Source organism: Ranitomeya imitator, chromosome 4 (genome assembly GCF_032444005.1).
Source record: "Ranitomeya imitator isolate aRanImi1 chromosome 4, aRanImi1.pri, whole genome shotgun sequence".
NCBI classification, from domain to species: Eukaryota; Metazoa; Chordata; class Amphibia; order Anura; family Dendrobatidae; genus Ranitomeya; species Ranitomeya imitator.
In genome coordinates this window covers 682,072,353-682,142,895 of record NC_091285.1, presented here as the reverse complement: position 1 = coordinate 682,142,895, position 70,543 = coordinate 682,072,353, and the positions used below count along the sequence as shown (strand labels likewise).

At 48.7% G+C, this 70,543-nt stretch overlaps 8 non-coding genes across 8 annotated transcripts; all 8 read left to right on the top strand.

Annotated features, from left to right (window-relative positions):
- Positions 1-17,219: 17,219 nt before the first annotated feature.
- On the top strand, positions 17,220-17,291 carry TRNAW-CCA (transfer RNA tryptophan (anticodon CCA)). Its single transcript has one exon. It is a non-coding gene; the product is annotated as a tRNA-Trp (tRNA).
- A 23,441-nt stretch (positions 17,292-40,732) lies between these two features.
- Positions 40,733-40,804, top strand: TRNAW-CCA (transfer RNA tryptophan (anticodon CCA)). Its single transcript has one exon. It is a non-coding gene; the product is annotated as a tRNA-Trp (tRNA).
- A 1,053-nt stretch (positions 40,805-41,857) lies between these two features.
- Positions 41,858-41,929, top strand: TRNAW-CCA (transfer RNA tryptophan (anticodon CCA)). Its single transcript has one exon. It is a non-coding gene; the product is annotated as a tRNA-Trp (tRNA).
- A 2,083-nt stretch (positions 41,930-44,012) lies between these two features.
- TRNAW-CCA (transfer RNA tryptophan (anticodon CCA)) lies at positions 44,013-44,084 on the top strand. Its single transcript has one exon. It is a non-coding gene; the product is annotated as a tRNA-Trp (tRNA).
- Positions 44,085-45,940: 1,856 nt separating this feature from the next.
- TRNAW-CCA (transfer RNA tryptophan (anticodon CCA)) lies at positions 45,941-46,012 on the top strand. The gene has a single exon. It is a non-coding gene; the product is annotated as a tRNA-Trp (tRNA).
- Positions 46,013-47,559: 1,547 nt separating this feature from the next.
- On the top strand, positions 47,560-47,631 carry TRNAW-CCA (transfer RNA tryptophan (anticodon CCA)). Its single transcript has one exon. It is a non-coding gene; the product is annotated as a tRNA-Trp (tRNA).
- Positions 47,632-48,291: 660 nt separating this feature from the next.
- On the top strand, positions 48,292-48,363 carry TRNAW-CCA (transfer RNA tryptophan (anticodon CCA)). Its single transcript has one exon. It is a non-coding gene; the product is annotated as a tRNA-Trp (tRNA).
- A 9,748-nt stretch (positions 48,364-58,111) lies between these two features.
- Positions 58,112-58,183, top strand: TRNAW-CCA (transfer RNA tryptophan (anticodon CCA)). Its single transcript has one exon. It is a non-coding gene; the product is annotated as a tRNA-Trp (tRNA).
- Positions 58,184-70,543: the final 12,360 nt, after the last annotated feature.

Genomic DNA, 70,543 nt, shown 5'->3' with positions numbered 1-70,543 from the left:
AACAGTTGGAAGAACAGGCTATAGACCCGCGTCCAGAGAGATTCCGGCAAGATGCAGACGCTGCCCAAGTAAATTAACAAAGGAAGCAAATAACCCTTGGCCAAGCTGACCCTTTCCCTTAGGGTTAAAGACCAACCCTTCCATTGGTCCACCTTCTGGGCGGCAATCTTGAGCCTGCCTTCCCAATTTCGATGGGGATAGTCCCCTGGGCCAAAATTGATGCCTAAGATCTTAGCGGAGGACTGGGGCCCTGGAAGGGTGTCCGGGAGATCAAAACTTGGATCTCCCCCTCCCAGCCAGAGACTCTCACACTTTTCCCGGTTGATCATGGACCCGGAAGCCTCCGAGTAGCGCACGACCTCAGACATGACCCAATCCGCCTCCTCTCTCGAGGACACAAAAAGGGAGACGTCATCGGCGTACGCCACCACCCTCAGAGCGGCCCCCGGCTCCGCCTGGTCCATCCCGACTCCCACCAACGGTCCACGATCTACCCTCCTTAAGAAGGGATCGATCGCGAACACGTATAAAAGTGGGCTCAGAGGACAGCCCTGACGGACCCCAGAGCTCACCTCAAAAGGGTGACCAACCCAACCGTTCACGAGCGGGAAAGTCTCAGCCCCCTCATACAAGGTCTTTAACCAATTGACAAACCTCCCCGGCAGACCATACCTCAGAAGGACAGACCAGAGGTACTCATGGTTAACCCGGTCAAAAGCCTTTGCCTGGTCTAAGGACAACAAGTACCCCTTCCAGCGACCCGCAATGCCCTGCTCCACTGCCTCTCGGACACCGAGCACAGCACTAAAAGTACTGCGGCCTGGAACAGAACAATGCTGAGCCCCCGAAAGGAGCCGGGGTGCAAACTTCACCAGCCGATTAAACAACACCTTTGCCAGAATCTTTCGGTCCGTATCAAGAAGCGCTATGGGACGCCAATTCTCGATACGGGACGGGTCCTTACCCTTTGACAGGATAATCAAGGCGGACTTCCTCATTGAACTGGGAAGAGCACCCGAGGAGAGGCACTCATTAAACACCTCAGTCAAGAGGGGGACCAAGGAGTCCCTAAAAGTCTTGTAAAACTCGGATGTTAAGCCATCCGGACCTGGCGATTTCTTGGGCCGGAGCCCATCAATGGCCAGTCTCACTTCCTCTTCCCTGATTACCTCTGCCAAAACATGAAGAGAGGGGTCATCCCCTGGCTCAGGAACGGTTTCGGCCAGGAAAGCCGACATCTCATCTCGATCCAGATCCCTCCTTCTCAAGAGGCGCGAGTAAAAGGACCTGACCACCTCCAGGATCCCTGATTTGGATCTGTTCAGGGAACCCGTACTATCGATCAGTCCTGTCACCACCTTACAACTCACTGACATCTTACAGTTTCTGTAAGGGTCGGGCGAGCGGTACTTCCCGAAATCCCTCTCAAAAACCAAAGATGCGTGCCTATCATACTGACACCCCTTGAGCAAAGATTTCACTCTGGAGATTTCCTCTCGGTCACCTCCAGTCGAGACGAGCTGCTCGAGTTTCCTCCTCAGGCCTTGATACAAGCGGTGCCTGTTCAGACTTCTGAGGCTCGAGAGCTGACGGAAGAACCCCGCCACCCTTTTCTTGAAGATCTCCCACCACTCAGACTTAGTGCTACAGAGATCCAAAAGCGGTACCTGGCTCTGAAGAAAGGCCTCAAACGATTGTCTCACCTCCGCTTCTTCCAGAAGGGATGAATTCAGCTTCCACAGCCCTCTTCCCATCCGGGGTGTCTCTGTAACATTCAGAGAAAAGAAAATTAAACAGTGATCGGAGAACTCCACCTCCACGGCGGACACTGCAGAAAAGATGGCGTCCTCCTTCAAAAAAAACCTGTCTATCCTAGACCTACTACTACCCCTATGAAAGGTGAAACCCCCGTGACCTGGGGTGTGCCGAATGTGGACATCCACCAGGCGAGCTTCACTAGCTAAACTATTTAAGGCTATGCTATCATAAGCCAGGCGGCCTCCGGGACCTCCCCTATCACGGGATCTCGTAATGGTGTTGAAATCCCCACCGAAGACCACCTGCCGGCTCGTAAAAAGAAAGGGCTTGATCTTCATAAAGAGACATTTACGGTCCCACTTAGACTGTGGGCCATAGATGTTTATGAGCCGAAGCTCCTGTCCCCTCATGAAGACGTCTAAGACCAGGCACCTCCCCATTTCTATCTCAATAACCCGTCGGCATTCCACCTCAGCGGTCTTAAAAAGGACCGCCACCCCGCTATACGGCTCGGCCGCAAGAGACCAGTATGAGGGCCCACACCTCCACTCCTTTTTTGCCTTGTGGATGACCCCCATGTCCGTTAGTCTGGTCTCCTGCAAAAACAAAATTTCAGCCTCAATTCGGGTGAAAAAATCAAAGGCCGCAAATCTAGCCGCATCAGACTTAATGCTGGCGACATTAATCGACGCCAGAGTCAACGGGGTGAGTTCAGCCATCATGGGTGATTGAGTTAGACAGCCTTCTTTTTCCCCACCCCATCCCCTTTACCTTTACCTTGCCCCCCCGAAGAAGGGACTGGGTCAGACGTGGCCTTCCTCTTTAAAGAGGATGAGGTATCCATTTCGTTTTTGGTGTCTTCGCCTCTAGGTTCCGGGTCAGTCCCCCCCCCAGAGGAAACAACGTCCTCCGGAGGACAGACCGCGCCGCCCCCCGAAAGCCCCTCAGGCGCCGCCCCCGGCCCCTCACCCCCGACCTCCGGCTCCGCAGAGTCGTCGAGGGCTTGGAACCGGTTGGAGAGGGCAATCAGAGGGGAGCCGGTGAGCCCTTCCGTTGGCACATCTACAGTCAGGGGAGGGGGCGAAGGACCAGAAGGCTTAGCAACCCTCTTTTTCTTCTTCCCCCTTTTTTTGGTACGATTTTTCACACCCTGCTTTGCTGTCGGCTGATCCGTGACCTCCTCATCCACACTTTCATACTGGGAGGAGTTGTCGGAGTCAGCCCTGTTATCCTCCCTCTCCATCCTCCTGATCTCCTCGCACACCTCCGCCTCCCCCGGGGCCTCAGCGACAACAGCCGATGCCTCAGAGGGGGGAGCAGACATTACCCCAGTTGCCTGAGGCTCTCCCTGCCCCCCACCCCCGCGGCGCCTTTCCTGCCTCCTTTGGTAGGCAGGATTCCGGGCTCTGTCTCTCCTCACCGACCCCTCAGCCCCTCCCCCGCCGCCACCACCTACCACGGCAGAGGTTGAACCGCCAGAGGTTACCCCCTCACGGCCTCCCCCCACCCGGCCAGCAGCAGAGTTGGAGAAAGAGCGAGGGCAGCGGCTGTACGGGTGACCCAGATCACCACACAGGTTACACCGAATATCCTTACAGGATGCAGCGAGATGGCCTACCCCGCCACACAAGGCACATTTCTGCACCTTGCAGCTTGCGCTGAAGTGGCGGGGATCACCGCACCTGTGACAGACCTTCGGCTGCCCCTGGTAGAAGATCAGGATCCGGTCCCTTCCAATGAACGCAGAGGAAGGGATGTGGGTGACAGTACCTCCTGAGACCTTCAATTTCATCATGAAGGTCCAGCCCCCTGACCAAATGCCATATTCGTCCAGATTTTTTTTTGGGACGTCCGTGACTTCCCCATACCGGGAAAGCCACGTCAGAATATCAACACCAGAAAGTGACTCGTTACATGTCACCACGGTCACTTTCTTCACACCATTTTGGCGAGACACCGCTTGTACAGCGAAATCTCGCCAGCCGGGCGCCTCCTTCGCCAGCTCGTAATTCGACCAGAAGAGCTCAAGCCCCTCCGGCCGTACGAAACTGACGTCAAAGAAGAGGGTGGCTGCAAGATGAATCAGGGCAAAGATGTCAGTCACCCCAAAGCCCATCTCCAGAAGGAGCTCCACCACCCTACTCCTGGGTGGGCAAGCTTCACTGCCCCTCCAGCGGAGACGGACTACATTCCTCCTCGCCACCCCCTGCCCGGCTGTCGGGAGGGACCATACGGTTTCCCCCTCCCTTCTATCTTGGAAGGCGGCCAGGCCATGTCTCTCCAGCCAGAAAGACAGATCCACCTCTCTTCCCTCTACCAAGATCGACCGCTCTCCGTTTTTTAGGGCTTCCAGAAAACGGCGCTGAAAACCGCCGTCCCCGGAACCCAGAGGCGAGGAGACCCCCTGAGCCCCCCGTGAACCCCCTGGAGCCCCAGCCACCACCCTCGCAAAAGAAAGGGGGAGGGGAGCGACTGAGGGGGCAGATGGGCCAGCCTCCCCACCACCCCCCGCACCGCCATCCACACCATTCACACCTACCACACTCGTGACACCACTCATACCCTCCCCCACATCCATACCGTCATTCATCTCCACACTCGCCACGGCCACATTCATCCCAGTATCATTTTTATTAATAATCAGATGTTTGCTTTTTTCCCTAACCTTCCTTCCTGCTGGGGGTTCCTGCCGCACACTTCCTGTCGTCCCCAGGGGTGCTGCTGCCCCATTAAGGCCCGCAGAGCAGTGCTCAGCAATCACACCACCCTGCCTGAGCCCAGGAGCAGCATCACCTCCTGAGTGCTCTGCGGCAGCCACTTTTTTTACTTTATTACTACTTGGAGCAGGGCCGGACTCTGCCACCGGACCCTGCTCCATACCGGGACCACAGTCAGGACTTTTATCTTCAGGCACCGGAGCCCCCGCACCACCAGATGATGGTAAGTGGGCAGGGGACTCCGGCACCCCTTTGCCGACTTTAGCTACCGCAGTATTATTGTATTTTCGAGTGGGCGGAGCCACTCGCGGCGGACCCGCCGAGGCCACGCCCCCCCCGCCGCCCGCGATCGCAGCGGGGGGTCCCGTGACCACCGAGGCTGTGCCCCCCCCGCCGGCCGCAACTACAGCGGCGGGTGGGACAGCAGCCGAGGAGGGCACACCCCCCCCGCATGCCACAACCACAGTGGGCCGGGCAACACTCGGGGAGGCCACGCCCCCCTCACGGGCCCCAGACACACGCATGGAGGGGACGATCGGGGCCGCAGCTGGGGAAGCCACGCCCCCCGACGCCACCCGCACCGGAGACCCCGGGGTACCCCCAAGGCCCCCCACGGCACTGACGCCCAGGGGCATAGCCCCCGCACCAGCCGCTACCACCGCCGACCCCTTTAGCACAGGCCACTCCCCCTCGGCGTCCAGCGGCGGCGGGGGGGTCCCCGGCACAGACCCATCACTGGCTCTGCGCACAGGGGTCCCCGACCCAGCCACGGACACCGCCAGGGGAGCGACCAGCACTTTGCACTGTGCCTTACACGCGCCCTTTCCCGGTCTCCGGGTCCCCGAAAAAGATCCAGCCTTACGAGCGGATCCGCATGTGGGGGACCCGGACACCCCAGCTCTCGCCGCCGGAGATGCGGCCCCGGCTGCCTGCACACCAGGTGCTGGGCCAGCCCCCCCTACCACAGGGGACTTGGCCCGAACATCTCCACCACCACGACTATTACCGCCGGCTCCGCCGGCACCGCACTCCATATCACTGCCCGAATCAGAACTACCACCACCAGGCATGGCACTCCGATCCGGGCAGACTTTTCTCTCCCCGCTCCCTCGCTGCGGACCCACAACAGGGCCCGAGCCGGGGTGGGTAGCGGGTTCCGTACAACGGGACAGGGGAGCCCCGGGAAGGGGGACGTAGACATACTTATCTACCACGGATACTTTCGCCTTCTTCCGTTTTTTCCCCCTCCCGGTTGCCCCATCCTCGCAGATCTCGTCCCCAAACAACAGCTCGCCAAACCGTGCTGGGGACTCGATCTGCCGCACTTGCTGCAGGATGAGGCAGCCCCCCTCACTGCTGGTACCGCCACCATCCTCCCCCTCGCTCCCGCTTTCCTCCGAATTACTGGAGTCCGACGGGAGGGCCACTTGCTCAGGGGCTATCCCGCTATACGATACCTGGGTGGTGTTACTCCCCAGGCCTTCAGGTGGATATGGCGCAGATGGGCCGCCATCTTCCTCCTCCTCCTCCTCTTCCTCCACCTGGCAGGGGTCTCCTGACCCCTCAGGAGACCCACCGGTCATGGCCCTAAACCGGTCGTCATTTCGTAGCTTCTCCCCAAAGGGGCCGCTCCCCGCCAGAATCTCCATTCTCCGACTTTCCAGCGAGGCTATGGACCCCCTCAGCCTCCTCAACGTGGCGTTGACCTCTGTTCTCTTTGAGGCAGGGAGCTTGCACTTAGCAGATGCCTTGGCTCCCTCCAACTCCCCCCGGAGTATCCTTAGCTGTTTGGCGGCCTCCCCGTACTCGTGGAGGTGCGCGTGTATTCGGGAGCCAAAGGTGGTTGATGGCTCCCCAGCCGCCCTAGAGCCCCATATCAGGGGGCTCGCCGCCGCACCTCCACCGGCCGCCTCTCCTCCTCCGGGAGGAGGAACCGCCACGTCCTCGGCCTTAGGGGTCCTTGTCTTCTGGGGCTTGCGGCCCCCCGAGTTTTTGCCACTTTTACCCATGGCTTTTGGTCCTGGGACTGGCTAGATGGTACACGGGGCTTCTTGGTGGTATGCAAGGCCTCCCACCCCCAGCCGGCTTGCACCGGGGGGTGGGAGCCAGGGGCTCAGCCCCAAAGCTCAGTCCCAGGAACAGTCCTGGCTTCCTGGGAAGGGGCAGGCAAAAAGTCCCAGATGGAAAAAAAAAACTCCCTTCCCAGGAGCTCACAGTCCTCAGCACACGGTTCACAGCAATCCCTCAGCCCAGCAAACCCCGCCTCTTCCTCCGCAGGCTGCTGGCACCTGACTTGCCCTCCAATAGATCCTCGTTAAAGGATTTAAAGTGTACTCATTCCAATTACAGAGCCTCGAAAGAGTCCTGTATTGTTATTTTTCGTCACTACCTCACCGGGTCGGGAGTGGGTAATTTGCGCGCCTGCTGCCTTCCTTGGATGTGGTAGCCGTTTCTCAGGCTCCCTCTCCGGAATCGAACCCTGATTCTCCGTTACCCGTGGTCACCATGGTAGGCACAGAAAGTACCATCGAAAGTTGATAGGGCAGACACCCGAATGTATCGTCGCCGTCACGGGGACATGCGATCGGCCCGAGGTTATCCAGAGTCGCAACGCTTACGGGGAGAGCGCGGCAGGGGGGAGGCCACGGAGGACCGTCCCGACGCCGCACCCAGGACCCCGGATTGGTTTTGGTCTGATAAATGCACGCATCCCTGGCGGTCAGCGCTCGTTTGCACGTATTAGCTCTAGAATTACCACAGTTGTCCGAGTCAACGGTTTGGAGCGATCAAAGGAACCATAACTGATTTAATGAGCCATTCGCAGTTTCACTGTACCGTCCGTGTGTACTTACACGTGCATGGCTTAATCTTTGAGACAAGCATATGCTACTGGCAGGATCAACCAGGTAGCTCCCCAACACGACTCTGGGAACGCGTTGAGGCGAGGGAGCGGACCCGGAGAGGAAAGAGTGAGAGAGGAAGAGAGAGGCCAGGATAGGAAGCCCCGCAGCGGGAAGGGCACCCAGAGGAAGGGAAATCCTCCTCGTCGTCCGTGCCGGCAGGCGGGCATCCCGGGACGTCACCTTCCGGAGGAAAACAGGAGCCTGAACGGCGAGTGCAGTGCCACTGGGGAGATCGTGCACGCTGTACGGTGCGAGGCGGCCGATGCGGAGGGTGTCTGGAAAAAAACCCACCTTGCACGGAGAGGGCGAGGTGACTGGCCTCCGGAGGACACCACAGCTCCCCTGCCTCGTGACCCACCGCTCCCGGGGCGACACACAGAGTCGCTGCTGGGGAGAGGGGCCAGGGCGGTGGGGGGCCTATGCGGCGCCACCATCTGGCTTAGACCCGGCCTCCCGATCGGAGGGCATCTGTTGTAAAAACCACCCCTTGCACGGGGAGGGCCGTAGGTGACTGGCCTTCGGAGGACGCCACGGCCACCCTGCCTCGTGACCCACCGCTCCCGGGGCGACACACAGAGTCGCTGCTGGGGAGAGGGGCCAGGGCGGTGGGGGGCCTATGCGGGGCCTCCGTCTGGCTTAGACCTGCCTCCGCCGCGGGGGGTCCTCGACCCACCGGCGGACGGGCGCGAGGAGTGGGAGAGGGGGGCTGGCCGTCGGGGTCCACCGCGGCTCAGGCGCAGAGCCCGCCAGCGACGCGGAGGTCGCACGGGGGGCGCAGTTGGCCTGGCCGTGTCGGCGTCGCCCTATGGCGTAGTCCCTCGTCCCGGGCTCTTGCCCGTAACCTCAAAGGAGCCCCAACCGAGCGGCGTCTCCCCCCCAAAGCCGTGCCTCCGCTGTTGAGAACAGAAGAAGCCCGGGGCGGCAGTTCGCCGGGTACTCCCCTTCGCCAAAACTCTTTTTGCCCCACTCGACTCTCCCTTTTCCATCCTCCCTTCTCGCTCTGGGGCGTCCGCTTGGTCTCTCTCTCTCTCTCTCGCTCTCTCCCTCTCGCGCTCCCTTCCGAGCCGCCTCGGAGGACGTCGGACGAGCGGGGAAGGCGACGGCGTTCGGCCGGGCACACCACGCGGTGAGAACCCACTCCGCCTGCCTCCCCACGCGTCTGTCATCCCCCCCACTATCGTAGGGGCTCGGGAAAAGACTGGAGAACGCGGAGCTCGGCGGTGGCGTGGAAGCGCCACCCACCGCCGCCGCTCTCGCCGATGCCCACCGCGGAGGCCGCCCATCGGACGCTGGGTGGGGGTCGGCACGGGCCTCCGCGGGCGAGCTGCGCATCTGGAAGTCAAAGGGCCGCCCTCGGAGAAGATCGTTGTGCTACCCCGCGCGGGGAGCGATTCGGACGACGGGCCCCCACGCCGAGGTGGGTGGGCGCCCCGCCATTCGCCCGCGCGGGTCGTCGGACCCCTGCCGTACCACAGTTCGGGTCAAACTCCCCCTCTGCACGGCAGCCACCGTCCTGCGAACGGGAGGCGACTGCCGGCGTGCACGCCCAAGGATGCGTGCCTGAATCCCGGGGGGGTAAAAGAGGAAGGAGACCGCCCGCCTTAGACCGACGCGGGCTCCAAAGCCCGGGCCGAGCGAGCGGCACCACCTCCCCACCCGGGAGCGCTGAGCCAAATCGATCGGAGGAAGAGCCGGTGGGGGGCATGGGTGAGAAACCCCACCCGCTGCCATCCTTCCCCTCGGGGAGACGGGGAAGAAACATGCCCGATAGTCCTGGAGGTCCCTCTCCGACACGCTACGGGCGCCCTCGAGACGGAATCCGGGTCACAGTGCGATTCTCTCATAGGTCTCCCCGGTGGCGTGGAAGCAGGAGACATCCGACACAGAGAAACGCCAAGCCTGCTCTGAGGGGACCGAGTCAGGGGGTGCAATCCGCCCTCCTGGAGCCCTCCTCGGGACGAAGACTCCAGATCTGCCTCCCTTCTGACATCCGTCACCCTCGGAGAACCAGAACACGCTTGGGGAGGGTCCGTTCAGGCTCAGGCGACCCGGGAAACGCGTCTCTGACTTGGGGCAGACGACCGGCAAGAGTCCCCCTGGAGCCGCGGAAGCCTGGTGTCGACGCGAGGGCGGACTTCCATGCAAACAGGGGGGTACTCGCCAAACCGCCTACCCGACTTGAGGAACCACGAAAACATCGGAAATCAGTCGGGCCCGAGAGGTACCCCTCTCTCCTATATCCTGCAGCTGGTGTGCAAAAGTGGGTATTTGCATGGCGAAACACCGACCCACACTTTAAGGGAGCGAAGCCGAAAAGTGTCCGACTTCCTGGAGCTGTGCGGCGGATCCGGCGGCCAGAAATTCCTCATTCCGGTTCTATTTTTTTTTTTTTCGATTTTGCGAAATTTGGCGGCCAGGCGGCGTAGCTGGGGCCTGGACTAGCCCGAAACACCTGGAGCCGGCGAGCGGAACGAATTTCCCAACGTTCTGCGGCTCCCGGAAGCCAAAAACGCATCGCCGAAAAATTTCAAAGTCCCAAGGACTCGTTCTTGAAAATCGATCCGGGGGCCATGGAAGTGTCCTCGGTACAGCTTCAGAGCTTTCCCCCCGCCTGGAAGTCTGAAAGTTCTATGTTTGTTCTAAGTGGAAAATCGCGTTTTTTTCAGTGTTCCACCCATCAGACCCAAACTTTGCCCACGCTTAGGTCTCTGTCTCGGGGTGCTTTACAACATATTGACGCCCCTTTAGGGTGGAAGTAGGGGAAAGGGGTCATTTTTCACAAAATCGGAAATTTCTCAAAATATTTCTAAGTGTCAAGGACACTTTTGGAAAATCTTCCCCAGGCTCCTGGAAGCCTCCTCGGTACGCCTACTGCGGTTTCTCCCTGCCTGGAAGTCTGACACTTGTCTGAAATTTTTAGAGTATGAAAACGCGGTTTTTCACCCAAAATTCGACTTTGCGCCCATGACTCGCAAACTTCACCCACATTTGGGCGACTGTCCTGGGGTACCTCACAACATATTGACGCCCCCCTGGCGTGGAAGTAGGGGAAACGTGTCAATTTTCACAAAATCGTGATTTTCTGAAAATATTTCTAAGTGTCAAGGACACTTTTGGAAAATCTTCCCCAGGCTCCTGGAAGCCTCCTCGGTACGCCTCCTGCGGTTTCTCCCTGCCTGGAAGTCTGACACTTGTCTGAAATTTTTAGAGTATGAAAACGCGGTTTTTCACCCAAAATTCGACTTTGCGCCCGTGACTCGCAAACTTCACCCACATTTGGGCGACTGTCCTGGGGTACCTCACAACATATTGACGCCCCCCTGGCGTGGAAGTAGGGGAAACGTGTCAATTTTCACAAAATCGTGATTTTTTTCAAAATATTTCTAAGTGTCAAGGACACTTTTGGAAAATCTTCCCCAGGCTCCTGGAAGCCTCCTCGGTACGCCTCCAGCGGTTTTCCCCCGCCTGGAAGTCTGACATTTTTTACAGTGCGAAAATACGGTTTTTCGCTCAAAATTAAACTTTCCGCCCATGGAACGCACACTGTGCCCCCACCTTGGAGAGTCGCTATGGCGTACTCAGGGTGACTATTAAGCCCACAGACAACCTCCACAGGCCGACTATTAAGCCCCCTCCGTCTTCCGCAGGGCCGACTATTAAGCCCTCCACCGACTTCCGCAGGGCCGACTATTAAGCCCCCCTCCGACTTCCACAGGGCCGACTATTAAGCCCCCCTACGGAGTCCACTCAGCCAGCGACTGAAACGTGGTGAGCGGGGTGTGCGCATCCCGGCCGCGCCCAAAGTGCTTCGCCGCGGTCATGGCTGTCGCCACCGAAAACGGCAAATGTTTGTTTCGGCCAAGCTGCAAGGATACATCTCGGAACACAAAAACCAAACCGGTGGGGACATCCTACAGAGAAACACCGAGCCTGCTCTGGGGGGACAAAGACAGAAGGGCGTCCGCCTTCCGAGAGCCCTCACCTGGGTGAGGACCCAAGATGTGCCCTTCTGACAGTGATTACCTCCAGAGAACCAGGACCCCCGTGGGAAGGGTCCTGCCAAGCTCGGGTCGCCCAGATTCGCCTCTCTCACTCGGGTCACGCGCCCAGCCAACGTCCGCAGAAGACTTCCGATAAACACCGAGCCTGCTCTGGGGGGACAAAGACAGAAGGGCGTCCGCCTTCCAAGAGCCCTCACCTGGGTGAGGACCCAAGATGTGCCCTTCTGACAGTGATTACCTCCAGAGAACCAGGACCCCCGTGGGAAGGGTCCTGCCAAGCTCGGGTCGCCCAGATTCGCCTCTCTCACTCGGGTCACGCGCCCAGCCAACGTCCGCAGAAGACTTCCGATAAACACCGAGCCTGCTCTGGGGGGACAAAGACAGAAGGGCGTCCGCCTTCCAAGAGCCCTCACCTGGGTGAGGACCCAAGATGTGCCCTTCTGACAGTGATTACCTCCAGAGAACCAGGACCCCCCGTGGGAAGGGTCCTGCCAAGCTCGGGTCACCCAGATTCGCCTCTCTCACTCGGGTCACGCGCCCAGCCAACGTCCGCAGAAGACTTCCGATAAACACCGAGCCTGCTCTGGGGGGACAAAGACAGAAGGGCGTCCGCCTTCCGAGAGCCCTCACCTGGGTGAGGACCCAAGATGTGCCCTTCTGACAGTGATTACCTCCAGAGAACCAGGACCCCCCGTGGGAAGGGTCCTGCCAAGCTCGGGTCGCCCAGATTCGCCTCTCTCACTCGGGTCACGCGCCCAGCCAACGTCCGCAGAAGACTTCCGATAAACACCGAGCCTGCTCTGGGGGGACAAAGACAGAAGGGCGTCCGCCTTCCGAGAGCCCTCACCTGGGTGAGGACTCAAGATGTGCCCTTCTGACAGTGATTACCTCCAGAGAACCAGGACCCCCCATGGGAAGGGTCCTGCCAAGCTCGGGTCGCCCAGATTCGCCTCTCTCACTCGGGTCACGCGCCCAGCCAACGTCCGCAGAAGACTTCCGATAAACACCGAGCCTGCTCTGGGGGGACAAAGACAGAAGGGCGTCCGCCTTCCGAGAGCCCTCACCTGGGTGAGGACCCAAGATGTGCCCTTCTGACAGTGATTACCTCCAGAGAACCAGGACCCCCCGTGGGAAGGGTCCTGCCAAGCTCGGGTCGCCCAGATTCGCCTCTCTCACTCGGGTCACGCGCCCAGCCAACGTCCGCAGAAGACTTCCGATAAACACCGAGCCTGCTCTGGGGGGACAAAGACAGAAGGGCGTCCGCCTTCCGAGAGCCCTCACCTGGGTGAGGACTCAAGATGTGCCCTTCTGACAGTGATTACCTCCAGAGAACCAGGACCCCCGTGGGAAGGGTCCTGCCAAGCTCGGGTCGCCCAGATTCGCCTCTCTCACTCGGGTCACGCGCCCAGCCAACGTCCGCAGAAGACTTCCGATAAACACCGAGCCTGCTCTGGGGGGACAAAGACAGAAGGGCGTCCGCCTTCCGAGAGCCCTCACCTGGGTGAGGACTCAAGATGTGCCCTTCTGACAGTGATTACCTCCAGAGAACCAGGACCCCCGTCGGAAGGGTCCTGCCAAGCTCGGGTCGCCCAGATTCGCCTCTCTCACTCGGGTCACGCGCCCAGCCAACGTCCGCAGAAGACTTCCGATAAACACCGAGCCTGCTCTGGGGGGACAAAGACAGAAGGGCGTCCGCCTTCCGAGAGCCCTCACCTGGGTGAGGACTCAAGATGTGCCCTTCTGACAGTGATTACCTCCAGAGAACCAGGACCCCCCGTGGGAAGGGTCCTGCCAAGCTCGGGTCGCCCAGATTCGCCTCTCTCACTCGGGTCACGCGCCCAGCCAACGTCCGCAGAAGACTTCCGATAAACACCGAGCCTGCTCTGGGGGGACAAAGACAGAAGGGCGTCCACCTTCCGAGAGCCCTCACCTGGGTGAGGACCCAAGATGTGCCCTTCTGACAGTGATTACCTCCAGAGAACCAGGACCCCCCGTGGGAAGGGTCCTGCCAAGCTCGGGTCACCCAGATTCGCCTCTCTCACTCGGGTCACGCGCCCAGCCAACGTCCGCAGAAGACTTCCGATAAACACCGAGCCTGCTCTGGGGGGACAAAGACAGAAGGGCGTCCGCCTTCCGAGAGCCCTCACCTGGGTGAGGACTCAAGATGTGCCCTTCTGACAGTGATTACCTCCAGAGAACCAGGACCCCCGTGGGAAGGGTCCTGCCAAGCTCGGGTCGCCCAGATTCGCCTCTCTCACTCGGGTCACGCGCCCAGCCAACGTCCGCAGAAGACTTCCGATAAACACCGAGCCTGCTCTGGGGGGACAAAGACAGAAGGGCGTCCGCCTTCCGAGAGCCCTCACCTGGGTGAGGATCCAAGATGTGCCCTTCTGACAGTGATTACCTCCAGAGAACCAGGACCCCCCGTGGGAAGGGTCCTGCCAAGCTCGGGTCGCCCAGATTCGCCTCTCTCACTCGGGTCACGCGCCCAGCCAACGTCCGCAGAAGACTTCCGATAAACACCGAGCCTGCTCTGGGGGGACAAAGACAGAAGGGCGTCCGCCTTCCAAGAGCCCTCACCTGGGTGAGGACTCAAGATGTGCCCTTCTGACAGTGATTACCTCCAGAGAACCAGGACCCCCGTGGGAAGGGTCCTGCCAAGCTCGGGTCGCCCAGATTCGCCTCTCTCACTCGGGTCACGCGCCCAGCCAACGTCCGCAGAAGACTTCCGATAAACACCGAGCCTGCTCTGGGGGGACAAAGACAGAAGGGCGTCCGCCTTCCGAGAGCCCTCACCTGGGTGAGGACCCAAGATGTGCCCTTCTGACAGTGATTACCTCCAGAGAACCAGGACCCCCCGTGGGAAGGGTCCTGCCAAGCTCGGGTCGCCCAGATTCGCCTCTCTCACTCGGGTCACGCGCCCAGCCAACGTCCGCAGAAGACTTCCGATAAACACCGAGCCTGCTCTGGGGGGACAAAGACAGAAGGGCGTCCGCCTTCCGAGAGCCCTCACCTGGGTGAGGACTCAAGATGTGCCCTTCTGACAGTGATTACCTCCAGAGAACCAGGACCCCCGTGGGAAGGGTCCTGCCAAGCTCGGGTCGCCCAGATTCGCCTCTCTCACTCGGGTCACGCGCCCAGCCAACGTCCGCAGAAGACTTCCGATAAACACCGAGCCTGCTCTGGGGGGACAAAGACAGAAGGGCGTCCGCCTTCCGAGAGCCCTCACCTGGGTGAGGACTCAAGATGTGCCCTTCTGACAGTGATTACCTCCAGAGAACCAGGACCCCCGTGGGAAGGGTCCTGCCAAGCTCGGGTCACCCAGATTCGCCTCTCTCATTCGGGTCACGCGCCCAGCCAATGTCCACAGCGGATTTCCGACAAATTTTCACTGAAAATTCAACTTTGTGCCCATGAACCAGACACTTTACCCACACTTGGGTCTCTATCTTGGGGTACTTTACAACATATTGACGACCCATGAGGTTGAAGTAGGGAAAATGTGAGATTTTTTTTTTTTTACAAAATCGGGATTGTCTCAAAATTTTTCTAAAAATGTCTAAGGAAGTGTCCTTGACATAACACCTGAGATTTTTCCCTTTCTGAATGTATGACACAACAGGATTCGAACCCGAGACGCCAGCTCGGCAAGGCCGCAGCGCTAACAAGTGAGCCACCGTGCTTTGACTGGGATCGATGGATCCAGTTAGTACCCAATCCGTTACAGATATGACTGATCGACAGCCGTGTAGGTGCCACCCCCTGGGGCTGAGTCATCCCCCGTGATGCCGTATAGGCGATTATGGCAGGTGGATCCGGTCAGGTGCCACCCCTGGGGCTGAGTCATCCCCCGTGATGCCGTATAGGTGATTACAGCAGGTGGATCAGGTGAGGACCAGAATACGTGTGCACATACCGAAACCCTAACCCTAACCCTACCCCTAACCCTACCCCTAACCCTACCCCTACCCCTACCCCTAACCCTACCCCTAACCCTACCCCTAACCCTACCCCTACCCCTACCCCTACCCCTACCCCTAGTTCTAACTCCAACCTTAGTGAAAAAAAAAAAAATTCTTTATTTTATTATTGTCCCTATCTATGGGGGACAAATGGGGGGGGTCATTTACTGTTTTTTTATTTTGACCACTGTGATAGATTATATCACAGTGATCAAAATTCACATTGGAACGAATCTGCCGGCCGGCAGATTCGGCGGGCGCACTGCGCATGCGCCCGCCATTTTGGAACATGGCGGCGCCCGGGGAAGAAGACGGACGGACCCCGCCAGGATCGGTAAGTATAAGGGGGGGAGATCAGGGCACAGGGGGGGGAGATCAGGGCACGGGGGGGCGTCGGAGCACGGGGGGGGAGGGATCGGAGCATGGGGGAGAGTGATCGGTGTGCGGGCGGGTGGATCGGTGTGCAGGGGGGGTGGATCGGTGTGCAGGGGGGGTGGATCGGAGCACGGGGGGGGATCGGAGTGCGGGGGGGTTTGATTGGAGCACGGGGGTGTGTGATTGGAGCACGGGGGGAGCGGACAGGAGGACGGGGGAGCGGAGCACAGGACGGAGGGGAGCGGGCCACAGATCGGGGGGCTGGGGGGGCGATCGGTGGGGTGGGGTGGGGGCACATTAGTATTTCCAGCCATGGCCGATGATATTGCAGCATCGGCCATGGCTGGATTGTAATATTTCACCATTTTTTTAGGTGAAATATTACAAATCGCTCTGATTGGCAGTTTCACTTTCAACAGCCAATCAGAGCGATCGTAGCCACGAGGGGGTGAAGCCACCCCCCCTGGGCTAAACTACCACTCCCCCTGTCCCTGCAGATCGGGTGAAATGGGAGTTAACCCTTTCACCCGATCTGCAGGGACGCGATCTTTCTGTGACACAGCATATGCGTCACAGGTCGGATTGGCACCGACTTTCATGACGCATACGCTGTGTCACAGGTCGGGAAGGGGTTAAATTATATAGATTAATATCTTATCAACAATACTTTGATGAGAAATATCATTTGGGAATTGAGAACAAAACATAAAAAAATCCATGCCGGGAACAGCCAATACTTTGTTCATGCCATTGTCTTCTTTGAATTTCTTAGAGAAGAGGGCTTATTACTAGATATTTAATTTTGAACTGGAAATCAATGAATCCGAATGTGATGATTTTAATTCAGCCCTGTTTATGTCTTTTCTAAACTGTGATTAAAAGTAGCAAATTTCCAGATGGGGTCCATATATTATCTCATGCACTTTTCATGTGAAGTATTGGAGCAAACATGCTTTTCAACTGACCTTGTGCACAATGGTAGCGCTTCTGACTCCATTAAAGAAGGCTGCGTGTTGACATCACATCAGGGTCGAGAAACTCTTTCATCTTTTCATAACTTCATCGATGCTTGTGTTAAGATTGAAAACGGAAACTGAGTAATTCCATTGACAATAGAAAAATTCAACTTTGTTGCCACCTGTAGGCAAAGTGTTTAAAAATGTGTTTTATTTAAGTTATGTAGATTAATATCTTATCAACAATACTGTGATGAAAAATATCATTTGGGAATTGAGTTCAAAACATAACAAAAATAATCCTTGCCGGGAACAGCTAACACTTTGTTCATGCCATTGTCATCTTTGAATTTGTAAGAAAAGAGAGTTTATTATTAGATTTTAAATTTTAAACTGGAAATCCCTGAATCAGAATGTCATGATCTTAACTCATCCTTGTTTATATCTTTTCCAAAATGGGAGTAAAAGTTGCAAGTTTCCTGATGGCTTCCAGATATTATCTTGTGCACTTTTCATGAGAAGTATTGGGCGTACATGCTTTTCAACTGACCTCGTGGCGCAACGGTAGCGCGTCTGACTCCAGATCAGACGGTTGCGTGTTCAAATCACGTCGGGGTCAAGTAACTCTATCATCTTTTCATAACTTAATCGATGCTTGGGTAAAGATTGAAACGGAAACTGCGTAATCCTCCTGACAATAGAATAGCTCAACGTTGTTGTCATGTGTCAGTGCAGTGTTTGAAAAGTGTTTTATTTAAATGATATAGATTAATATCTTATCAACAATACTTTGATGAGAAATATCATTTGGGAATTGAGTTCAAAACATAAAAAAATCCATGCCGGGAACAGCCAATACTTTGTTCATGCCATTGTCTTCATTGAGTTTCTTAGAGAAGAGGGCTTATTACTAGATTTTTAATTTTAAACTGGAAATCAATGAATCCGAATGTGATGATTTTAATTCAGCCCTGTTTATGTCTTTTCTAAACTGTGATTAAAAGTAGCAAATTTCCAGATGGGGTCCATATATTATCTCATGCACTTTTCATGTGAAGTATTGGAGCAAACATGCTTTTCAACTGACCTTGTGCACAATGGTAGCGCTTCTGACTCCATTAAAGAAGGCTGGGTGTTGACATCACATCAGGGTCGAGAAGCTCTTTCATCTTTTCATAACTTCATGGATGCTTGTGTTAAGATTGAAAACGGAAACTGAGTAATTCCACTGACAATAGAAAAATTCGACTTTGTTGCCACCTGTAGGCAAAGTGTTTAAAAATGTGTTTTATTTAAGTTATGTAGATTAACATCTTATCAACAATACTGTGATGAAAAATATCATTTGGGAATTGAGTTCAAAACATAACAAAAATAATCCTTGCCGGGAACAGCTAACACTTTGTTCATGCCATTGTCATCTTTGAATTTGTAAGAAAAGAGAGTTTATTATTAGACTAGATGGCAGCCCGATTCTAAAGAATCGGGAGTCTAGAATCCATATATACTTTATTTATTCAAATGTAAGAATAATACAATTAATAAATAATAGTAAGAAAGAACAAAAAATGGCTGCACTCACCAGCTCTTGACAATTCTTGCTATTTAAGGTACAGTTACACAGGATCCATGAACATGCTTATGAGGGGAGGGATGAAAGACATCAGACGACAACTTTGCGGGTTGTGGCAAATGCCACAACAACGGTTCTTTGCTTAAGAACAATAATGTAAATAATAAATAATATGTATCAATAACTATGTATATTGGTATGTTCTATGACATTTTAAAATATTTCATTATTATGTGGAAAGGCTCTTAGTACCCATACTGGCGCATACTTGTGTGCCCATCAGGTATTTTCACAGTAATTTTACATCTGATGGGTTGGTATGAAACGTTTTTAATCATCTCTTGGGCTTAGCTAAGCCTTCATTTTAAATAATTCTAATAGGTACAACAGAAATAAAAGCCTTTTTGTGTACCCAAATTTTTTGTGTTTATTTTTACAGAAGTGTAAAATTTAAGAAATCAACGTTCATAGTACACCGATGGGCTAATATAAGCATGCCCATCAACCACATCACGGTAGCCTTTGAACTGATGGGTCCTAACTAACTGATTCCTATTTCTTAATACTCAGACCTCTTTCACATCTGCATGTTTCTGATATTTGCAGAAGTAATGTTAAAAACAATACAACTTCCACACTTGGCACCAAAGAACTGACCTACAACACACTTTCAGCAAGTGCCATGCAATGTAGATGAAGCTTGGAGTTAACTTGCAGTAAATGCAGCAAACGCGGCTTCGGCAATTGCATTAAATGCAGCCACAACAAAAACACTGGTAAGTGGAGATTTTGTGGCGAAAACAGCAGAAACCACATGTGCCGCACCTGCCGCAAGTGAAGTACAAATTCCGTATACATTGCATGCAACTTACAGCAAGAGTGGCGTGGGTCAGGTGGTGGCAAACAACAGGTTAATAAGAGGCAGTGTCAGGTAGTAGGAAAATAGCCAGTTAATAATAGGCAATAGTTCTTTGCAGGCATGCAGATATTAATAAATAGGCAGTTTATATTGCAGAGAAATTGCTGGGCAATAATGGACAATGTCCTTATGTGGCAAATAATAGAGCAATATACCCAATGTGGCAAAGAAGAGGTTAATAAACGGCAGTCTCTCAGTATAACAGTCAGTGAATAATAGGCAGTATATGGAGAAAACACCAAACAAAAGTTCAAAATTGGTGTGAAAATGTCACTGAACCACTTCAAAACTAAATATATATAGTTTTGGTAAATGGTATTATCATTTTTTTGACGAATTCGCTCTGCATCATTACCATACTTTATATCAGACCTGATCTTACGTGCGCCATCAGCAGCTTTGGACTCTGTGTCATTAGTATACTTAACAGTATCCAGGCGCTTGCATCTATCCTCTGTACTCTTGTTAACACACTGTTTGCGCTTACGTGCGGCATCGACGGCTTTTCGCTCTGCATCATTACCATACTTTATATCAGACCTGATCTTACGTGCGCCATCAGCAGCTTTGGGCTCTGTGTCATTAGTATACTTAACAGTATCCAGGCACTTGCATCTATCCTCTGTACTCTTGTTAACACGCTGTTTGCGCTTACGTCTGGCATCGGCGGCTTTTCGCTCTGCATCATTACCATCCTTTATATCAGACCTGATCTTACGTGCGCCATCATAAGCTTTGGACTCTGTGTCATTATTATACTTAACAGTGTCCATGCGCTTGCATCTATCCTCTGTACTCTTGTTAGCACGCTGTTTGCGCTTACGTGCGGCATCAGCGTCTTTTTGCTCTGCATTATTAGTATACTTTCTATCAGACCTAATCTTACGTGCGCCATCAGCAGCTTTGGGCTCTGTGTCATTAGTATCCTTACTATTAGAGCTCATGTTGGCTAAGCTAAGCAGCTTTAAGCGTGGTGGTGGCAAACAACAGGTTAATAAGAGGCAGTGTCAGGTAGTAGGAAAATAGCCAGTTAATAATAGGCAATAGTTCTTTGCAGAAATGCAGATATTAATAAATAGGCAGTTTATATTGCAGAGAAATTGCTGGGCAATAATGGACAATGTCCTTATGTGGCAAATAATAGAGCAATATACCCAATGTGGCAAAGAAGAGGTTAATAAATGGCAGTCTCTCAGTATAACAGTCAGTGAATAATAGGCAGTATATGGAGAAAACACCAAACAAAAGTTCAAAATTGGTGTGAAAATGTCACTGAACCACTTCACAACTAAATATATATAGTTTTGGTAAATGGTATTATCATTTTTTTGACGAAATTCGGCAGGAGCTTGAAGAGCAACGTCACTGGGCCCGCCTCCACGCAGTAGAAACTTGCTGTGAGGTAAAAATTAAAAAATCACACCAAAATGGCGGGCGGAGTGTGTCACAGTACGGCACGTTTCTGATTGGTCGCTCGCAGCAGGCGAGCATTAGCTCCGGACATTATCTCCGCACATTAGCTCCGGACATTAGCTCCGGACATTAGCTCCGGACAAAGCCACGGAAGTTGGCACAAATTGCAGGAAGTAGTATTCTAGGCAATTAATCTCCGGACATTAGCTCCGGACATTAGCTCCGGACATTAGCTCCGGACATTAGCTCCGGACAAAGCCACGGAAGTTGGCACAAATTGCAGGAAGTAGTATTCTAGGCAATTATATATTAGATTTTAAATTTTAAACTGCAAATCCCTGAATAAGAATGTCATGATTGGTGTTGAGCATTCCGATACCGCAAGTATCGGGTATCGGCCGATACTTGCGGTATCGGAATTCCGCTACCGAATTCCGATACTTCCCGCGTATCGGATACCGGAATTGGAAGTTCCCAGAATTCAAACTGAACGCAGCAGCCAATGAAGAATGATTGGAAGTGTGGGCACATCCTGTTTAGCATGGTGGGCATGTAAGTACTGGCAAGGCTGTGATTGGCTGCTGAAATGATGTCACTCTGCACTATAAATAACGCTGCCGCCATTTTGCGCTCACTCTGCTGTGATTTCAGTTAGGGACAGGACGCTGTGTTCTAACTGAGGGCCAGTTGAGATAGCTAATTGCTTTATTTTCCTTTCCCAAGGCTAATTTAGCAAAACGCTGTGTGTTCTTCACTGTTCACCTTGCTCTTGCCTTGCAGCACTGTTTTAACAGCGTTCTGCAAGGTCTCTGTGTGTGTGTGTGCAGCTCACTCTATAGTCTATGTGCAGCCATATACCCGGTTGTATTCAGCTCAGGGGGGATTCACAGTGCCTCACACAGTTGTCCTTTTTTGCTCATAGTGCAGCCTGCTGCACATTTTTTCTCAAATTTCCTATTAGTGTTTTTATACCCGTCTCCAGCTGAATTGTGGAAAAACACTACATAGGATAACCTAGAGGGGGGTTTTTGGGCCTTGCAGCGCCATTTACGGCTGTCTGCACGGTCTCCGTGTTAGCGCAGCTCGCCCTGTAGTCTGCGTGCAGCCATAGCCGGTTGGATTCAGCTCAGGGTTCGTTACTGTCTCATACCTTGAAAAATTTTTTCCTTTTTTTCAAATAGTGCAGCCTGTTTAAAATTGAAAAAAAAATTTCCTATTAGTGTTTTTCCACCCGTCTCCAGCTAAATTGTGGAAAAACACTACATAGGATAACCTAGAGGGGTTCTTTTGGGCCTTGCAGCGCCGTTTACGGCTGTCTGCACGGTCTCCGTGTGAGCGCAGCTCGCCCTGTAGTCTGTGTGCAGCCATAGCCTGTTGGATTCAGTTCAGGGTTCGTTACTGCCCCATACCGTGAAAAAAAATTTCCTTTTTTTCAAATAGTGCAGCCTGTTTAAAATTTAAAAAAAATTTCCTATTAGTGTTTTTCCACCCGTCTCCAGCTAAATTGTGGAAAAACACTACATAGGATAACCTAGAGGGGTTTTTTTGGGCCTTGCAGCGCCGTTTACAGCTGTCTGCACGGTCTCTGTGTGAGCGCAGCTCGCCCTGTAGTCTGTGTGCAGCCATAGCCGGTTGGATTCAGCTCAGGGTGCGTTACTGCCTCATACCTTGAAAAAAAATTTCCTTTTTTTCAAATAGTGCAGCCTGTTTAAAATTTTTTAAAAAAATTCCTATTAGTGTCTTTCCACCCGTCTCCAGCTAAATAGTGGAAAAACACTACATAGGATAACCTAGAGGAGGGTTTTTGGGCCTTGCAGCGCCGTTTACGGCTGTCTGCACGGTCCCCGTGTGAGTTAAACTTGCTCTGTAGTCCGATCTGCAGAAAAAAAAAAAGTAAAGTTCACCAAACACCACTTTACACTTGTGTAGGCCACATTTGAAAAATAATAAAGTTTAGTCCACACTTTACAACATTAGTGTTTCTTACACCTGTCAGGAGGAGCATTTCAGGAATAAGCCCACTAAGGCCTTAGTACTTTTCTGCTTATCTTTATCTGTCAACCAAGATGAAGAGGAGCAGGGAGAGGACGTGGTGATTCTGTGCCTGCTGCGGGCACCGGTGACTCGTCGTCACTCAGTTTCAGCAGGGAACAGCCCTTCATGCGCAGCTTTGTCGGAGAGCGCCGTGCACCGCTGCTGCGTGAAGATCAAATTGAAGCCGTTGTTGGGTGGATGGCAGCTAACGCCTCGGCATCGACTTCAGTTAGTGCCACATCCTCTCAGGCACAGAGCACTGGACAGCAGCCATCTGTCTCTTCACCACCTGCCAAATTGGCCAGGCAGTCAGAGAGCCCAGGACAGGAGCCGTCTCTACTTCTGTTCTCTGAATCTCTTGGCTTGGAAACAGGGGGCCAGCCAAGCAGCATTGGAGAAATGGAAGAAGAGGCAGTGTGCAGCTTTGTCTCTCTGACTCTGAAGAGGCGGGTGGGCCAGTGCCTGCGGTGACCACAGCGCAGTACGCATCTGATGATGAAACTCAGGTGCCGCTTTCTGGTGCGTACTGTGCTGGCGAGACTACCCAGGAGGAGCAGTTGGTGGCAGAGGTTGTGGAGATGATGAGGTCGTTGACCCATCGTGGTGTGAGGAACAGGAAGGTTGTGGGAGCAGCTCTGAGGAAGAGATTCCCCTTACGGGCCAAAGAGGGAGAGGGAGGGGGAAGACTGCGGAGCCTGTAGCCTCCACTTTGGCACCCGTTAGGAGCCTGTCTCTTTCCAAAGCCAAAAAGGGCGCTCCCAAGACTTGCAGTGCCTGGTCCTTTTTTGACACAGTTGCAGATGACATTTGTTTTGTCAAATGCAAGCTGTGTCATCAGAAAGTCAAAAGAGGGAAAAATGTCAGCAACCTCAATACCACAAATATGTGGAAACATGTGCGGACCAGGCACGCGGTGGAGTTACAGAAACACACTGAAGATGTAGGCCAACCAACAGCGGCAGCTGCCACCTCTTCAGCTCGTGTTGTCTCTTCCTCCAGCTCACGCACAGCTGGTTTGGCTTCCTCCCAGGATCGCCATGGAAGAACCTCTGGCACTGTTGTCCAGAGACCTTGTGTAATTCCACCCACAGCACCACCTTCCCAGTCATCCTCACACTCCCAGTCTACTCTACAGCCATCGGTAGTACAGGCATGGGAGAAAAGGCGGGCATTCTCGGCCAACCACCCCCGAGCACAGGCTCTGAATGCAGGCATTGCCAAACTGTTGTCCCTGGAAATGCTCTCATTCAGGCTGGTGGAGACTGACAGCTTCCGTGACTTGATGGCATTGGCAGTCCCACAGTACAAGGTGCCCAGCCGCTTTTACTTCAGCAGGCAAGCTGTCCCTGCCCTGCACAGGCATGTTGAGGGAAACATAAAACATGCGCTACTGAACGCCGTCAGTAGCAAGGTCCACCTCACCACCGATGCGTGGACCAGTCAGCATGGACAGGGGCGATACGTTTCCCTCACTGCCCATTGGGTTAATGTTGTTGAGCCAGGTACAGATCGTGCGAGTGGTGCAGGACGTGTCCTGCCCACTCCAAGGATTGCAGGAATCCAGTCTGTACGCATTGACTCCTCCTCTTACATAAGTTCCTCAGAATCATCTCTGCAGGAGCCGTCACAGTCCACCTCCACATGGACCCGTGAACGTTTACCTATGACCGACATGAGCACAGCCGTGGCCAAACGTCAGCAGGCCATCTTGAAACTAGTTTCATTGGGGAATCGAAGCCACACAGTGCAGGAGCTCTGGAATGCCATCAAGCAGGAGAGCGATGTGTGGTTACTGCCAGCGAATCTCCAGCCATGCATGGTAGTGTGTGACAATGGCCGAAATCTGGTGGCAGCTTTGGCCCTTGGCAACCTCACTCACATCCCATGTCTGGCACATGTGCTCAGTTTGGTTGTGCAGAGTTTTCTGAGGGACTATCCGGATCTTGATGCACTGCTGCACAAGGTCCGCCTAGAGTGTGCTCACTTGCGGCGTTCCAGCTTGGCAAGATCCCGCATTGCTGCTCTGCAGCGCCGATTCCGCCTTCCGGAACACCGCATCATATGTGACCTACCTACCCGGTGGAATTCCACGTTACATATGTTGGAGTGGTTGTGTGAGCAGCAGCAAGCAGTTATGGAGTACCAGCTGCATCAGGCGCAAAGAAGTCGCAGTCAGCGCCGATCAGACTTCACAACCACAGAGTGGGCCACTATGAAGGACGTCTGCCAGGTTTTGCGTCCTTTTGATTATTCCATGCGGATGGCAAGTGCAGATGATGCACTAGTCAGCATGACTGTCCCCCTTATCTGCCTGCTTCAGCAAACTTTGCAAGGGTTAAGGGATGATGTTGTGGAAGAGGTGGAGGATGAGGAGTCACCTTTTCCATCAGCTTCTGGAGAGTCAGCGCCACGTGGTTCCACACAAAGGGGTACGCAGGGGCCACTTTGTGAGGAGGATGAGGAGGAGTCAATGGAGGAGGAAGAGCTCCGTCCAGAGGAGGGAGCGACACAATTGTCCAGTGGTCAGTGTGTACAGCGAGGGTGGGGTGATGACGAGCGGGCAGAGATCATGTCTCAAGCAGGGGACAGCGTTTCTGGGCTAGTTGGCAGTCTGCAGCACATGGTGGATTTCATGCTGCAGTGCCTGAGAAACGACCGCCGCATCGACCACATTCTCAACATGCCTGATTATTGGGTGTTCACCCTCCTCGATCCTCGCTACCGGGACAACGTCCAAAACCTCATCCCAGCGTTGACCCGGGAGCGTAAATTGCGGGAGTACCACGACACACTGGTGAATTCCATCATCTTCCCCAGTCCAACTGAGAGGAGTGCTGCTAGTGCTTTACAAAGCAGCTCAGTGCGTCGAGGCAGTGGGGGAGGCTCTGCCCAAAGAGGGAGCAGAAGCAGTGCCTCTGCCCAAGGCAAGCTCAGTATGGCACAACTCTGGCACACTTTTGTGTGCCCGCCCCAAATGTCTACACCATCACCGGCGGCTCCAGTCAGCAGGAGGCAACGGTTCCGTCAGATGGTGACAGACTACATGGCTTGCCCTCTTACTGTACTCCCAGACGGCTCTTCCCCGTTCAAGTTTTGGGTCTCTAAGCTGGATACATGGCCAGAGCTAAGCCAGTATGCATTGGAGGTGCTGGCTTGCCCTGCGGCTAGTGTCTTATCGGAACGTGTCTTTAGTGCCGCAGGTGGTGTACTAACAGACCGTCGCATGCGACTATCCTCCGATAACGTTGACCGGCTTACTTTCCTGAAAATGAACCAGGCCTGGATCTCGCAGGAATTTGCCACTCCTCTGCCTGATTAAGTAATTGGGTGTCATCCAGGTCTCCTGCTGTGTTCATCTTTCTACCACCTGAACTGCTATTCCTGGGCTCCAACACCGCCAGTTGCAGCTCAGAAGTGCAGGCTGCACAGTAAAAACATACGACCCAGTGTTATTGGGTTTCAGTAACGTCAGCTGATCCCCAGCTGTGTAGCCGGCAATGTGTCCTGCGACCGCCACGCTGGCACAACAACCTAAATGGAAGGGAACTTGCCCCCCCCCCGTCGTTTGTTACTGAAAGAGCCATCTTGTGCAGCAGTAATGCTGCACAAGGAAAAGGTAGCTCTTTTAGTTTAGCTCCTTGCACACGCAGAACTTAACACTTATAAAATGTGTTCACTGATACCGTTATACCGTCCCGGAGCTGGGACTTTCCTTCGTAATGTGACGCAGCACAGCCATCATTCCTACCCCCTTGGTGCCATGCGCTGCCTCCTCAGCGTTGTTTTAAGCTGTCACGGAGCCTGCGCTGTTCTGTTATCCCTTGGCCATGCCCAATTAGCGCTGCCTGTCTTCTGACATAATTTGGTGTCAGGCTGGCTGCGCCTGTGCGGCCGCGCTGCCCGAGATCCCGCCTCGCAGTGTCTTCTGATTGAATCACACTGTGGGCCTGGGATCCATGGGCATGCGCAGTGCATATCTTCCCCTCGGGCTCTCGCTCATCTCCCTCCGCCTTCTTTAGACTGTGCGCCGTCAGCTGATCCCTAATAGCATGCCACGGCCATGACACCGCACAGTCTGAAGAAGAGGGAAGGAGGGGAGTGAGAGTCGAGGATATGCACTGTGCATGCCCATGGATCCAAGGCCCGCAGTGGGATTACGTTAGACGACACTGCGAGGTGGGATCTGGAGCAGCGTGGACGCACAGGCACTGACAGCCTGACACCAAATTATGTCAGAAGACAGGCAGCGCTAATTGGGCATGGCCAAGGGATAACAGAACAGCGCAGGCTCCGTGACAGCTTAAAACAATGCTGAGGAGGCAGCGCACGGCACCAAGGGGATAGGAATGACAGCTGTGCTGTGTCCCATTACGAAGGAAATTTGCACCTCTGGGATGGTTTTACGGTATAAAGGGACACATTTTTAGTGTTTACTTCTGTGTTTGCAAGGAGCATAATTAAAAGAGCAACCTTTTCCTTTTGCATCCTTAGTGCTGCACAAGATGGCTCTTTCAGCTACAAACGTCTTGAGGGGGGGTTAAAGGTTCCCTTTCAAATTGCTCCAATCAGGCTTCGGCCTACACTCTGTTCCTCTGCTCCTCCTGCTGTCCCTGGGCTCTAACACCGCCAGTTGGTGCCTGGAAGTGCTGTCTGCACAGTCAACAGTCGCTCCTCTGTTATTGGGGTTCAGTAACGTCAGCTGATCCCCAGCTGTGTGTGCGGCAATACCTCCAATCTGCTCCTCCTGCTGTTCCTGGGCTCTAACACCCCCAGTTGGTGCCTGGAAGTGCTGTCTGCACAGTCAACAGTCGCTCCTCTGTTATTGGGGTTCAGTAACGTCAGCTGATCCCCAGCTGTGTGTGCGGCAATACCTCCAATCTGCTCCTCCTGCTGTCCCTGGGCTCTAACACCGCCAGTTGGTGCCTGGAAGTGCTGTCTGCACAGTCAACAGTCGCTCCTCTGTTATTGGGGTTCAGTAACGTCAGCTGATCCCCAGCTGTGTATCCGGCAACGTGTCATGCGACTGCCACGCTGGCACAACTAAAATGTAAGGGGACGTGCCCCCCCCCTAGGCGTTTGTTACTGAAAGAGCCACCTTGTGCAGCACTAATACTGCACAAGGAAAAGGTCGCTCTTGAAATTATGCTCCTTGCAAACGCTGAACTACACACTCATGTAATGTGTCCCCTCACACCGTCCAACCGTCCCGGAGGTGGGACTTTCCTTTGTACTGTGACGCAGCACAGCCGTCATTGCTACCCCCTTGGCACCGTGCGCTGCCTCCTTAGCGTTGTTTGATTCCGTCATGGACCCTGCGCTGTTATGTTATCCCTTGGCCATGCACAGTTTGCGCTGCCCGTCCTCTGACATCATTTGTTGTCGTCCTGGCTGCGCCTGTGCGTCCACGCTGCCCGAAATCCCACCTCGCAGTGTCGTCTAATGTGATCCCACAGTGGGCCTGGTATCCATGGCCATGCGCAGTGCATATACTAGCCTCTCACTCCCCTTCTTCACGCTTCTTCAGACTAGGTGGCGTCAGCTGATCCCTAATAGCATGCCACGGCCGTGACGCCGCACAGTCTGAAGAAGCAGGAAGGAGGTGAGTGAGAGGCGATGATATGCACTGCGCACGCCCATGGATCCCTGGCCCGCAGTGGGATTACATTAGATGACACTGCGAGGTTGGATCTCGGGCAGCTTGGACGCACAGGCACTGCCAGCCTGACACCTAAATGATGTCAGAAGACGGGCACCGCTAACTGTGCATGGCCAAGGGATAACATTACAGCGCGGGTTCCGTGACAGAACCAAACAACGTTGAGGAGGTGGCGCACGGCACCAAGGGGGTTGGAATGACGGCTGTGCTGTGTCACATTACAAAGGAAAGTCCCACTTCCGGGATGGTTTGACGGTGTGAGGGGACACATTATATGAGTGTGTACTTCAGCGTTTGCAAGGAGCATAATTTTCGGAGCCACCATTTTCCATGTGCAGTATTACTGCTGTACAAGATGGCTCTTTCAGCAACAAATGCCTGGGGGGGGGGTTAAAGGTTCCCTTTCAACTTGCTCCACTACAGGCTTCGGCCTACACTCTGCTCCTCTTTGATTCCCTGGGTTTCAACACTGTCAGTTGCCACCTGGAAGTGTTGTCTACACAGAAAAAACACTAGCTGATGTGTCAGTGGGGTTCAGCACCGCCAGCTGTTCCCCTGCTGTGTAGTCGGCAACGTGTCCAGCACAAGCCACGCTGGCACAACAGAACAAAAGCTGCCACTAGTGCAGGCTTCAAATAATACAAAACCCGGCACTCAACTTTGTGGTGTGAAGAAACTAAAGATTTATTATCCCAAATCAGAAAACGTTTCGGTCCCACAACTGGACCTTCATCAGTAACTGAAATAAGTATGTACATACAATACAGCATAATTAAAAACCATAATTGGGAAAACATAAATAAAACTGTGAACAAAAATAACCAAAGTATATACAACATATGCAACATCCTATGCATATGACTATGCCCTCTCTCCTCACTTGCTATTCAGCGGTGGACGCCGCGATTACAGCACCCATATAGGTAATTACATGCTACACTCTTCAGCGTCTCTCCAGTATGTAACTCCATCAGGGTCCGTCATAGATGTTCTATTTCTTCTAGGCTGTAACTTTTCTCTCTGGATATCCAATACTATATTGGTAGCTACCTCCGGGTAGGTGTCCATACACTCCTGCTTCTTTTGTCTTCTCGTTTATAGTACCTCAGTCCACTCTCTCACTATGATTTATGTTCCACCTCCCAGGCAGGCCATATAGCCACTTGAATCTATATATTGTCCCAGTAAACGGTATGTAAAACTCCACCACTGTACTACCACTGTGCCACGACATAGGTCACTCTCTTATACCACTAGTATCCACCCACCATCATTTTTGCCATAGTCATATGCATAGGATGTTGCATATGTTGTATATACTTTGGTTATTTTTGTTCACAGTTTTATTTTTGTTTTCCCAATTATGGTTTTTAATTATGCTATATTGTATGTACATACTTATTTCAGTTACTGATGAAGGTCCAGTTGTGGGACCGAAACGTTTTCTGATTTGGGATAATAAATCTTTCGTTTCTTCACATCACAAAGTTGAGTGCCGGGTTTTGTATTATTTGCTGATTACGGTTTGGGAACCTACCCGTGCACCTCATACGGTTGTGCACACGTGTTTCTAACTACTAGTGCAGGCTTCGGCCTACACTCTGCTCCTCTCCTCCTCCTGCTGCCCCTGGGCTCAAACACCGCTAGTTTTTGCCCGGAAGTGCTAGCTGCACAGAGAAAAACACCAGCCAATGTGTTAGTGGGGTTCAGCAACGCCAGCTGTTCCCCTGCTGTGTAGCTGGCAACGTGTCCTGCAAACGCCATGCATGCACCTGAACTGAAATTAAAGGGAACCTGGCCCCACCCCCCCAGGTCTTTCTATGTATAACAGCCACCTAGTACAGCAGTACTGCTGCATTTGTACAAGGTGGCTGATTTTTTCTCATTGCCCGCGTTGAATTAAACACGTAAAATATGTGTCTCATTACAGACCATTACAATGTCCCTGAGGTGTGACTTTCCTTTTTAATGACACGCACCACCCCCCTTGGTAGCGCTGCCCGTCTTCTGACATCATTGGTTGGCTGCCTGTGCCTGTGCGTCCACCATGCCCGACACAACCCCCCTCGTTGTCTCATATATTTTGCCTGCGAGGGTGTGATTGATGGGCATGTGCAGTGCATATGTTCGCATGCCTTAACTCATCTCCTTCCACCTTCTTCAGTCTGAAGCAGGTGTAAGGACATGTGTGAGCGGCAAACATATTTACTGCACAAGGCCACGAATCCCAGCCACGCAGTGTGATTTTTTGAAAACACACTGCGGGTCTGGGATTCATGGCCATTGCTAACCGCACCGGCCAACATGAAATGAGGTGAGAAGACAGGCAGCGCTCACAGCGCATGGCCAAGGGATCACAATAGCGCAGACTCCTGTACAGCAAATAACAACGCTCAGGAGGCTGCGCCCAGCACCAAGGCGTTATTTATGTGCACCTGTGCTGCGTCTCCTTAAAAAGACAAGTCAAGCCTCCAATACAGAACTGAACTACTGTTCTATGGGCTAAATTGTGTACCTCTTTCATTCTGCGTGTGCAATGAGCAAAACTTAAAGGGCAACCTTTAACTTGTGGAGCTTTACTGCTGCACAAGGTGTGGCTCTTCAACATTGTAACACCTGAGGGTGGGTTAAAGGTTACCTTTGAAATTGGTTCAAGTAGGCTTCCGCCTACACTCTGCTCCTCCTGCAGACCCTGGGCTCTAACTACGCCAGTTGGGGCCCGGAAGTGCTGGCTGCACAGAGAAAAACACCCACCATTGTGTCAGTGGGGTTCAGCACCGCCAGCTGTTCCCCTGCTGTGTAGCCGGCATCGTGTCCAGCACAAGCCACGCTGGCACAACTTACCAAAAGCTGCCACCAGTGGAGGCTTCGGCCTACACTCTGCTCCTCTCCTCCTCCTGCTGCCCCTGGGCTCAAACACCGCTAGTTTTTGCCCGGAAGTGCTAGCTGCACAGAGAAAAACACCAGCCAATGTGTTAGTGGGGTTCAGCACCGCCAGCTGTTCCCCTGCTGTGTAGCCGGCAACGTGACCTGCAAACGCCACGCAGGCACATGAACTGAAATTGAAGGGAGCCTGCCCCCCACCCCCAGGTGTTTCTATGCATAATAGCCACCTTGTACAGCAAAACTGCTGCATTTGTACAAGGTGGCTGACTTTTTCTACTTGCCCACGTGGAACTCAACACGTACAAAATGTGTCTCATTGAGACCATTCCACTGTCCCTGAGGTGTGACTTTGCTTTCTAATGATACGCAGCACCACCCTTGGTAGCGCTTCCCGTCTTTTGACATCATTGGTTAGCTGGCTGCGCCTGTGCGTCCGCCCTGCTCGAAAAAACGCCCCTCAGTTTCTTATTTATTTTGTCAGCGAGGGTGTGGTTTATGGGCATGAGCAGTGCATATGTTTGCCTGTGTTCACTCATCTCCTTCCGCCTTCTTCAGACTGGGTGGCCTCATGGCCGCGGCATGCGATAAGGGATCAGATGAGGCCGCCCAGTCTGAAGCAGGTGTAAGGACGTGTGTGAGCGGCGAAAATATTTACTGCTCAAGGCCACGAATCCCAGCACCGCAGTGTGACTTTATGAAAAGGCACTGTGGGTCTGGGATTTATGGCCATCGTTAACCGCAGCGGCCAACATGAAATGAGGTCATAAGACGGGCAGCGCTAACAGGGCAGTGCCAAGGGATAACACAAGAGCGCAGACTCCTGTACAGCAAATAACAATGCTCAGGAAGCTGCGCCCATGCACCAAGGTGTTATTTTGGACACCTGTGCTGCGTCTCCTTAAAAAGACAAGTCACGCCTCCACTACTGTTTGACAGTATAATGGGCTAAATAGTGTACGTGTTTTATTCAGCGTGTGCAAGGAGCAAAATTAATAGAGCAACCTTTTACTTGTGCAGCATTAATGCTGCACAAGTTGTGGCTCTTATACCTTGCAACACCTGAGGGGGGTTAAAGGTAACCTTTGAAATTGGTTCAACTAGGCTTCGGCCTACACTCTGCTCCTCTCCTCCTCCTGCTGCCCCTGGGCTCAAACACCGCTAGTTTTTGCCCAGAAGTGCTAGCTGCACAGAGAAAAACACCAGCCAATGTGTTAGTGGGGTTCAGCACCGCCAGCTGTTTCCCTGCTGTGTAGCCGGCATCGTGTCCAGCACAAGCCACGCTGGCACAACAGACCAAAAGCTGCCACCAGTGCAGGCCTCGGCCTACACTCTGCTCCTCTCCTCCTCCTGCTGACCCTGGGCTCAAACACCGCCAGTTTCTGCCTGGACGTGCTAGCTGCACAGAGAAAAACACCAGCCAATGTGTTAGTGGGGTTCAGCAACGCCAGCTGTTCCGATGCTGTGTAGCCGGCAACGTGACCTGCAAACGCCACGCAGGCACATGAACTGAAATTGAAGGGAGCCTGCCCCCCACCCCCAGGTGTTTCTATGTATAACAGCCACCTTGTACAGCAGTACTGCTACATTTGTACAAGGTGGCTGACTTTTTCTCCTTGCCCACGTGGAACTCAACACTTACAAAATGTGTCTCATTAGAGACCATTACAATGTCCCTGAGGTGTGACTTTCCTTTTTAATGACACGCAGCACCCCCATTGTTAGCGCTGCCCGTCTTCTGACATCATTGGTTGGCTGCCTGTGCCTGTGTGTCCGCCCTGCCCGACACAACGCCCCTCGTTGTCTCATATATTTTGACTGCGAGGGTGTGATTGCTGGGCACGAGCAGTGCATATCTTCGCCTGTCTTCACTCCCCTCCTTCCGCCTTCTTCAGACTGTGCGGCCTCATGGCCGTGGCAGGCGATAAGGGATCAGCTGAGGCAGCCCAGTCTGAAGCAGGTGTAAGGACATGTGTGAGTGGCGAAATTATTTACTGCTCAAGGCCACGAATCCCAGCACCGCAGTGTGACTTTATGAAAAGGCACTGTGGGTCTGGGATTTATGGCCATCGTTAACCGCAGCGGCCAACATGAAATGAGGTCATAAGACGGGCAGCGCTAACAGGGCATTGCCAAGGGATAACACAAGAGCGCAGACTCCTGTACAGCAAATAACAATGCTCAGGAAGCTGCGCCAAGCACCAAGGCGTTATTTGGGACACCTGTTCTGCGTCTCGTTAAAAAGACAAGTCACGCCTCCACTACAGTTTGACTGTAGAATGGGCTAAACTGTGTACGTCTTTCATTCAGCGTGTGCAAGTAGACAAATTAATAGAGCAACCTTTTACTTGTGCAGCATTAATGCTGCACAAGGTGTGGCTCTTGTACTTTGTAACACCTGAGGGGGGTTAAAGGTTTCCTTTGAAATTGGTTCAACTAGGCTTCGGCCTACACTCTGCTCCTCTCCTCCTCCTGCTGCCCCTGGGCTCTAACACCGCAAGTTTTTGCCCGGAAGTGCTAGCTGCACAGAGAAAAACACCCGCCATTGTGTCAGTGGGGTTCAGCAATGCCAGCTGTTCCCTCACTGTGTAGCCGGCAAAGTGTCCTGCAAATGTAACGCAGGCACAAATCTGCCTCCAGTGCAGGCTTCGGCTTACACTCTGCTCCCCCTGCTTACCCTTTGCTCCAACACAGGTAGTTGGGGCTCTAGGAAGACAATCTTTAATAGGCAACGCATCCGGGTTCCAGCACCGCCAGCTGGTTCTCGGCAGTGTTTTTGTCACAGGTACTCCCTCGTGCCAAGCCTGGTTTCAGCACCGTCAGCTGTTTCCGGGTTGTGTCAAGTTCACTGAGACGCCTATGCTTGCCCCGTCATGGTGCGGTCGGGTTAGCCAACTCCAGGGTGCCTCCAGTTTAGGAGCTTCCTATGTGGGCTGCTGTTGTGGATTCTGTTTTTGGGCTCCCTCTGGTGGTTACAGATGGTACTGGGTGACTTGTGTTCTCTGCGGTCTCTGGTGTCCACCTGTTCTATCAGGATATGGGAGTTTCCTATTTAACCTGGCTTTCTTGTCATTTCCTCGCCGGCTATCAATGTAATCAGTGTGTCTTGTTACCTCTGCTTTCCGCTTCTGTAATCTTCAGGACAAGCTAAGTTTTTGTTTTTCCTGTTCCACGTTTTGCTTTATTTTTGTTTTAGTCCAGCTTGCAGATATGTGATTCCTTGTTGCTGGTTGCTCTAGTGGGCTGATATTACTCCTCATGTTCCATGAGTTGGCACATGAGTTCAAGTAATTTCAGGATGGGTTTTTGTAGGGTTTTTCGCTGACCGCGCAGTTCACTTTTGTATCCTCTGCTATCTAGCTTTAGCGGGCCTCATTTTGCTGAATCTGTTTTCATAACTACGTATGTGCTTTCCTCTCATTTTACCGTCATTACATGTGGGGGGCTGCTATTTCTGTGGGGTGTTTCTCTGGAGGCAAGAGAGGTCTGTGTTTCTTCTAATAGGGGAAGTTAGTCCTTCGGCTGGTGCGAGATGTCTAGGAATCATCGTAGGCACGTTCCCCGGCTACTGCTAGTTGTGTGATTAGGTTCAGGATCGCGGTAAGCTCAGTTTCCATCACCCTAGAGCTCGTTTTGTTTTTTGTGCTTGTCCTTTTGTGATCCCCTGCCATTGGGATCATGACAGTATAGCCGGCCCAAGAGTGGTAATCGTATTGGCTGAAGTAGGAGGAAAAGTAGTCTGAGGAAGTTTTTTTTTTTTTTTTTTCCCTTCTACTATTGAGATGGATCCCGTCAAGGTTCAGGCTATTTGTGACTGGACGCAGCCTACATCTCTTAAGAGTCTACAGAAGTTCTTGGGCTTTGCTAATTTTTATCGTCGTTTCATAACTAATTTTTCTAGTGTTGTTAAGCCTTTGACGGATTTGACTAAGAAGGGTGCTGATGTTGCTGATTGGTCTCCTGCGGCTGTGGAGGCCTTTCAGGAACTTAAGCGCCGGTTTTCTTCTGCTCCTGTGTTGCGTCAGCCAGATGTTTCGCTTCCTTTTCAGGTTGAGGTTGATGCTTCCGAGATTGGAGCGGGGGCGGTTTTGTCACAGAGAAGTTCCGATTGCTCAGTGATGAAGCCATGTGCGTTCTTTTCTAGAAAGTTTTCGCCCACTGAGCGGAATTATGATGTTGGTAATCGGGAGCTTTTGGCCATGAAGTGGGCATTTGAGGAGTGGCGTCATTGGCTTGAGGGTGCTAGACATCGTGTGGTGGTCTTGACTGATCACAAAAATCTGATTTACCTTGAGTCTGCCAAGCGTCTGAATCCTAGACAGGCTCGTTGGTCACTGTGTTTCTCACGTTTCGATTTTGTGGTTTCATACCTGCCAGGTTCAAAGAATGTGAAGGCGGATGCTCTTTCTAGGAGTTTTGTGCCTGACTCCCCTGGAAATTCTGAGCCCACTGGTATCCTTAGGGATGGGGTGATTTTGTCGGCTGTCTTCCCAGACTTGCGACGTGCTTTGCAGGAGTTTCAGGCGGATAAACCTGATCGTTGTCCGCCTGAAAGACTGTTTGTTCCGGATAATTGGACCAGTAGAGTCATCTCCGAGGTCCATTCTTCTGCGTTGGCAGGTCATCCTGGAATATTTGGTACTAGAGACTTGGTGGCCAGGTCTTTTTGGTGGCCTTCCTTGTCGAGGGATGTGCGTTCTTTTGTGCAGTCTTGTGAAGTTTGCGCTCGGGCTAAGCCTTGCTGTTCTCGGGCCAGTGGATTGTTGTCACCTTTGCCTATCCCGAAGAGGCCTTGGACGCACATTTCCATGGACTTTATTTCGGATCTCCCTGTCTCTCAAAAAATGTCCGTCATCTGAGTTGTGTGTGACCGCTTTTCTAAGATGGTTCATCTGGTACCCTTGCCTAAGTTACCTTCCTCCTCTGAGTTGGTCCCTCTGTTTTTTCAGAACGTGGTTCGTTTGCATGGGATTCCGGAGAACATCGTTTCTGACAGGGGATCCCAGTTTGTGTCTAGATTTTGGCTGACGTTCTGTGCTAAGATGGGCATTGATTTGTCCTTTTCGTCTGCATTCCATCCTCAGACGAATGGCCAGACGGAACAAACTAATCAGACCTTGGAAACTTATTTAAGGTGTTTTGTTTCTGCTGATCAAGATGACTGGGTTACCTTTTTGTCGCTTGCCGAATTTGCCCTTAATAATCGGGCTAGTTCTGCTACCTTGGTTTCTCCTTTCTTTTGTAATTCGGGGTTTCATCCTCGTTTTTCCTCTGGTCAGGTGGAGCCTTCTGATTGTCCTGGAGTGGACATGGTGGTGGATAGGTTGCATCAGATTTGGAGTCATGTGGTGGACAATTTGAAGTTGTCCCAGGAGAGGGCTCAGCAGTTTGCTAATCGCCGTCGCCGTGTGGGTCCTCGACTTCGTGTTGGGGACTTGGTGTGGTTGTCTTCTCGTTTTGTTCCTATGAAGGTCTCTTCTCCTAAGTTCAAGCCTCGGTTCATCGGTCCCTATAGGATCTTGGAAATTCTTAACCCTGTGTCATTTCGTTTGGATCTCCCGGCATCGTTTGCTATTCATAATGTGTTCCATCGGTCGTTGTTGCGGAAGTATGAGGTACCTGTTGTTCCTTCGCTTGAGCCTCCTGCTCCGGTGCTGGTGGAGGGAGAATTGGAGTATGTTGTGGAGAAGATCTTGGATTCTCGTGTTTCCAGACGGAAACTTCAATATTTGGTCAAGTGGAAGGGTTATGGTCAGGAGGATAATTCTTGGGTGGTTGCCTCTGATGTTCATGCTGCTGATTTGGTCCGTGCATTTCATAGGGCTCATCCTGGTCGCCCTGGTGGTTCTCGTGAGGGTTCAGTGACCCCTCCTCAAGGGGGGGTACTGTTGTGGATTCTGTTTTTGGGCTCCCTCTGGTGGTTACAGATGGAACTGGGTGACTTGTGTTCTCTGCGGTCTCTGGTGTCCACCTGTTCTATCAGGATATGGGAGTTTCCTATTTAACCTGGCTTTCTTGTCATTTCCTCGCCGGCTATCAATGTAATCAGTGTGTCTTGTTACCTCTGCTTTCCGCTTCTGTAATATTCAGGACAAGCTAAGTTTTTGTTTTTCCTGTTCCACGTTTTGCTTTATTTTTGTTTTAGTCCAGCTTGCAGATATGTGATTCCTTGTTGCTGGTTGCTCTAGTGGGCTGATATTACTCCTCATGTTCCATGAGTTGGCACATGAGTTCAAGTAATTTCAGGATGGTTTTTTGTAGGGTTTTTCGCTGACCGCGCAGTTCACTTTTGTATCCTCTGCTTTCTAGCTTTAGTGGGCCTCATTTTGCTGAATCTGTTTTCATAACTACGTATGTGCTTTCCTCTCATTTCACCGTCATTACATGTGGGGGGCTGCTATTTCTGTGGGGTGTTTCTCTGGAGGCAAGAGAGGTCTGTGTTTCTTCTAATAGGGGAAGTTAGTCCTTCGGCTGGCGCGAGACGTCTAGGAATCATCGTAGGCACGTTCCCCGGCTACTGCTAGTTGTGTGATTAGGTTCAGGATCGCGGTAAGCTCAGTTTCCATCACCCTAGAGCTCGTTTTGTTTTTTGTGCTTGTCCTTTTGTGATCCCCTGCCATTGGGATCATGACAGGCTGCGTGAATTGGTAGTCAAGGCTGGTTCTGTAGTGCCAGTAGGCCCAGCTCCCCCTGTAGGACTGTTGGGGTTCGGTAACTGCGGCTGCCTCGCGGCCTAGCTGTTCTCCCCTCTCCTGTGGACCTTCGGGTCCACCACCTGGTTCCAGCACCGTCAGCTTTTTCCGGGCCGAGCCTTTGGCTTAGGTGCCTCCTCCTGGGTATCCGAGTTCCGCCAACGTCAGGCGGTCCTTGGTAGTGCTTTTAAGCGCAGGCACCTACAGCTTTGTAACCGGGTTCCAGCACCGTCAGCTGGTCCTCGGTGCCATTGGCTCTTGCACACTGGGGCAACGCATCCGGGTTCCAGCACCGCCAGCTGGTTCTCGGCAGTGTTTTTGTCACGGGTACTCCCTCGTGGCAAGCCTGGTTTCAGCACCGTCAGCTGTTTCCGGGTTGTGTCAAGCTCACTGAGACGCCTATGCTTGCCCCGTCGTGGTGCGGTCGGGTTAGCCAACTCCAGGGTGCCTCCAGTTTAGGAGCTTCCTATGTGGGCTGCGTGAATTGGTAGTCAAGGCTGGTTCTGTAGTGCCAGTAGGCCCAGCTCCCCCTGTAGGACTGTTGGGGTTCGGTAACTGCGGCTGCCTTGCGGGCTAGCTGTTCTCCCCTCTCCTGTGGACCTTCGGGTCCACCACCTGGTTCCAGCACCGTCAGCTGGTTCCGGGCCGAGCCTTTGGCTTAGGTGCCTCCTCCTGGGTATCCGAGTTCCGCCAACGTCAGGCGGTCCTTGGTAGTGCTTTTAAGCGCAGGCACCTACAGCTTTGTAACCGGGTTCCAGCACCGTCAGCTGGTCCTCGGTGCCATTGGCTCTTGCACACTGGGGCAACGCATCCGGGTTCCAGCACCGCCAGCTGGTTCTCGGCAGTGTTTTTGTCATAGGTACTCCCTCGTGGCAAGCCTGGTTTCAGCACCGTCAGCTGTTTCCGGGTTGTGTCAAACTCGCTGAGACGCCTATGCTTGCCCCGTCGTGTTGCGGTCGGGTTAGCCAACTCCAGGGTGCCTCCAGTTTAGGAGCTTCCTATGTGGGCTGCGTGAATTGGTAGTCAAGGCTGGTTCTGTAGTGCCAGTAGGCCCAGCTCCCCCTGTAGGACTGTTGGGGTTCGGTAACTACGGCTGCCTCACGGCCTGGCTGTTCTCTCCTCTCCTTTGGACCTTCGGGTCCACCACCTGGTTCCAGCACCATCAGCTGGTTCTCGGCAGTGTCTTTTGCTCTTGTACCTTCTGCTCCCCATCCTGGTTCCAGTACCGTCAGCTGGTTCCGGGCAGAGCCTTTGGCTTAGGTGCCTCCTTCTGGGTATCCAAGTTCCACCAACATCAGGTGGTCCTTGGTAGTGCTTTTTAGCACGGGTACCTCCTGCTTAGTAACCGGGTTCCAGTAACGTCAGCTGGTGCTCGGTAGTTCCATTGGCTCTTGGACCTTCGGCTACCCATCCGGGTTTCAGTACCGTCAGCTGGTTCTCAGCAGTGTCTTTTGCTCTTGTACCTTCTGCTCCCCATCCTGGTTCCAGTAACGTCAGCTGGTTCCGGGCAGAGCCTTTGGCTTAGGTGCCTCCTTCTGGGTATCCGAGTTCCGCCAACGTCAGGCGGTCCTTGGTAGTGCTTTTTAGCACGGGTACCTCCTGCTTAGTAACCGGGTTCCAGTAACGTCAGCTGGTCCTCGGTAGTTCCATAGGCTCTTGAACCTTCGGGTAGCCATCCGAGTTCCAGTTCCATCAGCTGGTTCTTGGAATTTTCTCAGCCTTCTTGTACCTTCTGCTACATTTCCAAGTTGAAAACCCTAAAGTCAACGACCTGGAAGACCACACCGATGACGATGACGACGGCGGAGACGACGACGGCGCAGACGACGACGGCGTAGATGACGACCCTGGAGACGACGACCCTGGAGACGACGACATGGAAGACCGAGAAGCAGAAGAACAAAAGGCTGCAGAACAAAGAGCAGAAGAACATTAAGCATAACACTTAATATCAGAGCAAAAGATATTATCTAAATTATATGCAGAAGAAGACTAAGCAGTGTATGGGGGTGAATCCGTTCCTCCTCGTGGTGCCCCTGGATAAAGCCTGATGCCGCAGGCCAAACTGAACGCGGACAAATGTAACTTTTGTGACTGGCAGAACGGAAGGTGTAATCTTCAAACTTTTATAGATAACAATTACGGAAATGCCTGTCACAAATGAGAATATGATGAAGAAGTAGAATAGGAAGAATAATAATAGTTGAAGAAAATGAATATGTAGAATAGGAAGAATAATAACAGTTGAATAAAATGAATATGAAGAATGTAATAAAAAAAAAATTGGTAGAAGATGAAGAAGATGAATAAGGTGAAGAAGTTGTTGTCAAAGATGCTGATGATGATGATGATGAAGATGAAAGTGTGGGAAAAGTTTAAAAAAAGAGGAGAAGGGCATGGAATAGTGAAACATCAATATCTGACAAAATAAAAAAAAAGTTACATAGTCAATATCTTAGTCACTACGAACGTCTTTAAAAAAAAAAAAAGGCTATTCTATTTGATTGCGCTAAACCTCTATGACTTTAATGTCTCCGCCACCTCCCCAAATACATCCTGCATTATTCTTTGTTGTTTTCCTTCATGTAGAATGAACCTACAAGGAAAGAAAGGGTTTATTTTAATTCCGATATTTTGGTCCCATTGACTTGCATTGGGATCGGGTATCGGTATCGGCGATATCCGATATTTTTTGAATATCGGCCGATCCTATCCGATACCGATACTTTCCGATATCGGAAGGTATCGCTCAACACTAGTCATGATCTTAATTCATCCTTGTTTATATATTTTCCAAAATGGGAGTAAAAGTTGCAAGTTTCCTGATGGCTTCCAGATATTATCTCGTGCACTTTTCATGAGAAGTATTGGGCGTACATGATTTTAAATTGACCTCGTGGTGCAACGGTAGCGCGTCTGACTCCAGATCAGAAAGTTGCGTGTTCAAATCATGTCGGGGTCAAGAAATTCTATCATCTTTACATAAGTTCATCTTCATCTATCATCGTTACATAACTCTATCATCTTTACATAACTTAATCGATGCTTGGGTAAAGATTGAAACAAAAACTGCGTAATCCTACTGACAATAGAATAGCTCAACGTTGTTGTCATGTGTCAGCGCAGTGTTTGAGAAGTGTTTTATTTAAATGATATAGATTAATATCTTATCAGCAATACTTTGATGAGAAATATCATTTGGGAATTGAGTTCAAAACATAAAAAAATCCATGCCGGGAACAGCCAATACTTTGTTCATGCCATTGTCTTCTTTGAATTTCTTAGAGAAGAGGGCTTATTACTAGATATTTAATTTTAAACTGGAAATCAATGAATCCGAATGTGATGATTTTAATTCAGCCCTGTTTATGTCTTTTCTAAACTGTGATTAAAAGTAGCAAATTTCCAGATGGGGTCCATATATTATCTCATGCACTTTTCATGTGAAGTATTGGAGCAAACATGCTTTTCAACTGACCTTGTGCACAATGGTAGCGCTTCTGACTCCATTAAAGAAGGCTGCGTGTTGATATTATATCAGGGTCGAGAAGCTCTTTCATCTTTTCATAACTTCATCGATGCTTGTGTTAAGATTGAAAACGGAAACTGAGTAATTCAACTGACAATAGAAAAATTCAACTTTGTTGCCACCTGTAGGCAAAGTGTTTAAAAATGTGTTTTATTTAAGTTATGTAGATTAACATCTTATCAACAATACTGTGATGAAAAATATCATTTGGGAATTGAGTTCAAAACATAAAAAAATAATCCTTGCCGGGAACAGCTAACACTTTGTTCATGCCATTGTCATCTTTGAATTTGTAAAAAAAGAGAGTTTATTATTAGATTTTAAATTTTAAACTGGAAATCCCTGAATCAGAATGTCGTGATCTTAATTCATCTTTGTTTATATCTTTTCCAAAATGGGAGTAAAAGTTGCAAGTTTCCTGATGGCTTCCAGATATTATCTCGTGCACTTTTCATGAGAAGTATTGGGCGTACATGCTTTTCAACTGACCTCGTGGCGCAGCGGTAGCGCGTCTGACTCCAGATCAGAAGGTTGCGTGTTCAAATCACGTCGGGGTCAAGTAACTCTATCATCTTTTCATAACTTAATCGATGCTTTGGTAAAGATTGAAACGGAAACTGCGTAATCCTACTGACAATAGAATAGCTCAACGTTGTTGTCATGTGTCAGCGCAGTGTTTGAAAAGTGTTTTATTTAAATGATATAGATTAATATCTTATCAACAATACTTTGATGAGAAATATCATTTGGGAATTGAGTTCAAAACATAAAAAAATCCATGCCGGGAACAGCCAATAGTTTGTTCATGCCATTGTCTTCTTTGAATTTCTTAGAGAAGAGGGGTTATTACTAGATATTTAATTTTAAACTGGAAATCAATTAATCCGAATGTGATGATTTTAATTCAGCCCTGTTTATGTCTTTTCTAAACTGTGATTAAAGTAGCAAATTTCCAGATGTGGTCCATATATTATCACATGCACTTTTCATGTGAAGTATTGGAGCAAACATGCTTTTCAACTGACCTTGTGCACAATGGTAGCGCTTCTGACTCCATTAAAGAAGGCTGCGTGTTGATATCACATCAGGGTCGAGAAGCTCTTTCATCTTTTCATAACTTCATCGATGCTTGTGTTAAGATTGAAAAAGGAAACTGTGTAATTCTACTGACAATAGAAAAATTCGACTTTGTTGCCACTTGTAGGCAAAGTGTTTAAAAATGTGTTTTATTTAAGTTATGTAGATTAACATCTTATCAACAATACTGTGATGAAAAATATCATTTGGGAATTGAGTTCAAAACATAAAAAAAATAATCCTTGCCGGGAACAGCTAACACTTTGTTCATGCCATTGTCATCTTTGAATTTATAAGAAAAGAGAGTTTACTATTAGATTTTAAATTTTAAACTGGAAATCCCTGAATCAGAATGTCATGATCTTAATTCATCCTTGTTTATATCTTTTCCAAAATGGGAGTAAAAGTTGCAAGTTTCCTGATGGCTTCCAGATATTATCTCGTGCACTTTTCATGAGAAGTATTGGGCATACATACTTTTCAACTGACCTCGTGGTGCAACGGTAGCGCGTCAGCCTCCAGATCAGAAGGTTGCGTATTCAAATCACGTCGGGGTCAAGTAACTCTATCATCTTTTCATAACTTAAACGATGCTTGGGTAAAGATTGGAAAGGAATCTGCGTAATCCTACTGACAATAGAATAGCTCAACGTTATTGTCATGTGTCAGCGCGGTGTTTGAAAAGTGTTTTATTTAAATGATATAGATTAATATCTTATCAACAATACTTTGATGAGAAATATCATTTGGGAATTGAGTTCAAAACATAAAAAAATCCATGCCGGGAACAGCCAATACTTTGTTCATGCCATTGTCTTCTTTGAATTTCTTAGAGAAGAGGGCTTATTACTAGATATTTAATTTTAAACTGGAAATCAATGAATCCAAATGTGATGATTTTAATTCAGCCCTGTTTATGTCTTTTCTAAACTGTGATTAAAAGTAGCAAATTTCCAGATGGGGTCCATATATTATCTCATGCACTTTTCATGTGAAGTATTGGAGCAAACATGCTTTTCAACTGACCTTGTGCACAATGGTAGCGCTTCTGACTCCATTAAAGAAGGCTGCGTGTTGATATTACATCAGGGTCGAGAAGCTCTTTCATCTTTTCATAACTTCATCGATGCTTGTGTTAAGATTGAAAACGGAAACTGAGTAATTCCACTGACAATAGGAAAATTCGACTTTGTTGCCACCTGTAGGCAAAATGCTTAAAAATGTGTTTTATTTAAGTTATGTAGATTAACATCTTATCAACAATACTGTGATGAAAAATATCATTTCGGAATTGAGTTCAAAACATAAAAAAAATAATCCTTGCCGGGAACAGCTAACACTTTGTTCATGCCATTGTCATCTTTGAATTTGTAAAAAAAGAGAGTTTATTATTAGATTTTAAATTTTAAACTGAAAATCCCTGAATCAGAATGTCATGATCTTAATTCATCTTTGTTTATATCTTTTCCAAAATGGGAGTAAAAGTTGCAAGTTTCCTGATGGCTTCCAGATATTATCTCGTGCACTTTTCATGAGAAGTATTGGGCGTACATGCTTTTCAACTGACCTCGTGGCGCAGCGGTAGCGCGTCTGACTCCAGATCAGAAGGTTGCGTGTTCAAATCACGTCGAGGTCAAGTAACTCTATCATCTTTTCATAACTTAATCGATGCTTGGGTAAAGATTGAATCGGAAACTGCGTAATCCTACTGACAATAGAATAGCTCAACGTTGTTGTCATGTGTCAGCGCAGTGTTTGAAAATTGTTTAAATTATATAGATTAATATCTTATCAACAATACTTTGATGAGAAATATCATTTGGGAATTGAGTTCAAAACATAAAAAAATCCATGCCGGGAACAGCCAATACTTTGTTCATACCATTGTCTTCTTTGAATTTCTTAGAGAAGAGGGCTTATTACTAGATATTTAATTTTAAACTGGAAATCAATGAATCCGAATGTGATGATTTTAATTCAGCCCTGTTTATGTCTTTTCTAAACTGTGATTAAAAGTAGCAAATTTCCAGATGGGGTCCATATATTATCTCATGCACTTTTCATGTGAAGTATTGGAGCAAACATGCTTTTCAACTGACCTTGTGCACAATGGTAGCGCTTCTGACTCCATTAAAGAAGGCTGCGTGTTGATATCACATCAGGCTCGAGAAGCTTTTTCATCTTTTCATAACTTCATCGATGCTTGTGTTAAGATTGAAAACAGAAACTGAGTAATTCCACTGACAATAGAAAAATTCGACTTTGTTGCCACCTGTAGGCAAAGTGTTTAAAAATGTGTTTTATTTAAGTTATGTAGATTAACATCTTATCAACAATACTGTGATGAAAAATATCATTTGGGAATTGAGTTCAAAACATAAAAAAAATAATCCTTGCCGGGAACAGCTAACACTTTGTTCATGCCATTGTCATCTTTGAATTTGTAAGAAAAGAGAGTTTATTATTATATTTTAAATTTTAAACTGGAAATCCGTGAAAATCATCTTTTCATAACTTAATCGATGCTTGGGTAAAGATTGAAATGGAAACTGCGTAATCCTACTGACAATAGAATAGCTCAACGTTGTTGTCATGTGTCAGCGCAGTGTTTGAAAAGTGTTTTATTTAAATGATATAGATTAATATCTTAACAATACTTTGATGAGAAATATCATTTGGGAATTGAGTTCAAAACATAAAAAAATCCATGCCGGGAACAGCCAATACTTTGTTCATGCCATTGTCTTCTTTGAATTTCTTAGAGAAGAGGGCTTATTAATAGATATTTAATTTTAAACTGGAAATCAATGAATCCGAATGTGATGATTTTAATTCAGCCCTGTTTATGTCTTTTCTAAACTGTGATTAAAAGTAGCAAATTTCCAGATGGGGTCCATATATTATCTCATGCACTTTTCATGTGAAGTATTGGAGCAAACATGCTTTTCAACTGACCTTGTGCACAATGGTAGCTCTTCTGACTCCATTAAAGAAGGCTGCGTGTTGATATCACATCAGGGTCGAGAAGCTCTTTCATCTTTTCATAACTTCATCGATGCTTGTGTTAAGATTGAAAACGGAAACTGAGTAATTCCACTGACAATAGAAAAATTCAACTTTGTTGCCACCTGTAGGCAAAGTGTTTAAAAATGTGTTTTATTTAAGTTATGTAGATTAAAATCTTATCAACAATACTGTGATGAAAAATATCATTTGGGAATTGAGTTCAAAACATAAAAAAATAATCCATGCTGGGAACAGCTAACACTTTGTTCATGCCATTGTGATCTTTGAATTTGTAAGAAAAGAGAGTTTATTATTAGATTTTAAATGTTAAACTGGAAATCCCTGAATCAGAATGTCATGATCTTAATTCATCTTTGTTTATATCTTTTCCAAAATGGGAGTAAAAGTTGCAAGTTTCCTGATGGCTTCCACATATTATCTCGTGCACTTTTCATGAGAAGTATTGGGCCTACATGCTTTTTAACTGACCTCGTGGCGCAACGGTAGCGCGTCTGACTCCAGATCAGAAGGTTGCGTGTTCAAATCACGTCGGGGTCAAGTAACTGATTCATGTTTTCATAACTTCATCGACGCTTGTGTTAAGATTGAAAACTGAAACTGCGTAATTCTCCCGACAATAGAAAAATTCGACTATGTTGCCACCTGTAGGCAAAGTGTTTATAAATGTGTTTTATTTAAGTTATGTAGATTAACATCTTATCAACAATACTGTGATGAAAAATATCATTTGGGAATTGAGTTCAAAACATAAAAAAAATAATCCTTGCCGGGAACAACCAACACTTTGTTCATGCCATTGTCATCTTTGAATTTGTAAGAAAAGAGAGTTTATTATTAGATTTTATATTTTAAACTGGAAATCCCTGAATCAGAATGTCATGATCTTAATTCATCCTTGTTTATATCTTTTCCAAAATGGGAGTAAAAGTTGCAAGTTTCCTGATGGCTTCCAGATATTATCTCGTGCACTTTTCATGAGAAGTATTGGGCGTACATGCTTTTCAACTGACCTCGTGGCGCAGCGGTTGCACGTCTGACTCCTCATCAGAAGGTTGCGTGTTCAAATCACGTCGGGGTCAAGTAACTCTATCATCTTTTCATAACTTAATCGATGCTTGGGTAAAGATTGAAACGGAAACTGCGTAATCCTACTGACAATAGAATAGCTCAACGTTGTTGTCATGTGTCAGCGCAGTGTTTGAAAAGTGTTTTATTTAAATGATATAGATTAATATCTTATCAACAATACTTTGATGAGAAATATCATTTGGGAATTGAGTTCAAAACATAAAAAAATCCATGCCGGGAACAGCCAATAGTTTGTTCATGCCATTGTCTTCTTTGAATTTCTTAGAGAAGAGGGCTTATTACTAGATATTTAATTTTAAACTGGAAATCAATTAATCCGAATGTGATGATTTTAATTCAGCCCTGTTTATGTCTTTTCTAAACTGTGATTAAAGTAGCAAATTTCCAGATGGGGTCCATATATTATCACATGCACTTTTCATGTGAAGTATTGGAGCAAACATGCTTTTCAACTGACCTTGTGCACAATGGTTGCGCTTCTGACTCCATTAAAGAAGGCTGCGTGTTGATATCACATCAGGGTCGAGAAGCTCTTTCATCTTTTCATAACTTCATCGATGCTTGTGTTAAGATTGAAAAAGGAAACTGTGTAATTCTACTGACAATAGAAAAATTCGACTTTGTTGCCACTTGTAGGCAAAGTGTTTAAAAATGTGTTTTATTTAAGTTATGTAGATTAACATCTTATCAACAATACTGTGATGAAAAATATCATTTGGGAATTGAGTTCAAAACATAAAAAAAATAATCCTTGCCGGGAACAGCTAACACTTTGTTCATGCCATTGTCATCTTTGAATTTATAAGAAAAGAGAGTTTACTATTAGATTTTAAATTTTAAACTGGAAATCCCTGAATCAGAATGTCATGATCTTAATTCATCCTTGTTTATATCTTTTCCAAAATGGGAGTAAAAGTTGCAAGTTTCCTGATGGCTTCCAGATATTATCTCGTGCACTTTTCATGAGAAGTATTGGGCGTACATGCTTTTCAACTGACCTCGTGGAGCAATGGTAGCGCGTCTGACTCCAGATCAGAAGGTTGCGTGTTCAAATCACGTCGGGGTCAAGTAACTATCATTTTTTCATAACTTAATCGATGCTTGGGTAAAGATTGAAACGGAAACTGCGTAATCTACTGACAATAGAATAGCTCAACGTTGTTGTCATGTGTCAGCGCAGTGTTTGAAAAGTGTTTTATTTAAATGATATAGATTAATATCTTATCAACAATACTTTGATGAGAAATATCATTTGGGAATTGAGTTCAAAACATAAAAAAATCCATGCCGGGAACAGCCAATAGTTTGTTCATGCCATTGTCTTCTTTGAATTTCTTAGAGAAGAGGGCTTATTACTAGATATTTAATTTTAAACTGGAAATCAATTAATCCGAATGTGATGATTTTAATTCAGCCCTGTTTATGTCTTTTCTAAACTGTGATTAAAAGTAGCAAATTTCCAGATGGGGTCCATATATTATCTCATGCACTTTTCATGTGAAGTATTGGAGCAAACATGCTTTTCAACTGACCCTGTGCACAATGGTAGCGCTTCTGACTCCATTAAATAAGGCTGCGTGTTGATATCACATCAGGGTCGAGAAGCACTTTCATCTTTTCATAACTTCATCGATGCTTGTGTTAAGTTTGAAAACGGAAACTGAGTAATTCCACTGACATCTCGTGCAATTTTCATGAGAAGTATTGGGCGTATATGCTTTTCAACTGACCTCATGGCGCAATGGTAGCGTGTCTGACTCCAGATCAGAAGGTTGCGTGTTCAAATCACGTCGGGTTCAAGTAACTCTATCATCTTTTCAAAACTTAATCGATGCTTGGGTAAAGATTGAAACGGAAACTGCGTAATCCTACTGTGACAATAGAATAGCTCAACGTTGTTGTCATGTGTCAGCGCAGTGTTTAAAAAGTGTTTTATTTAACCCCTTAGTGACAGAGCCAATTTGGTACTTAATGACCGAGCCAATTTTTGCAATTCTGACCACTGTCACTTTATGAGGTTATAACTCTGGAACGCTTCAACAGATCCCGCTGATTCTGAGATTGTTTTTTCGTGACATATTGTACTTCATGTTAGTGGTAACATTTCTTCGATATTACTTGCGATTATTTATGAAAAAAAATGGAAATATGGCGAAATTTTTTAAAATTTTGCAATTTTCAAACTTTGTATTTTTATGTCCTTAAATCAGAGAGATATGTCACGAAAAATAGTTAATAAATAACATTTCCCACATGTCTACTTTACATCAGCACAATTTTGGAAACAACATTTTTTTTTGTTAGGGAGTTATAAGGGTTAAAAGTTGACCAGCAATTTCTCATTTTAACAACACCATTTTATTTTAGGGACCACATCACATTTGAAGTCATTTTGAGGGATCTATATGATAGAAAATACCCAAGTGTGACACCATTCTAAAAACTACACACCTCAAGGTTCTTAAAACCACATTCAAGAAGTTTATTAACCCTTTACGTGCTTCACAGGAACTGAAACATTGTGGAAGGAAAAAATGAACATTTAACTTCTTTTGCAAACATCTTAACTCAGAACCATTTTTTTATTTTCACAAGTGTAAAAACAGAAATGTAACCATAAATTTTGTTATGCAATTTCTCCTGAATACGCCAATACCCCATATGTGGGGGTAAACCACTGTTTGGGCGCACCGCAGAGCTTGGAAGTAAAGGAACGCCGTTTTACTTTTTCAATGTAGAATTGGCTGGAATTGAGATTGGACGCCATGTCACGTTTGGAGAGCCCCTGATGTGCCTAAACAGTGGAAACCCCCCACAAGTGACACCATTTTGGAAACTAGACCCTTAAGGAACTTATCTAGATGTGTGGTGAGCACTTTGAACCTCCATGTGCTTCACAGAAGTTTATAACGTAGAGCCGTGAAAAAAAAAATCGCATTTTTTCTACAAAAATGATTTTTTGCCCACAAATTTTTATTTTCACAAGGGTAACAGGAGAAATTAGACCACTAAAGTTGTTGTGCAATTTCTCCTGAGTACGTCGATACCCAATATGTGGGGGTAAACCACTGTTTGGGCGCACCGCAGAGCTTGGAAAAGAAAGAGTGCCGTTTTACTTTTTCAATGTAGAATTGGCTGGAATTGAGATCGGACGCCATGTCGCGTTTGGAGAGCCCCTGATGTGCCTAAACAGTAGAAATCCCCCACAAGTGACCCCATTTTGGAAACTAGACCCCCCATGGAACTTATCTAGATGTGTGGTGAGAACTTTGAATGCCCAAGTGCTTCACAGAAGTTTAGAATGCAGAGTCGTGAAAATACAAAATATTTTTTTTTCCACAAAAAAGATATTGTAGCCCCCAAGTTTTTATTTTCACAAGGGTAACAGGAGAAATTGGACTGCAATAGTTGTTGTCCAATTTATCCCGAGTACGCTGATGCGCCATATGTTGGGGTAAACCACTCTTTGGGAGCACGGCAGAGCTCGGAAGGGAAGGAGCGCCTTTTTGGAATGCAGACTTTGATAAAATGGTCTGTGGGCATTATGTTGCGATTGCAGAGCCACTGATGTACCTAAACTGTAGTAACCCCCCTGTTATGAACAGGTCATTCAGAACCACAATGGACATTGAAGTTCAGAGCACACAAAGTGACCTGACAAATACCAAAAACATAGGATGAGCTCTGAGACGTGGGAACTCTGCTGACCGCAATCCCTAATCCTATCCAACCACAGCCGTGGAGCGCTCCTGACCAGTCCTATGCGCCTCGAGCACAGCCTGAGAAACTAGCTAGCCCTAAGAAAGAAAAATAAGCCTACCTTGCCTCAGAGAAATACCACAAAGGAAAAGGCAGCCCCCCACATATAATGACTGTGAGTTGAGATGAAAATACAAACGCAGAGATGAAATAGATTTAGCAATGTGAGGCCCGACTTTCTGAATAGACCGAGGATAGGAAAGATTGCTTTGCGGTCAACACAAAACCCTACAAACAACCACGCAGAGGGGGCAAAAAGACCCTCCGCACCGACTAACGGTACAGAGGTGCTCCCTCTGCGTCCCAGAGCTTCCAGCAAGCAAGAAAAACAAATATAGCAAGCTGGACAGAAAAAATAGCAAACAAAAACAACACAAGAAAAACTTAGCTTATGCAGGAGAGACAGGCCACAGGAACGATCCAGGAGAAAGTTTCCTTCCTCAGGTGTGTGGTGAAGTCGTTAGGTGCTGCTCTATTTAACTCCACCTAGTGCTTTGCTCCTGGCCTCCAGTCAATATTCTAGTATTGGTCTTGCTTCCTCCTGGATCGTTCCTGTGGCCTGTCTGCTCTGCATAAGCTAAGTTTTGCTTGTGTTATTTTTGTTTGCTATTTTTTCTGTCCAGCTTGCATTATTGGTTTTTCTTGCTTGCTGGAAGCTCTGGGACGCAGAGGGAGCACCTCCGTACCGTTAGTCGGTGCGGAGGGTCTTTTTGCCCCCTCTGCGTTGTTGTTTGTAGGGTTTTGTGTTGACCGCAAAGCAATCTTTCCTATCCTCGGTCTGTTCAGTAAGTCGGGCCTCACTTTGCTAAATCTATTTCATCTCTGCGTTTGTATTTTCATCTCAACTCACAGTCATTATATGTGGGGGCTGCCTTTTCCTTTGGGGTATTTCTCTGAGGCAAGCTAGGCTTATTTTTCTATCTTCAGGGCTAGCTAGTTTCTCAGGCTGTGCTCGAGGCGCATAGGTCTGGTCAGGAGCGCTCCACGGCTAACTCTAGTGTGGTTGGATAGGATTAAGGATTGCGGTCAGCAGAGTTCCCACGTCTCAGAGCTCGTCCTATGTTTTTGGTAATTGTCAGGTCACTTTGTGTGCTCTGAACTTCAATGTCCTTTGTGGTTCTGAATTACCTGTTCATAACAGTACTGGAGGCCCAAAGTACTAATGCTTCTCAATAGAGGGAAAAAAGAAGTTCTGAGACCATTTTTTTTTCTTTGCACTGTGTTTTGCCTTTTTTTTCCCCTAGACATTTGGGTGGTTCAGGACACAGGTGTAGTGATGGACATTAAAGGTCTGTCTTCATGTGTGGATCATCTCACTGCAAGAGTACAAAATATTCAAGACTTTGTGGTTCAGAATTCTATGTTAGAACCAAGAATTCTTATTCCTTATTTGTTTTCTGGAGATAGAGCTAAATTTCTGAGTTTCAAAAATAATTGTAAACTGTTTCTGGCTTTGAAACCTCGCTCCTCTGGTGACCCAGTTCAACAAGTTAGGATTATTATTTCTTTATTACGTGGCGACCCTTAAGACTGGGCATTTTCCCTTGCGCAAGGAGATCCTGCATTATGTAATATTGATGCGTTTTTCCTGGCGCTCGGATTGCTGTACGATGAATGTAATTCGGTGGATCAGGCAGAGAAAAATTTGCTGGCTCTGTGTCAGGGTCAGGATGAGGTAGAGATATATTGTCAGAAGTTTAGAAAGTGGTCCGTGCTCACTCAATGGAATGAAGGTGCGCTGGCAGCTATTTTCAGAAAAGGTCTCTCTGAAGCCCTTAAGGATGTCATGGTGGGATTTCCTATGCCTGCTGGTCTGAATGAGTCTATGTCTTTGGCCATTCAGATTGGTCGACGCTTGCGTGAGCGTAAATCTGTGCACCATTTGGCGGTATTATCCAAGCATAAACCTGAGCCTATGCAGTGCGATAGGACTTTGACCAGAGTTGAACGGCAAGAACACAGACGTCAGAATGGGCTGTTTCTACTGTGGTGATTCCACTCATGCTATCTCCGATTGTCCTAAGCGCACTAAGCGGTTCGCTAGGTCTGCCACCATTGGTACGGTACAGTCAAAATTTCTTTTGTCCGTTACTTTGATCTGCTCTTTGTCATCTTATTCTTTCATGGCATTTGTGGATTCAGGCGCTGCCCTGAATTTGATGGACTTGGAGTATGCTAGGCGTTGTGGGTTTTTCTTGGAGCCCTTGCAGTGTCCTATTCCATTGAGAGGAATTGATGCTACGCCTTTGGCCAAGAATAAGCCTCAGCACTGGACCCAGCTGACCATGTGCATGGCTCCTGCACATCAGGAGGATATTCGCTTTCTGGTGTTGCATAATCTGCATGATGTGGTCGTGTTGGGGTTGCCATGGCTACAAGTCCATAACCCAGTATTAGATTGGAAATCAATGTCTGTGTCCAGCTGGGGTTGTCAGGGGGTACATGGTGATGTCCCATTTCTGTCTATTTCGTCATCCACCCCTTCTGAGGTCCCAGAGTTCTTGTCTGATTACCGGGATGTATTTGATGAGCCCAAGTCCAATGCCCTATCTCCGCATAGGGATTGTGATTGTGCTATCGATTTGATTCCTGGTAGTAAGTTTAATCTATCTGTGCCTGAGCACGCCGCTATGTGGAGTTACGTGAAGGAGTCCTTGGAGAAGGGTCATATTCGCCCGTCATCGTCGCCATTGGGAGCGGGGTTCTTTTTTGTGGCAAAGAAGGATGGTTCGCTGAGACCTTGTATAGATTACCGCCTTCTAAATAAAATCACGGTCAAATTTCAGTACCCCTTGCCGCTGCTATCTGATTTGTTTGTTCGGATTGAGGGGGCTAGTTGGTTCACCAAGATAGATCTTCGTGGTGCATATAATCTTGTGCGTATTAAGCGGGGTGATGAATGGAAAACTGCATTTAATACGCCCGAGGGCCATTTTGAGAACCTAGTTATGCCATTCGGACTTGCTAATGCTCCATCGGTGTTTCAGTCCTTTATGCATGACATCTTCCGAGAGTACCTGGATGAATTCCTGATTGTATACTTGGATGATATTTTGGTCTTCTCGGATGATTGGGAGTCTCATGTGAAGCAGGTCAGAATGGTGTTCCAGGTCCTGCGTGCTAATTCTTTGTTTGTGAAGGGATCAAAGTGTCTCTTTGGTGTTCAGAAGGTTTCATTTTTGGGGTTAATTTTTTCCCCTTCTACTATCGAGATGGACCCTGTTAAGGTCCAGGCCATCTATGATTCGACTCAGCCGACATCTCTGAAGAGTCTGCAAAAGTTCCTGGGCTTTGCAAATTTTTATCGTCGCTTCATCTGTAATTTTTCTAGTACTGCTAAACCATTGACCGATTTGACCAAGAAGGGTGCTGATGTGGTCAATTGGTCTTCTGCTGCTGTGGAAGCTTTTCAAGAGTTTAAGCGTCATTTTTCTTCTGCCCCTGTGTTGTGTCAACCAGATGTTTCGCTTCCGTTCCAGGTCGAGGTTGATGCTTCTGAATTTGGAGCGGGGGCTGTTTTGTCGCAAAGAGGTTCTGATTGCTCGGTGATGAAGCCATGGGCCTTCTTTTCCAGGAAGTTTTCGCCTGCTGAGCGAAATTATGATGTTGGCAATCGAGAGTTGCTGGCCATGAAGTGGGCATTCGAGGAGTGGCGTCATTGGCTTGAAGGAGCTAAGCATCGCGTGGTGGTCTTGACTGATCACAAGAACTTGACTTATCTCGATTCTACCAAACGGTTGAATCCTAGACAGGCTCGTTGGTCGCTGTTTTTCTCCCGTTTTGACTTTGTGGTTTCGTACCTTCCGGGCTCTAAAAATGTGAAGGGGGATGCCCTGTCTAGGAGTTTTGTGCCCGACTCTCCGGGTTTGTCTGAGCTGGCGGGTATTCTCAAAGAGGGAGTAATTTTGTCTGCCATCTCCCCTGATTTGCGGCGGGTGCTGCAAAAATTTCAGGCTAATAAACCTGATCGTTGCCCAGCGGAGAAACTGTTTGTCCCTGATAGGTGGACGAATAAAGTTATCTCTGAGGTTCATTGTTCGGTGTTGGCTGGTCATCCTGGAATCTTTGGTACCAGAGATTTAGTGGCTAGATCCTTTTGGTGGCCGTCTCTGTCGCGGGATGTGCGTTCTTTTGTGCAGTCCTGTGGGATTTGTGCTCGGGCTAAGCCCTGCTGTTCTCGTGCCAGTGGGTTGCTTTTGCCCTTGCCGGTCCCGAAGAGGCCTTGGACACATATCTCTATGGATTTTATTTCGGATCTCCCCGTCTCTCAAAAAATGTCGGTCATTTGGGTGGTTTGTGATTGCTTCTCTAAGATGATCCATTTGGTACCCTTGTCTAAATTACCTTCCTCCTCTGATTTGGTGCCATTGTTCTTCCAGGATGTAGTTCGTTTACATGGCATTCCAGAGAACATCGTTTCTGACAGAGGTTCCCAGTTTGTTTCGAGGTTTTGGCGAGCCTTTTGTGCTAGGATGGGCATTGATTTGTCTTTTTCCTTGGCTTTCCATCCTCAGACAAATGGCCAGACCGAACGAACCAATCAGACCTTGGAAACATATCTGAGATGCTTTGTTTCTGCTGATCAGGATGATTGGGTGTCCTTCTTACCTTTGGCTGAGTTCGCCCTTAATAATCGGGCCAGCTCGGCTACCTTGGTTTCGCCGTTTTTCTGCAATTCTGGGTTCCATCCTCGTTCCTCTTCAGGGCAGGTTGAGTCTTCGGACTGTCCTGGTGTGGATACTGTGGTGGACAGGTTACAGCAGATTTGGACTCATGTAGTGGACAATTTGACCTTGTCCCAGGAGAAGGCTCAACGTTTCGCTAATCGCAGACGCTGTGTGGGTCCCCAACTTCGTGTTGGGGATTTGGTTTGGTTGTCATCCCATCATATTCCTATGAAGGTTTCCTCTCCTAAGTTTAAGCCTCGTTTCATTGGTCCGTATAGGATTTCTGAGGTTCTTAATCCTGTGTCTTTTCGTTTGACCCTTCCAGATTCTTTTTCCATCCATAACGTATTCCATAGGTCATTGTTGCGGAGATACGTGGCACCTATGGTTCCATCTGTTGATCCTCCTGCCCCGGTTTTGGTGGAGGGGGAGTTGGAGTATATTGTGGAGAAGATTTTGGATTCTCGTGTTTCGAGACGGAAACTCCAGTATCTGGTTAAGTGGAAGGGTTATGGTCAGGAAGATAATTCCTGGGTCTTTGCCTCTGATGTCCGTGCTGCCGATCTTGTTCGTGCCTTTCATATGGCTCATCCTGGTCGGCCTGGGGGCTCTGGTGAGGGTTCGGTGACCCCTCCTCAAGGGGGGGACTGTTGTGAATTCTGTGGCAGAGCTCCCTCCTGTAGTCACAAGGGGTACTTCGGCTGATTCTGTCTATGAGCTTCCGTTGGTGGATGTGAGTGGTACTGCGGCTTCTGAGTTTCCTTCCTCAGGTGATGTGGTGAAGTCGTTAGGTGCTGCTCTATTTAACTCCACCTAGTGCTTTGCTCCTGGCCTCCAGTCAATGTTCTAGTATTGGTCTTGCTTCCTCCTGGATCGTTCCTGTGGCCTGTCTGCTCTGCATAAGCTAAGTTCTGCTTGTGTTATTTTTGTTTGCTATTTTTTCTGTCCAGCTTGCATTATTGGTTTTTCTTGCTTGCTGGAAGCTCTGGGACGCAGAGGGAGCACCTCCGTATTGTTAGTCGGTGCGGAGGGTCTTTTTGCCCCCTCTGCGTGGTTGTTTGTAGGGTTTTGTGTTGACTGCAAAGCAATCTATCCTATCCTCGGTCTGTTCAGTAAGTCTTTGCTAAATCTATTTCATCTCTGCTTTTGTATTTTATCTCAACTCACAGTCATTATATGTGGGGGGCTGCCTTTTCCTTTGGGGTATTTCTCTGAGGCAAGCTAGGCTTATTTTTCTATCTTCAGGGCTAACTAGTTTCTCAGGCTGTGCTCGAGGGGCATAGGTCTGGTCAGGAGCGCTCCACGGCTAACTCTAGTGTGGTTGGATAGGATTAGGGATTGCGGTCAGCAGAGTTCCCACGTCTCAGAGCTCGTCCTATGTTTTTTGGTAATTGTCAGGTCACTTTGTGTGCTCTGAACTTCAATGTCCTTTGTGGTTCTGAATTACCTGTTCATAACACCCCCCACAAGTGACCCCATTTTGGAAACTAGACCCCCCAAGGAACTTATCTAGATGTGTGGTGAGAACTTTGAATGCCCAAGTGCTTCACAGAAGTTTAGAATGCAGAGTCGTGAAAATAAAAAATATTTTTTTTTTCACAAAAAAGATATTGTAGCCCCCAAGTTTTTATTTTCACAAGGGTAACAGGAGAAATTGGACCACTAAAGTTGTTGTCCAATTTATCCTGCGTATGCTGATGCCCCATATGTGGGGGTAAACCACTGTTTGGGCGCACGGCATAGCTCGGAAGGGAAGGAGCGCCGTTTTGGAATGCAGACTTAGATAGAATGGTCTGTGGGCGTCAGCCGAGACCCCAAAGATTCTCGCGGGGCCGGCCGGCGGGCGCACTGCACATGCGCCCGCCATTTTTAAGATGGCGGCGCCCACCGGGAGCCACGAGGAGCACCGGGGGAGATAGGTAAGTATTGGGGGGCCACCTGGGACCCCTTTTCTCTGTCCTCCGATGTGCGATCACATCGGAGGACAGAGAAATTAAAAAGAGAACGCTTTTTTTTTTTTGCAATCGCCGGTAAACGGTTAATTACCAGCGATCGCAAATGCGGGGTGGGAAAAAAAACCCCGAAACATGTTCTCTGGGGTCTCAACTACCCCCGGCAGCCGAGACCCCGGAGAAAATCCGACTCTGGGGGGCGCTATTTACTTTTTCCACAGCGCCGTTAATTAACGGCGCTGTGGTTTAAGTACCCTTAGCGGCCGCCGTTAAAAGGCGTATCAGCGGTCGCTAAGGGGTTAAATGATATAGATTAATATCTTATCAATAATACTTTGATGAGAAATATCATTTGGGAATTGAGTTCAAAACATAAAAAAATCCATGCCGGGAACAGCCAATACTTTGTTCATGCCATTGTCTTCTTTGAATTTCTTAGAGAAGAGGGCTTATTACTAGATATTTAATTTTAAACTGGAAATCAATGAATCCAAATGTGATGATTTTAATTCAGCCCTGTTTATGTCTTTTCTAAACTGTGATTAAAAGTAGCAAATTTCCAGATGGGGTCCATATATTATCTCATGCACTTTTCATGTGAAGTATTGGAGCAAACATGATTTTCAACTGACCTTGTGCACAATGGTAGCGCTACTGACTCCATTAAAGAAGGCTGCGTGTTGATATCACATCAGGGTCGAGAAGCTCTTTCATCTTTTCATAACTTCATCGATGCTTGTGTTAAGATTGAAAACGGAAACTGAGTAATTCCACTGACAATAGAAAAATTCGACTTTGTTGCCACCTGTAGGCAAAGTGTTTAAAAATCTGTTTTATTTAAGTTATGTAGATTAACATCTTATCAACAATACTGTGATGAAAAATATCATTTGGGAATTGAGCTCAAAACATAAAAAAATAATCCTTGCCGGGAACAGCTAACACTTTGTTCATGCCATTGTCATCTTTGAATTTGTAAGAAAAGAGAGTTTATTATTAGATTTTAAATTTTAAACTGGAAATCCCTGAATCAGAATATCATGATCTTAATTCATCCTTGTTTATATCTTTTCCAAAATGGGAGTAAAAGTTGCAAGTTTCCTGATGGCTTCCAGATATTATCTCGTGCACTTTTCATGAGAAGTATTGGGCGTATATGCTTTTCAACTGACCTCGTGGCTCAACGGTAGCGCGTCTGACTCCAGATCAGAAGGTTGCGTGTTCAAATCACGTCGGGGTCATGTAACTTTATCATCTTTACATAACTTAATCGATGCTTGGGTAAAGATTGAAACGGAAACTGCGTAATCCTACTGACAATAGGATAGCTCAACGTTGTAGTCATGTGTCAGCGCAGTGTTTGAAAAGTGTTTTATTTAAATGATATAGATTAATATCTTATCAACAATACTTTGATGAGAAATATCATTTGGGAATTGAGTTCAAAACATAAAAAAATCCATGCCGGGAACAGCCAATACTTTGTTCATGCTATTGTTTTCTTTGAATTTCTTAGAGAAGAGGGCTTATTACTAGATATTTAATTTTAACCCCTTAGCGACCGCCGATACGCCTTTTAACGGCAGCCGCTAAGGGTACTTAAACCACAGCGCCGTTAATTAACGGCGCTGTGGAATAAGTAAATAGCGCCCCCCAGAGTCAGATTTTCTCCGGGGTCTCGGCTGCCGGGGGTTGCCGAGACCCCAGAGAACATGATTCGGGGGGGTTTTTACCCACCCCGCATTTGCGATCGTCGGTAATTAACCGTTTACCGGCGATCGCAAAAAAAAAAAGCGATCTCTTTTTAATTTCTCTGTCCTCCGATGTGATCGCACATCGGAGGACAGAGAAAAGGGGTCCCAGGTAGCCCCCCAATACTTACCTATCTCCCCCGATGCTCCTCGTGGCTCCCGGTGGGCGCCGCCATCTTAAAAATGGCGGGCGCATGTGCAGTGCGCCCGCCGGCCGGCCCCACGATAATCTTTGGGGTCTCGGCTGCTGGGGGTGGCCGAGACCCCAAAGAGCATGATCGGGGTTGGTTTTACCGACCCCTGTTTTGCGATCGCCGGTAATTAACTGTTTACCGGCGACCGCAAAAAAAAAAAAAAAAAGTAAAGTGTAATTCTCTGTCCTCTGATGTGATCGCACATCAGAGGACAGAGAAATAGGGGGATTCGGGGACCCTACAATACTAACCTGCGTCCCTGGATCCTCCTGCTGCTCCTCCTGGCCGCCGGCAAAAGAAAATGGCGGGCGCATGCGCAGTGCGCCCGCCATCTGTCTCCATCTGCTGGCCGGCAGGAGAACAGCAGTTGGGGCTAAAATTAGGGTTAGGGTTAGGGGTAGGGTTAAGGCTAGGGTTAGGGTTAGGGCTAGGGTTAGGGGTAGGGTTAGGGGTAGGGTTAGGGGTAGGGTTAGGGTTCGGGGTAGGGTTAGGGGTAGGGTTAGGGTTAGGGTTAGTGCTAGGGTTAGGGCTAGGGCTAGGGTTAGGGTTAGGGCTAGGGTTAGGGCTAGGGCTAGGGTTAGGGTTAGGGCTAGGGTTAGGGCAAGGGTTAGGGCTAGGTTTGTGGCTAAATTTAGGGTTAGGGTTGGGGCTAAATTTAGGATTAGGGTTGGGGCTAAATTTAGGGTTAGGCTTCTTTCACACTTACGTCGGTACGGGGCCGTCGCAATGCGTTGGCCCGACATACCGACGCACGTTGTGAAAATTGTGCACAACGTGGGCAGCGGCTGTAGTTTTTCAACGCATCCGCTGCCCAATCTATGTCTTGGGGAGGAGGGGGCGGAGTTACGGCCACACATGTGCGGTCAGAAATGACGGATGCGACGTACAAAAAAACGTTTCATTGAACATTTTTTGTGCCGACGGTCCTCCAAAACACAACTGATCAAGTGCACGACGGACGCGACGTGTGGCCATCCGTCACGATCCGTCGGCAATACAAGTCTATGGGCAAAAAACGCATCCTGCGGGCACATTTGCAGGATCCGTTTCATGTCCAAAACGACGGATTGCGACGGATGCCAAACGACGCAAGTGTGAAAGTAGCCTTAGGGCTAGGTTTAGGGTTGGGGCTAAACTTAGGGCTAGGGTTGGGGCTAAAGTTAGGGTTAGAGTTGGGATTAGGGTTAGGGTTTGGATTAGGGTTGGTATTAGGGTTAAGGTTGGCATTAGGGTTACGCTTGGGATTAGGGTTAGGTTTGGGATTAGGGTTAAGGTTAGGGTTGTGATTAGGGTTAGGGTTGTGATTAGGGGTGTATTGGGATTAGGGTTCGGTTTGAGGTTAGGGTTGAGATTAGGATTAGGGGTGTGTTGGATTTAGGGTTTTCATTAGGGTTATGGTTAGGGTTGACATTAGGGTTGTTTTGGGGTAAGGGTTGTGATTATGGTTAGGGTTAGTGATTAGGATTATGGATCAGGTTGGGATTAGGGTTAGGGGTGTGCTGGGGTTAGGGTTGGAGCTAGAATTGGGGGGTTTCCACTGTTTAGGTACATCAGGGGGTCTCAAAACACGACAGCCAATTTTGCGCTCAATAAGTCAAATGGTGCTCCCTCCCTTCTGAGCTCTGCCGTGCGCCCAAACAGTGGGTTACCCCCACATATGGGCAATCAGCGTACTCGGGATAAATTGGACAACAACTTCTGGGGTCCAATTTCTCTTGTTACCCTTGTGAAAACAAAAACTTGGGGGCTACAAAATCTTTTTTGTGGAAAAATATATATATATTTTTTTTATGACTCTGCATTATAAATTTCTGTGAAGCACTTGGGCATTCAAAGTTCTCACCACACATCTATATAAGTTCCTTGGGGGGTCTAGTTTCCAAAACAGGGTCACTTGTGGGGGGTTACTACTGTTTAGGTACATCAGGAGCTCTGCAAACGCAACATAACGCCCACAGACCATTCTATCTAAGTCTGCATTCCAAAACGGCGCTCCTTCCCTTCCGAGCTCTGCCGTGCGCCCAAACAGTGGTTTACCCCCACATATGGGGCATCAGCATACGCAGGATAAATTGGACAACAACTTTAGTGGTCCAATTTCTCCTGTTACCCTTGTGAAAATAAAAACTTGGGGGCTACAATATCTTTTTTGTGGAAAAAAAAATATTTTTTATTTTCACGACTCTGCATTCTAAACTTCTGTGAAGCACTTGGGCATTCAAAGTTCTCACCACACATCTAGATAAGTTCCTTGTGGGGTCTAGTTTCCAAAATGGGGTCACTTGTAGGGGGTTACTACAGTTTAGGTAAATCAGGGGCTCTGCAATCGCAACATTATGCCCACAGACCATTCTATCAAAGTCTGCATTCCAAAAAGGCGCTCCTTCCCTTCTGAGCTCTGCCGTGCGCCCAAACAGTGGTTTACCCCCACATATGACGCATCAGCGTACTTGGGATAAATTGGACAACAACTATTGCAGTCCAATTTCTCCTGTTACCCTTGTGAAAATAAAAACTTGGGGGCTACAATATCTTTTTTGTGGAAAAAAAAATATTTTTTATTTTCACGACTCTGCATTCTAAACTTCTGTGAAGCACTTGGGCATTCAAAGTTCTCACCACACATCTAGATAAGTTCCATGGGGGGTCTAGTTTCCAAAATGGGGTCACTTGTGGGGGATTTCTACTGTTTAGGCACATCAGGGGCTCTCCAAACGCGACATGGCGTCCGATCTCAATTCCAGCCAATTCTACATTGAAAAAGTAAAACGGCACTCTTTCTCTTCCAAGCTCTGCGGTGCGCCCAAACAGTGGTTTACCACCACATATTGGGTATCGACGTACTCAGGAGAAATTGCACAACAACTTTAGTGGTCTAATTTCTCCTGTTACCCTTGTGAAAATAAAAATTTGTGGGCAAAAAGATCATTTTTGTAGAAAAAATGCGATTTTTTTTCACGGCTCTACGTTATAAACTTCTGTGAAGCACATGGAGGTTCAAAGTGCTCACCACACATCTAGATAAGTTCCTTAAGGGGTCTAGTTTCCGAAATGGTGTCACTTGTGGAGGGTTTCCACTGTTTAGGCACATCAGGGGCTCTCCAAACGCGACATGGCGTCCAATCTCAATTCCAGCCAATTCTACATTGAAAAAGTAAAACGGCACTCCTTCTCTTCCAAGCTCTGCGGTGCGCCCCAACAGTGGTTTACCCCCACATATTGGGTATCAGCGTACTCAGGAGAAATTGCATAACATCTTTTGTGGTCTAATTTCTCCTGTTACCCTTGTGAAAATAAAAATTTGTGGGCAAAAATATCATTTTTGTAGAAAAAATGCGATTTTTTTTTCACGGCTCTACATTATAAACTTCTGTGAAGCACATGGGGGTTCAAAGTGCTCACCACACATCTCGATAAGTTCCGTAAGGGGTCTAGTTTCCAAAATGGGGTCACTTGTAGGGGGTTTCCACTGTTTAGGCACATCAGGGGCTCTCCAAACGCGACATGGCGTCCAATCTCAATTCCAGCCAATTCTACATTGAAAAAGTAAAACAGCGTTCCTTTACTTCCAAGCTCTGCGGTGCGCCCAAACAGTGGTTTACCCTCACATATGGGGTATCGACGTATTCAGGAGAAATCGCAAAACAACTTTTGTGGTCTAATTTCTCCTGTTACCCTTGTGAAAATAAGAATTTGTGGGCGAAAAGATCATTTTTGTGTAAACAAAAGCGATTTTTTATTTTCATGGCTCTACGTTATAAACTTCTGTGAAGCACTTGGGGGTTCAAAGTGCTCACCACACATCTAGATAAGTTCCTTAAGGGGTCTAGTTTCCAAAATGGTGTCACTTGTGGGGAGTTTCCACTGTTTAGGCACATCAGGGGCTCTCTAAACGTGACATGGCGTCCGATCTCAATTCCAGCCAATTCTGCATTGAAAAAGTCAAACGGCGCTCCTTCACTTCTAAGTTCTGCGGTGCGCCCAAAAAGTGGTTTACCCCCACATATGGGGTATTGGCGTATTCAGGAGAAATTGCATAGCAAAATTTATGGTTACATTTCTGTTTTTACACTTGTGAAAATAAAAAAAATGGTTCTGAATTAAGATGTTTGCAAAAAAAAGTTAAATGTTCATTTTTTCCTTCCACATTGTTTCAGTTCCTGTGAAGCACGTAAAGGGTTAATAAACTTCTTGAATGTGGTTTTGAGAACCTTGAGGGGTGTAGTTTTTAGAATGGTGTCACACTTGGGTATTTTCTATCATATAGACCCCTCAAAATGACTTCAAATGTGATGTGGTCCCTAAAACAAAATGGTGTTGTAAAAATGAGAAATTGCTGGTCAAATTTTAACCCTTATAAGTCCCTAACAAAAAAAAAAATTTGTTTCCAAAATTGTGCTGATGTAAAGTAGACATGTGGGAAATGTTATTTATTAACCATTTTTCGTGACATATCTCTCTGATTTAAGGGCATAAAAATACAAAGTTTGAAAATTGCAAAATTTTTAAAATTTTCACCATATTTCTGTTTTTTTCATAAATAATCGCAAGTAATATCGAAGAAATGTTACCACTAACATGAAGTACAATATGTCACGAAAAAACAGTCTCGGAATCAGCGGGATCCGTTGAAGCGTTCCAGAGTTATAACCTCATAAAGTGACAGTGGTCAGAATTGCAAAAATTGGCTCGGTCATTAAGTACCAAATTAGCTCTGTCACTAAGGGGTTAAACTGGAAATCAATGAATCCGAATGTGATGATTTTAATTCATCCTTGTTTATATCTTTTCCAAAATGGGAGTAAAAGTTGCAAGTTTCCTGATGGCTTCCAGATATTATCTCGTGCATTTTTCATGAGAAGTATTGGGCGTACATGCTTTTCAACTGACCTCGTGGCGCAACGTTAGCGCGTCTGGCTTCAGATCAGACGGTTGCGTGTTCAAATCACGCCCGGGTCAAGTAACTCTATCATCTTTTCATAACTTTATCGATGCTTGGGTAAAGATTGAAACGGAAACTGCGTAATCCTACTGACAATAGAATAGCTCAACGTTGTTGTCATGTGTCAGCGCAGTGTTTGAAAAGTGTTTTATTTAAATGATATAGATTAATATCTTATCAACAATACTTTGATGAGAAATATCATTTAGGAATTGAGTTCAAAACATAAAAAAATCCATGCCGGGAACAGCCAATACTTTGTTCATGCCATTGTCTTCTTTGAATTTCTTAGAGAAGAGGGCTTATTACTAGATATTTAATTTTAAACTGGAAATCAATGAATCCGAATGTGATGATTTTAATTCAGCCCTGTTTATGTCTTTTCTAAACTGTGATTAAAAGTAGCAAATTTCCAGATGGGGTCCATATATTATCTCATGCACTTTTCATGTGAAGTATTGGAGCAAACATGCTTTTCAACTGACCTTGTGCACAATGGTAGCGCTTCTGACTCCATTAAAGAAGGCTGCGTGTTGAAATCACATCAGGGTCGAGAAGCTCTTTCATCTTTTCATAACTTCATCGATGCTTGTGTTAAGATTGAAAACGGAAACTGAGTAATTCCACTGACAATTAGTGTTGAGCATTCCGATACCGCAAGTATCGGGTATCGGCCGATATTTGCAGTATCGGAATTCCGATACCGAATTCCGATACTTCCCGCGTATCGGATACCGGAATCGGAAGTTCCCAGAATTCAAACTGAACGCAGCAGCCAATGAGGAATGAATGGAAGTGTGGGCACATCCTGTTTAGCATGGTGGGCATGTAAGTACTGGCAAGGCTGTGATTGGCTGCTGAAATGATGTCACTCTGCACTATATAAAACGCTGCCGCCATTTTGCGCTCACTCTGCTGTGATTTCAGTTAGGGACAGGACGCTGTGTTCTAACTGAGGGCTTTCCCAAGGCTAATTTAGCAAAACGCTTTGTGTTCTTCACTGTTCACCTTGCTCTTGCCTTGCAGCGCTGTTTTAACAGCGTTCTGCAAGGTCTCTGTGTGTGTGTGTGCAGCTCACTCTGTAGTCTGTGTGCAGCCATATACCCGGTTGTATTCAGCTCAGGGGGGTTCACACTGCCTCACACAGTTGTCCTTTTTTGCTCATAGTGCAGCCTGCTGCACATTTTTTCTCAAATTTCCTATTAGTGTCTTTCCACCCATCTCCAGCTAAATTGTGGAAAAACACTACATAGGATAACCTAGAGGGGGGTTTTTGGGCCTTGCAGCGCCGTTTACGGCTGTCTGCACGGTCTCCGTGTGAGCCCAGCTCGCCCTGTAGTCTGTGTGCAGCCATAGCCGGTTGGATTCAGCTCAGGGTTCGTTACTGCCTCATACCTTGAAAAAAATTTAGCTTTTTTTCAAATAGTGCAGCCTGTTTAAAATTTTAAAAAAAAAATTCCTATTAGTGTTTTTCCACCCGTCTCCAGCTAAATTGTGGAAAAACACTACGTAGGATGACCTAGAGGGGTTTTTTTGGGCCTTGCAGCGCCGTTTACGGCTGTCTGCACGGTCTCTGTGTGAGCGCAGCTCGCCCTGTAGTCTGTGTGCAGCCATAGCCGGTTGGATTCAGCTCAGGGTGCGTTACTGCCTCATACCTTGAAAAAAAATTTCCTTTTTTTCAAATAGTGCAGCCTGTTTAAAAATTTTTAAAACAAATTCCTATTAGTGTCTTTCGACCCGTCTCCAGCTAAATAGTGGAAAAACACTACATAGGATAACCTAAAGGAGGGTTTTTGGGCCTTGCAGCGCCGTTTACGGCTGTCTGCACGGTCCCCGTGTGAGTTAAACTTGCTCTGTAGTCCGATCTGCAGAAAAAAAAAAGGAAAGTTCACCAAACACAACTTAACACTTGTGTAGGCCACATTTGAAAAATAATAAAGTTTAGTCCACACTTTACAACATTAGTGTTTCTTACACCTGTTAGGAGGAGCATTTCAGGAATAAGCACACTAAGGCCTTAGTACTTTTCTGCTTATCTTTATCTGTCAACCAAGATGAAGAGGGCAGGGAGTAAGGCACGTGGGCGTGGGCGCGGAGCAGGGAGAGGAGCAGGGAGAGGACGTGGTGATTCTGTGCCTGCTGCGGGCATCGGTGACTCGTCGTCACTCAGTTTCAGCAGGGAACAGTCCTTCATGCGCAGCTTTGTCGGAGAGCGCCGTGCACCGCTGCTGCGTGAAGACCAAATTGAAGCCGTTGTCGGGTGGATGGCAGCTAACGCCTCGGCATCGACTTCAGTTAGTGCCACATCCTCTCAGGCACAGAGCACTGGAGAGCAGCCATCTGTCTCTTCACCACCTGCCAAATTGGCCAGGCAGTCAGAGAGCCCAGGACAGGAGCCGTCTCTACTTCTGTTCTCTGAATCTCTTGGCTTGGAAACAGGGGGCCAGCCAAGCAGCATTGGAGAAATGGAAGAAGAGGCAGTGTGCAGTGATGCCCAACAGCTTTGTCTCTCTGACTCTGAAGAGGCGGGTGGGCCAGTGCCTCCGGTGACCACAGCGCAGTACGCATCTGATGATGAAACTCAGGTGACGCTTTCTGGTGCGTACTGTGCTGCCGAGACTACCCAGGAGGAACAGTTGGTGGCAGAGGGTAGTGGAGATGATGAGGTCGTTGACCCATCGTGGCGTGAGGAACAGGAAGGTGGTGGGAGCAGCTCTGAGGAAGAGATTCCCCTTACGGGCCAAAGAGGGAGAGGGAGGGGGAAGACTGCGGAGCCTGTAGCCTCCACTTTGGCACCCGTTAGGAGCCTGTCTCTTTCCAAAGCCAAAAAGGGCGCTCCCAAGACTTGCAGTGCCTGGTCCTTTTTTGACACAGTTGCAGATGACATTTGTTTTGTCAAATGCAAGCTGTGTCATCAGAAAGTAAAAAGAGGGAAAAATGTCAGCAACCTCAATACCACAAATATGTGGAAACATGTGCGGACCAGGCACGCGGTGGAGTTACAGAAACAGACTGAAGATGTAGGCCAACCAACAGCGGCAGCTACCACCTCTTCAGCTCGTGTTGCCTCTTCCTCCAGCTCACGCACAGTTGGTTTGGCTTCCTCCCAGGATCGCCATGGAAGAACCTCTGGCACTGTTGTCCAGAGACCTTGTGTAATTCCACCCACAGCACCACCTTCCCAGTCATCCTCACACTCCCAGTCTACTCTACAGCCATCGGTAGTACAGGCATGGGAGAAAAGGCGGGCATTCTCGGCCAACCACCCCCGAGCACAGGCTCTGAATGCAGGCATTGCCAAACTGTTGTCCCTGGAAATGCTCTCATTCAGGCTGGTGGAGACTGACAGCTTCCGTGACTTGATGGCATTGGCAGTCCCACAGTACAAGGTGCCCAGCCGCTTTTACTTCAGCAGGCAAGCTGTCCCTGCCCTGCACAGGCATGTTGAGGGAAACATAAAACATGCGCTACTGAACGCCGTCAGTAGCAAGGTCCACCTCACCACCGATGCGTGGATCAGTCAGCATGGACAGGGGCGATACGTTTCCCTCACTGCCCATTGGGTTAATGTTGTTGAGCCAGGTACAGATCGTGCGAGTGGCGCAGGACGTGTCCTGCCCACTCCAAGGATTGCAGGAATCCAGTCTGTACGCATTGACTCCTCCTCTTACACAGGTTCCTCAGAATCATCTCTGCAGGATCCGTCACAGTCCACCTCCACATGGACCCGTGAACGTTTACCTATGACCGACATGAGCACAGCCGTGGCCAAACGTCAGCAGGCCGTCTTGAAACTAGTTTCATTGGGGAATCGAAGCCACACAGCGCAGGAGCTCTGGAATGCCATCAAGCAGGAGAGCGATGTGTGGTTACTGCCAGCGAATCTCCAGCCAGGCATGGTAGTGTGTGACAATGGCCGAAATCTGGTGGCAGCTTTGGCCCTTGGCAACCTCACTCACATCCCATGTCTGGCACATGTGCTCAATTTGGTTGTGCAGAGTTTTCTGAGGGACTATCCGGATCTTGATGCCCTGCTGCACAAGGTCCGCCTAGAGTGTGCTCACTTGCGGCGTTCCAGCTTGGCAAGATCCCGCATTGCTGCTCTGCAGCGCCGATTCCGCCTTCCGGAACACCGCATCATATGTGACCTACCTACCCGGTGGAATTCCACGTTACATATGTTGGAGCGGTTGTGTGAGCAGCAGCAAGCAGTTATGGAGTACCAGCTGCATCAGGCGCAAAGAAGTCGCAGTCAGCGCCGATCAGACTTCACAACCACAGAGTGGGCCACTATGAAGGACGTCTGCCAGGTTTTGCGTCCTTTTGATTATTCCACGCGGATGGCAAGTGCAGATGATGCACTAGTCAGCATGACTGTCCCCCTTATCTGCCTGCTTCAGCAAACTTTGCAAGGGTTAAGGGATGATGTTGTGGAAGAGGTGGAGGATGAGGAGTCACCTTTTCCATCAGCTTCTGGAGAGTCAGCGCCAGGTGGTTCCTCACAAAGGGGTACGCAGGGGCCACTTTGTGAGGAGGATGAGGAGGAGTCAATGGAGGAGGAAGAGCTCCGTCCAGAGGAGGGAGCGACACAATTGTCCAGTGGTCAGTGTGTACAGCGAGGGTGGGGTGATGACGAGCGGGCAGAGATCATGTCTCAAGCAGGGGACAGCGTTTCTGGGCCAGTTGGCAGTCTGCAGCACATGGTGGATTTCATGCTGCAGTGCCTGAGAAACGACCGCCGCATCGACCACATTCTCAACATGCCCACAGCGCCCACTGCCCCTTTTAGCTCCTCAACCCTGCTCCTCAAAAACCAGCTTCTCAACCATGACAGAAGATCAGCTCTCCACCCTCCTGTCAAAATCACACCTCACCACCTGCACGCTTGACCCGCTCCCATCCCACCTCATTCCTAACCTTTCCACGGTCTTCATCCCAACCCTAACGCACCTCTTCAACCTCTCACTCACAACAGGTGTCTTTCCCTCATCCTTCAAACATGCCAAGATCACACCCATCCTCAAAAAGCCCTCCCTCGACCCATCCTCTGTGTCTAGCTATCGCCCAATATCTCTTCTCCCTTATGCCTCCAAATTGCTGGAGCAACACGTCCATCTTGAACTGTCCTCCCACTTCTCCTCCTGCTCCCTTTTTGATCGGTTACAATCAGGCTTCCGTTCCCATCACTCAACTGAAACTGCCCTAACTAAAGTCACCAATGACCTACTAACTGCCAGGAGCAAGCGACACTACTCTGTCCTCCTTCTCCTGGACCTGTCTTCTGCCTTTGACACTTTAGACCTGTCCCTTTTGCTACAAATCCTCTCATCCCTTGGCATCACAGACTTGGCCCTATCCTGGATCTCGTCATATCTGACAGACCGAACATTCAGTGTCTCCCTCCCCCACACCACCTCCTCACTTCGCCCCTTGTCAGTCGGTGTTCCTCAAGGCTCTGTTCTAGGACCCCTACTCTTCTCCGTCTACACTTTCGGCCTGGGACAGCTCATAGAATCCCACGGTTTGCAGTACCATCTCTACGCTGATGACACGCAGATCTACCTCTCCGGACCTGACCTCTCCTCCTTGCTTACCAAAATCCCGCACTGTCTGTCTGCCATTTCAGCCTTCTTTTCTGCTCGCTTTCTACAACTGAACATGGACAAAACAGAATTCATCATCTTTCCCCCATCTCACTCTACCCCTCCACCAGACCTATCCATCAATGTCAATGGCTGCTCACTATCCCCAGTCCCACACGCCCGTTGCCTCAGGGTGATCCTCGAATCTGCACTCTCTTTCAAGCCACATATCCAAGCCCTTGCCTCCTCCTGTCGTCTCAAACTCAAAAATATTTCCCGCATCCGTGCTTTCCTTGACCGCAACACTGCAAAAACGCTAGTGCATGCCCTTATCATCACCCGCCTCGACTACTGCAACCTCCTACTCTCTGGACTCCCCTCTAGCACTCTGGCACCGCTCCAATCCATCCTACACTCTGCTGCCCGACTAATCCACCTGTCCCCCCGCTATTCCCCAGCCTCTCCCCTGTGTCAAGCCCTTCACTGGCTTCCTATCGCCCAGAGACTCCAGTTCAAAACCCTCACACTGACATACAAAGCCATCCACAACCTGTCTCCTCCATACATCTGTGACATGGTCTCCCGGTACCTACCTACACGCAACCTCCGATCCTCCCAAGACCTCCTTCTCTACTCCCCTCTCATCTCTTCTTCCCATAACCGCATCCAAGACTTCACCCGTGCTTCCCCCATACTCTGGAACTCTCTACCCCAACACATCAGACTCGCACCTACCATAGAAACCTTCAAAAAGAACCTGAAGACTCATCTCTTCCGACAAGCCTACAGCCTGCAGTGATCCTCAACCTACTGAACAGCCGCACAGCCAGCTTTACCCTCTCCTAGTGTATCCTCACCCACCCCCTGCAGACTGTGAGCCCTCGCGTGCAGGGTCCTCCCTCCTTATGTACTCGTGTGCCTTGTTATCTGCTCATGTTTAATGTATTTGTCTATATTTGCCCCGTATTCACATGTAAAGCGCCATGGAATAAATGGCGCTATAAAAATGTATAATAATAATAAAATAATAATAATGCCTGATTATTGGGTGTTCACCCTCCTCGATCCTCGCTACCGGGACAACGTCCAAAACCTCATCCCAGCGTTGACCCGGGAGCGTAAATTGTGGGAG